Below are 62,225 nucleotides of genomic sequence, written 5' to 3'. Positions count from 1 at the left end.
CTCGATGCACTTATTATGGTATTATATTGCTTAATACTTAATTTTAGTGTTCAAATTATTTAATAAGCTATTCCTTTCATTCAACGAATAATTCACAAAATTTGATAATGACGTAACAAGGCAGAGATAAATCGCTGTAAGGCAAAATATTATATAATTTTAGTATAAAACACTAATATTGCACCGGAAACCGAGATTCTGAGACAAAAATCAAAAGGTTATAATGTAAACTAGTCGTATTGTATTGCAGAATATGAAAATAGACAACAGAAACAATTTTTAAATGACGTTTTAAAAACTGGGAGGATACTTTTGTGAAGTGCCACATTTTAATAAATAAAGTTAAATTAAAAAATGGATATTTTAGGCCGCTCTTTAAATTCCACCAGCTTTACGCAATGCACATTTTGTATACACGCGATATGAATATACCATTACTCACAAATTTAATAATTATTAATATACATGCTGTAAATCTATTTTTATCGGAGATAATCCAATATGTTCTTAAATCGTAAGAGCCCCTATTATGTATCCGTAACTTCCCTCTCTATAATATCTCCCCAAAGACAATAAATTGTCTTTTGTTTAATTCATCGGTACCCTAAGTTACTAATTATGTACCATTTTTAAGAATATTGGATCGTTGTCATTTTGACTATTGAAATGGACTCAATATTATATTATTGATCAACTGGCTATGGATCATCTGGCTGCGTTACTACACACATATAAATCCTTGTACATGACTAAGCGTCACTAATATTACTTACTATTTCATATTTATACTATTGTAAATGATTCTAATATCATTTTCAACTCGGACCATTCAACTTGTTCAAACTTATCTCAGCTCTGCTCACCGAGTTGTTTCACTGCAGGTCAAACTCTCCTGAATTATTTTCCGTTTATTTTTTTATCATGTAATTGTAAATTATTGAGACATGACGAATAAACATCTCTGAAGATTAACATCCATCGAGTCTTATTACTGACATACACCTTCCACTGGACCACGTGAAAGATCAGGGCCCGTTGGTAAGGATTTCCGTTGCCGAAAACATAATACCTTATAACATCTAGCTTTAGATACTTCTTAGAGTTTACCAATAAGTACCTACATTTATTTCTCTACCATTATACTTTCCAAAAAATTATATGGACTCGAATTTTACAAAAGACGATAAATATATCGTAATGGTATCTAATTTATAGACTTAAATTTAAATATATCTTAACGATTTATCTGTATAATCAGTTTTAGTAGAATTATTATGTTTGGTTTTGCCATGACGCTTTCAAAATCATTCGAAAACATCTGAGTGCTATGATGGACATCATACGTATCACTAAATAATGATACGTATTTTGTGTTAGGTATTCTCGAATATGCTAGTATTATTAATTTGAGTCCTCACGGATTGGTCCATATAATGAAATTCGGGTTCACAATAAATTTCTTAGATTTTTGCATTTAAGGACAGAAGGATTTTTTCCTCATGATAATTATCAAAAGAAAATTCCGATAGGTACGTTTTCCCCTTAGTATGCTATGCTGTCAATAAAATCTCTTTCTACCCGAAAGGTGATTGTTCTTTTAAAGCATTTCTTTTTACTTCTTCGTGAGCTAATTTTTACAATCCTTATACGTGATGTAAATGAGAACTCTACCATTCTTGATGGTATTGACTTTTGTGTCCCTGATAATTATGTTATACATCGGGAGCATCAAATGTTTGTTATTCCAAGGTGCAGAACCAACCATGCCAATGGCCGTGATGCCAATTGGGAGGGCAATAACTCTGTCCAACCTAATCACTTCGGATATTGATATATTCCACCAACGTGAGGATGAGTATAGGTGGGCGTTGTTTTATAAATTCTTAAAGTAGGGTCCACTTAGCTCATTCGGTGTGCTTCTTTGCTTTATAATTTTTATAACTTTTCATACTGTTTCTTGTGATACTGCATATATTTATTTCTTCTTTACACTATTTTAATACTATTTCTATGTTTTTAACAATCATGATGTGAACGTCTTAAATTTATAATTTGTAATGTTCACCGTATGTAAAAATAAATAATTTTGAATTTGAATCCGTACATTCTGGCATTTTTTTTTCATGGTTTCACCAATATGCGCCACACTTCTGCGGCCTCCATGCTACCCTTACTCAGGACAGATGTGCCTCTTCACGATGCTGTGTATCGTGTGAATAACCGATTTGATGTCACAATAATTGATGCATTTTTCTAGAATTACTCAATTTTTATGGATGTGTTAAATAGATTAAATTTATTAATATTTTTATTATTATATAAGAACTTACTTTCTCTCTGTTAGGTATATTATTTTATATTAATTTGTTGACATCGATAATAAGTATTTTTACTATTTCACGATTACTTTTTATAATTGTATATTTTGCATTTTTCTGTGTGTGGTACATTGACCAATAACTGCTATTCCATAATATTGTTTTTTTTAATAAATACATATATATTATGATTTTTTATAAGGGAGCGTCGAAATATGTAATATTATATACATACCACATAAAGTTGTCAGTTATTTAACATCTTAATACATTCTTAATAGAAAAACTACTCAAATGGAATAGTACAAAACTTAAATCCTTTAGAATTTAATAGATTTGTTTACATTAGATTTAGGTGAAAGGTCCAATTGACGAGTAATGTAATCGATATGTGCACGTAGGCTTCCATGGTGAGTCAATTAATGCACGTGTGTTTCTTGTTCTATAGTTATAGTTATCAATATTTCAATTTGCGAAAAGAAAATAAAGAAAAGAAAAAAAGAAGAAAAAGTCAAATTAGATGAATGTGAGTTTGCGATTTCACGATGTTTTCAATTTTCAAGATTTTAGATTTCTCTAATTCTAGAATATTTGATTCTCGAGGTTGGTTAATAGAATTTATTTTTATTTATGGCAGGTATTGCGTTTTTTTCTAATTTTCCTAAAAGTTTCTCGTCGAGAGTTTATTCCTACACTTCCAGAAAAGAACAAAAAAATATATTTTTAAGGTTTTCATTAATTTTGATTTAGATTTTCATTTTTTCTCGAAAAAATATAATATGAAAACGAGAATAAACTCTCTAGTTCTATTCTTTAGATAAATCTAATATACATCGTGTGAAAATTTTGACCATGGTATGTGGACCTATTGGTTTTTGGAAATGTACGCCTCATTTGTTTGTAGAATTAAGGAATTTATATTATTAATTATTTGCGGTAAAATATTGATAAATCATTACTGAGGTACTTCACTTATTATAATAATTATATGTTATTAAAAACTAATTTAAACAATCAGTGTTGCTCTGATTGTTGTACGTCTACGATTTGACGCCTACGTCTATTTTTTGCGTATTGATATTATATATTATAAATACTTATTTAGTAATTTATTAATGTCAACTTAATCACTGGTATTTTTGCATACATTACATATTTTTTTGAAAATAGTAATCATGTCTACCCTTCTGATATGCTAGATATAAATAGCAGTATTTTTTATTGAAAAATAATTGTACAGCATTTCACATTAAATGCTAATTTATTATTGGTATGTATATGTTATGCCTGTCACTGGTCATCCAGTTTCTTGCTGATTATTTTATCGAATAGGCCACCCAAAACAATAAAATTAACCTTAGCGGGTTTCTGCGTTTCGGCAAACAGTCTGTTCGAAGAATCGCATAATACGATGCAGGGACACCGACGACAATCTCGTACTGATGCTGAGCGATTGCAGTTTTAATGATTTTGTTTGTACTATGTTCGGTCCAAAGTATTCCCAGAAACTACTGTTACCGGCACCAACTGAGTGTAGGGATACAAAATAATCGTATGGTACAGGGTTGGCGAATCTTTTTATGTACACGTGCCAAAATTTCCCAAATATTATTTTTCGACTGTATGACGTGCCGAGCAGTTTTTCATGGGGAAAAAGAGTTTTTAAAAATCCTATTATAAACTGATGATATTCTTGTTACCACTCACAGAAAATAGTACGCATAATTTATAGCTTTATCACTTTTTTTTTAAAATTACGCTATACATTTCGGTCCACTAGTTTTTAAACTGTCTGCCAGAATTACTACTACTAGCTTCACCAACTTTGTGTTTCTTATTTGGTGCAGTCATTTTTTGCGGGTAGAAATGATTTTTTTGTTAATGTATTAATTAGTTTGATTCTTTACGCACAAAAGAATTGACCCGATCATGAGGCTTTCTGTCATTACAGTGGTCTCAAGCATTGTAAATCGATCAAAATTAGAGGTTTGTGGCGCGGCATCCTCCGCCGCCTGATGAGGTTAGGTTAGGTTACATGTGACGCATAAAGCCTAAGGACCAACCTCTGAAATTATATATTTACATTAAACGTATTGATTATTCTTCAAAAGGATTTGCCTGCTATTTTTTATACAATGCGATCTGTCATTTTTTACTATTTTATGTATTTTTTCTCTTCAATCGCGTGCCATGAAAAATCATCTCACGTGCCATAGGTTCGCCACCACTGGTATAGTAAGTAGGTCTTGTATTGGGAAAAGTATTTACAAATATATTTTAGCTTACATATTTACTTAATTGTGTACATAATCATAATATTTATTATTATTACACATTGTAATTTAAATATTTAAAACTATTTTTTATACTCAGTTTTTTTTTTTAAATTTCACACATTAAATTAAGTGTTGCTGGACCTTGTTCTTCTTTTGGTAAAAATCTTCTCATGGGCGGTGATATTAATTTAGGGTCGAGTGTCGTCAAGTCGGTGGGGCCAGTTATAAAACTCACTATTATCCCAACAGTCATTGCAATAATAAATCCAAATGTTAAATACAGCATAAATGATAGCTTATATAGAATGAAGACGTCACTAAAAAGAAAATAAAGATGTTATGATAATTTAATATTGAGTGCAAAAGTTGTTTGTGTTTTGTCCACGATTTTATTTATTTCAACACTGGTGTCGCCATTAAGACATTTTTAATTAAAAATAAAGGACGAAACTGCTCGAAAGGAAACAACATTATTGTAAATAATTACAAGATAAAAATAACTTTTTATATACCACATTTTTAAATTTTCTGTTGAATCATATTATAAACTTGACAATTCTATGTATCAATAAATACTTTTTTTTGTACTTGATAGAAATACTGAATAAATATAGAATACTGAAATGTCATTCTGACATTTCATATTGATTTCCATAGTAACGCACGTATATATTATTAATTTAGTTTCTAGGACCCCCTTAGCAACCAATAATAGTGTTTTACCTTTTACGAAATTTTTCCGAAATAATTTTCCATACAAAACAAAATTAACTGAAAATGAATTCACTTCTGCTTAAAGATGGCTAAAAGTATTAAAAGAATGCATTTTAATCGTGTTCTGGTATATTCTAAAAGTTTTAAATGTCTAGCTAGTCGGGAAGTTAGTTAAAAATCTTCAATCGTCCAATACAAACCTGTGACAAACAAGAATTTTTTTTTACTGGACACACAAGAATACGGGCTAATAAAAACGTGGTAAAATAGTACAAAAAATAAAATATTATAACTATACCTATGTGTTTGCTATATTTTTAATACCTACCAAATGCCATGTCTTTTCTCCATGACATTTCATTGAAAAAAAGATGCCGTAGTTCAATCTATTTGAATCATTAATCGCGACCCGGGTTTCGCCTTTCCACATGTTCAGGCGCTATGTACTCACCAATCATACAAGTACCCTTGGTCGATAGTATTAATTTTCTAAATAGATAAATATATTTTTTTGTTTGTTTTGTTTTCTAACCCTTTTCATTAATCCTGACATTCTGACATGGCGCCTTTTTCAATACCAAGATTTTGGGATAAAGAAACAGTAAATATTACAAACTTGATTGGGTGAGCCAAGTGAAGAGGTGGACGGCAGATACCTGGGTGCTGGATGTATAAATACAGGTACATCAGTATATAGTGCCACCTTATGCACGGAAAAAGTGGCATACAATTATAATTTTAGTGGTATTAATTGTTTGCCAACATTGCAATAAGACAAGTATTGCAGCAAACAATTCCGATACACCTGTGAATGTTCTATAGTGCCACTGTATATTGCTTAACCTATAACTTACCATACAGTGATACTACGAGTAAGTACGACAAAAGTGATTCGAAGCTGTATTAGTAATGATTGCTAGCATTGAAACAGGTATTGTACCATACAATACTTATACCCACGTGAATCACCCGTGGTGCCACTGTAGAATGATATACCTATACAGGCCTTCACGCAGTAAAAGCTATAATAATATTATTAACATATTATTTTTGGTGGAATGGTGATTAGCCATTTTGTCAATCCATTGGGTCTTTCCTATAGATTAAACGGACACTGAACAAATTATTACAACATAGCTTTGCACGTCTGTAGAAAATATAAAGACATACTTTATGAATAAATTGTTTTTTCTAAGACTTGAGATGTGACTTTTCCTGTAAGTTATTGGCTCATAATGCAAATTCTGAGATTCAGTCGTTACAATTAATTTCTGTGAGAAGTTTAGACGAGCCTATTGTTGTCTTCTCTTATTATACACACATAGAGTCAAAGAAGGAAAAAACCATGAATACCTACAATATAACAGCTCTTAATTTTTGGAATTGGTAAATTTCCTTATCGGTCATCGGAATATATTTTAAATACTTATAATTATTATTGAAAATATATTCCGATAATCGATAAGGAAATTTACCAATTCCAAAAATTAAGAGCTGTTATATTGTAAGTATTCATGTTTTTTTCCTTCACTGATTGTACATGTGTGTATAATAAGAGAAGTCAACAATAGACTCGTCTAAACTTAAATTCAATCAATTATTGATTCATGGTTTTTAAACATGAAATCTGAAAACAAAATAAAGACAATGGTTTAATATATAACAAGAAACACACCTGGAGTTATCAGGTGCTAAAGTTCCTCCAATAGCAATCCACGCTGTGAACGCAGCACCAGTTAGAGCACCAATAACTGCCCCTTTTGTATTGGCCCACGGTACTAATACACCGAGTGCAAACAATGCAAAAATTGGAGCACCCAATACGCTGTGAACTTTATAAGTCATCTGAAACAATCATTAATAATAAAATATAATCATATAGAATACTTCATTATAATAAGTACCCATAGGAAGTATGATTATCTAGAAAAAAATAGAGAAGGTGTCATTCAAAACTGAAGGTATGTAGGTACTTATATTATTATATGCCATATAAAGTTAAATCAGGCTTAATTCTTTGGTTTCAGTACGGACATTTTTGATGATGGAGGATTAGCCATAATGACGGTTCCACGCGAGTATTTATGTGAAGTGGAACTAATTTAAAGTCAATTTAAGTACAAACATTGTATTAATTATAATATAACACCATATAATACGAGGGTGGGTCAATAATTCCTTAGAAAAAAGCATTAAAACAGTTTTTATTTTTGTATTTTTTTTTATTTCTCAACATAATCTCCTTGGAGCTCAATACACTTGGTTAGACGTTTCTCAATATTTTTAAAACCGTCAGAAAAATAAGTTTTCGGAAGGTCCTCAAAATAAGCATTTCTCCGATCGATGACTTCTTCATTTGAAAAAAAACGTTGTCCACTTAGCCATTTTTTTAAGTTTCGGAAAAGGAAAAAGTCACTGGGGGCTAAATCTGGCGAATACGGTGGGTGGTCGACCAATTCGAACTTCAATTCTTCAATTTTAGCCATTGATCGTAAACATGTGTGAACACGGGCATTGTCCTGATGAAAGAGGATTTTTTTCCTGTTTAAATGAGGCCGTTTTTCTTCAATTTTGTTTTTTAGCTGGTCCAATAAAGATGCATAATAATCCCTTGTTATTGTTTTTCCTTTTTCAAAATAGTCAACGAAAATAATTTCACGTGCATCCCAAAATACAGTAGCCATAACCTTACCAGCTGATTTTACGGTTTTCGCCTTCTTTGGACATGGTTTGCCTTCGCAATCCACTGCTTTGACTGTTCTTTCGTCTCGGGAGTATAGTGGTGTATCCATGTTTCATCTACAGTCACAAAGCGACGAAAAAATTCATCCGGATTGCGTTGCATGAGCGACAACAGGGCTTTAGAGGCCACCACCCTATTGCGTTTATTGTCAACTGTGAGCAAACGCGGCACCCATCTTGCAGAAATATTTTTCATGCCCAATTTGTCATGTAAAATAGAAATGACGCTACCTTTTGAGATCCCTGTAACCTCAATTATCTCACTCAACTTTAATCTTCGGTCACTTAACACCATATCGTGGATTTTATTGATCATTTCTGGTGTAGTCACCTCTACAGGACGTCCTGAGCGTGGTTCATCCTTTGTTGATGTACGACCACGTTTAAATTCATTTAACCAGTTATAAATAGTTGCAAGTGAAGGAGCAGATATGCCGTGAACTAAATCCAACTCATTTTTTATTTCCTTTGCTGTTAACCCTTTTATATTAAAGTGTTTAATAACAGCTCTAAACTCAATTTTCTCTATTTTCCATTTTTCCATTTTCCACAAGCAAATTTTTTTTTAAATGTACGAGAAACACACAACAACCCGACCAATCTGATTGAAACTTCGCAGCATACTGAATCGGTAGTGCCGCTGCATGAAAACAAACCGCTTACAGTACTAGTCGCGCCACCTGTCGGCTTTTCTAAGGACTTATTGACCCACCCTCGTATAATAGCATGTCCCATTAGCATAACTTCCAATAATACCACCCCCTGCAAAAATAAAACCTGCCGTAAATGATTTTATAAAAACCCATAATAAATTCCCGAATAGTGAAAATCTTATTAAGACACTGTAAATGTGAACACTTGAATTAGTTTTAATGGTATAAATACAGTTATTTTTATTGATTCTACGATTATTTAGTAATTGATGTTGACAGCTGTTTACATAGGAACGCTCTTTATTAAATTAACCACATAAGAACTTAGTTTTTTTTGATGTGCGCGAAACAAATTTAAGGATGATATATTATTGTCATGATAATAAGAAGTTTATCAGTAGTTTGATTTTACATTGCTTACATTTGTCTACCATTGTCTTGAACTATCTTCAACAATAGAATGGTTTAATTGAACACCCCCCCCGAATGCATATTTTAATAAACTATAATAATTTATATTAATTAACCTAGAATTCATGCACCATTTTATAGGCACTTGAGAATATGTATTTTTATTGAAAATGTCTTCTCTTGGATCCTGAGTACCCTTGCACTGCAGGGTCTTGCGAAGTGTAGTTTCGCCATTGGCCACGAGTTTAGTTTAGTTCAGTTAAATAGGAAATGTTCATGAATTGTTATTACTTGGTCAAATTTATTAAGAATATTATGACAATCAAAATAAGACTCGTCCATTTCTACGTGGGGTTAAAAAAATCACGAATTTTGAATTCAAGGCATGCGCTGAGATTTTTTGTGACGCAGATGACGCGACCAATTCATAAGGAAATTGAAAAGAATACCCGGAACAGTTCAAATTCGTCATACAAATACTAAATAAAAACAGAATCTTAAAAAGTTGCGAATTTCTCACATAAAATATTACCTAAACCATAACATCAGAGGAGCTCATAACAATCTCTATCAAAAAGGTATATTTTTAAACAAAAAAAAAAAAACATTAATAATTATTACGTACGAAAGTTGCTTAGGTGTTTTTGAACCTTTTGGACTCATTCAAATGGGATGTCCTCCGTCATCCTGTTCATAGCCCTGACCTGGCGCCGAGTTATTTCCTTATTTTTTTTCACCTGAAGCAACATTTGGCCGGAAAACGACCGACGCGGACGTGGAGGAGGATATGGGAACATTTATGAGCACGGCGGTGCCGGAGTTCTACTAGGGAATCGAGAACCTAGTGCCACGGCTCACCAAGTGCATCGATCGTAACAGGGACTACATCGAAAAATAGTGGAGATATGTATCTACCTAAAATATCGTATGCTTTTTTTGTAAAAATGAAATTTTCCTGATTTTTAAAATAATAAAGGTCATTAATTCTTGGACAACCCTCGTATCATCACATATTCTCGATAATAATTATTTTTATGGGGGGACATGCTCGTCGAAGGTCAAAATTCAGTTTTTATTGTATTTTCAAACCATGATCCTGGACACTCCTTAAACGTTGTAGATAATCTATTTATATAATTTTGAAGCCTTATTATCCTTTATAGTAATTTTAAACATTTAATGACTGCATAAAGTATTTTTGTTACATAAAATAGTATTCTTTTAAACCTCTCGCTCTAATGTTTTAAAATATAGTCATATTTCGGTACATAACTGTGCAGTGGTGTTAGGATTTTTTACATTTATTAATTTTTAAACTCATTTATAAAACTATAAGTATAATTTATTACGAGATAATTTTTGTAAAATATTCACGATAAAAAATTATATTGATAATCTCTGTGATCCCAAATTTGACAAGAATTAGGCATTTTATTATTCAAAAAATCGGCAAGATTACCACATTTGAAGATGATTCTAAAGATATTTATTATAAGCTATGTCTTTGACCATTCAAGTGTGATAAACATCTTATGAATAATGATTGCTTTATAATAATTATTGACCTAAGAATAAGGTAGTGTTTTTTTGAAATACGCCATTTCTTTTGTCATTCCCCAGTGGTTAAGCTACAACATACGGCCGTAACCGTAAATTGACAAACTATAATTGAAGTAGGGAGTAAAATGATATTAACGCGCGTGTTTGAACATGTACCGTTTAAAAAAAATAAAAAACAATTCGGTTAGGTACATGTTCAAACACGCGCGTTAACATAATTTTACTCCCTACTTTAATTACAGTTTGTCAATTTATGGCTACGGCCGTATGTTGTAGCTTAACCACTAGGGAATGACAAAAGAAATGGCGTATTTCAAAAAAACACTACCTTATTCTTATGTCAATAATTATTATAAAGCAATCATTATTCATAAGATGTTTATCACACTTGAATGGTCAAAGACATAGCTTATAATAAGTATCTTTAGAATCATCTTCAAATGTGGTAATCTTGCCGATTTTTTGAATAATAAAATGCCTAATTCTTGTCAAATTTGGGATCACAGAGATTATCAATGTAATTTTTTATCGTGAATATTTTACAAAAATTATCTCATAATAAATTATGCTAATAGTTTTATAAATGCGTTTAAAAATTAATAAATGTAAAAAATCTTAACACCACTGCACAGTTATGTACCGAAATATGACTATATTCTAAAACATTAGAGCGAGAGGTTTAAAAGAATACTATTTTATGTAACAAAAATACTTTATGCAGTCATCAAATGTTTAAAATTACTATAAAGGATAATAAGGCTTCAAAATTATATAAATAGATTATCTACAACGTTTAAGGAGTGTCCAGGATCATGGTTTGAAAATACAATAAAAACTGAATTTTGACCTTCGACGAGCATGTCCCCCCTTAAGGATGTGACAAGTACCTTTATGGTTTTCGTTATTTTTTTTATCACGGGGTAGGTCAAAACCATGTCAATGCGTAGGGTCTCCACGTCCATATACCCGCAAATGTGTGCTATATTAAATATTATGTTATACCTATGTGACTAATATCACAATTCATTTCGGGAATAACAACATTAGCTTTCATATAGAATTAAACACAATACCTATATGTGTGGCGTTAATAAAATAAGTAATACAATACAATAATTCATACTTATTAAACTTAATTGTATATTGGTCAAGACCAGTTTTGTTCGCTGAATGTTACAATACAATAGTTTTTCAATTGGCATAAGAGAGTTACCGACCCAATATGTGGCTTATTAAAATACTAGGTATATTATTTAGATTAGGTACCTACCGATAACACTTTTCCCATGTTTGCAATAATTGGAACAGTAGCCACTGCGAAACATCCTAGAATGAGCACAATTACTTTCATTATAATATTGGCTTTCCGTTCAGAAGTATCGTTCCTCTTTATGTAATCCTCGTATATCGTCCCGGACATTGTATTGAGGGCGGCTGAAAGAGAGCTAAAGATGCATTGTATGGCAGTGTAACTATTTATGTTAATAAGTTAAAATATAAAATTGAACTTTTACCTTAAAGCTGCACTGAATATTCCAGAAACAAAAAAGCCAGGAAGCATTGGAATGTATCCCATTTTATCCAAAACATAGTATGGATATATTTGGTCGGGTCGGGAAATAACCTTTAAAATAATTTATTTTCCAATATAAGAAACAAAATAATATTAATTTGATAATTATGAATTAATTCTACGAAGTCAGGTAAATTCTTAGCATTTTCCAGGGAGTCTGTAGAAGCTTTTTATACAAGATGGCTCGTAAGAACAGCTTACCGAATAATTTAATATTTGGTTTGAGTCTTTGCAACATGCAATCATGTCTATAATAAAGTTCATTCGTGTGTCGGGAGATGTCATTGTATTAATAACTGTATAAATAATGACATTGTAAAAGTTTTTTTGTTCATTATTATAACATAACACTATTGTAACTTTATCTATGATAATATAGTACTTGCTATATTGTTTAGGTAGCAACGTATTATATAATTTGTAACATATATTACCTTATTGGTAATTGGATCATCCTCATTGTATACTACATAGACTAGTACGCCACCATATACGCTCAGTGCTGTTAAAACCAATATCCCAAGCCAGTAGAAGAGCAAAACTCTGAAAACAAAACGACAAAAATATATGTACATAATTGTAGTACCTACTTAGTTATTTATAATCACATTCTTTCGTAATCTATGTTATTGTATGTGGATGTTAGATAATAAAACTTTGGTGCTCGATCGACAGGAGAAAATAATATGCCATATGACCTGTCGTAATTTGCTTAGTTTTGTAACAATTATTGTTATTTTCATTAAGGGGGATCCTATATAATATGCCAACAGAAAACCTAGCATAAAAATACGAAGCTTGCAATTTGAGAATTATTTTTGATAATTTAGAATTTTAACTGTGTTAATTAATAAATATGTATCTGAAAACATTAAAAAACTGGAAAAAGGAACTGTTGGTGGACCTTCTAATCGTAATAAAAAATACATGTTTCACACAAATATGTACTTATGGTAAACTCACTTATTGGCTTCTCGTTGAGTCGGTACTGATATGTATCTCTGAATATTCCCCTGAAGAGACGTCATATTTGATGAAATCGTGAAAAATGATCCAACAGTCATTATCCAAAAAGAGCTTCTTTGAAATGGGTTTGGATCCATACTAAAAGTATTACAATAATAATTATGGAAAATTATCGGTTAATTTATTAAATACAAATATGGTTGGTTTTGTTTTGATTATCATACATGAGCCACTAACTGGTTGGTGGTGACAGTTTATTATAAAAATAAATTTGTTAATGGAATAAATTTAGGCAAAGTCTTTAACTACCAGAGGCACCTAGCGGAAAAATACGAAGCTTGCAGTTTTAGACATATTTTTGATAACTTACAATTTATACTAGCTGACCCGGCGAACTTCATACCGCCTCAGAATCAATAATCTTGTGTTAACTTATTTGCTGAATTAAAATACTCAAAATGAATTAAGTTCAATAAATGTGCAAAAATCAGATCAACATGAAATAGATTAGATAGTTTTGGTTGGTTCAGATTTCGAAGCATGATAACTACCAAGTCAATCTTCAGTTGTAAATTGTGCGGTGGCAAGCCAGGCAGATCCAATAAGTTTAAAAATTCAGTTGGATAGTTGGTTGCTTCTTCTTCGTTTATTATACAGTCAATAGATTTGAAGGAATGCATTGGACCAACGATTTGATTTTGAATTTTGGAGTTTAAGTGATCCACATCTTTGTTCTTTGCCGCAAAAATTGCTCGTTCACTCAACCAATTGTGATTTTTGTGGTTAGCAATGATGTTTGGGAACACTTTGTTGATGAGGTCGTCCTTCGCTGAGACGAAATTAAAAAATTCGGCGGATACGAAATCAATCCGTTCGATTCGTCGACAGGAACACGGAGGTTACCGATAGTCAGCAATTGCTTAGAGAAATCGTCGGCAGATGGATCGTTTAGCAATGCAACTCGCATGTTCGTCGTCAGCCGAAGTTTCTTCACATAGCGCCACAGAGTCTATGATTTGAGGCAAGCGTTCATTTCCTCGGGAGCGGTCGATTTTGGAATGACTGGTAGTGTTTGGCAGAAATTGCCAGATAGTAGAATCATTGCGCCACCAAAACATCTTGAGTAATTGCGCAGATCTTTCATAGTTCGATTGAGTGCTGCCAATGCGCATTTGTGCGCCATTATGCATTCATCCCAGGTGATGATTTTACTTGCTACCAAAACTTTGGCCATTGCTGAGTGTTTCGCAATACTGCTTTGTCGGTGTTTCAGTCATTTGAAGGTTTAACGGCAATTTCAAGGCTGAATGAGCCGTTCGGCAACGTGGCCGCTATCCCAGAAGAAGCAACTGCTACAGAAATTTCGGATCTCGCACGAACAGTGGCCAAAATCAATGTCATGAGAAATGTCTTCCCAGTTCCACCAGGCGCATCGAGGAAAAATAAACCACCATTTCCATCATCAATTGCCTTCATTAACGTATCGTACACTTCCTTCTGTTTGGGGTTCAAAATTAGTACATTCGATCAAACCGATATGTTCAATGCATCTTGATCATATTCACGTTCACGTTCCAATTCTCGATTAAAAGCGTCATTCATTCCACGATCATTTGTTGGCATTCCTAACTTGACTAACAAACTGCCGCACATGAGATAACACATGTCTTTGATCAAAAGCAAAGCCTGGTTATGTATTTCCTCATTCACTTCGAGATCGGAATTCTCTGAACTGACACGAATTCGATGTAAAATGTCTTCTGACATGTCATCCTTGTACTTGTTCCACAGCTCAGGTGGATTTGATGGGAAGCATGTCGAAATAATGATAGCAAATAATGTGCGTATCTGACTTGGAGATGCAGAAACAAATGCTTTAGCGATTGTCATGTCCCAATGAGTATCGTTTTCAAGCAAATTGAGCTTTTGACATGCAGCACGAAATGTTGGGCACACTACACCATTGGCAGTTCGAAGTGATTCAAATGATGTCGGCCCACGAACATTTACCAGCAACAACCGCAAGTAGAATCATTCGCCATTCTTCAGATGAACTGTGCAAATGCGACCAAGAGCATCAGTAGAATGCACATCCGGGTGATCAGGAACCGCATCGCCTTGCTTCCGACGTTAAAATTTCTTCGATGAAGCGTTCCAAGTGTAATAACGTGGCATCTTAGAGTAGAACAACGTTCGTGCAAACGGATCGCTTTGGCAAATCGAAAAAAAACTGGTCAATGTTGGCGCTGGAGATATTTCAGCACGTTGAGCAACATTCGATGCGTTGAAATAAACTTGTTGACCATTCTCCAGATGCACCGCCAAATGTACAGCAGTGGGATGACGTTCATGAATGGGGAATGAGAGAATACGCCAAATTGCTTCATTGCAGCTCACATATCGACCAACTTTATAGTGCGTGATTTCATCGTTGGTATTGGGAGTTTGAACGCCAAAAACTACAATATCGCTGCCTTTGGTGACATATTTGCAGATGTATTTGATGGACTTCACTGAATTGCAAAACTCCACGTTGCAATGCGCCTTTAATGTTTTGGAAAAAAGTGGCAAATACGGAACAATCCAAGTGTTGTCGACCACGATATCGTTTCACTTCATTTTCGTTGTGATAGTTTTACCGTTATCATTGTGTGATCGACGCCGATACAGTGGATAAGCATCATTGGCAGTGATAGTCTCCGCCGTTAAACTTCATGGATAACGCTTGGAACACTTGCCGTCGACCATGCACGGTGATTGGGGGTTGATGGCGCCACACTGTTCAATGAATCATGTAAGAAATTACAACATCATGCAGGTCTGCATCGGTTTCGGGATCAGGAATCTCGGCACATATGATGTCATCTTTTTGGTCTGGTCGAATTCTTTCGACTCACCAAATAAGAATGTATGCATGCGGCAAGCTTTGTTTTTGTCATTCAATTGAATACATCCAGCATCGAGTATCCCCAAAGACGCGATGATTAACAATGTAGTTCATCAGCGACAGGATTTTTTGTTTAAACACACGTGCGGTGATGTCGTGCCGATCACTTGATGTTTGTCCGGGGAGTAGCAGTTGAACAATTTCTATTCATTTCGGATTTCATGTAAAGGTGATGAATAGATCTGGACGACCGTAATGACGAACATATGTCATTGCATCTTGCGCATATTCATGCATATGATGCGGGCTGCCAATGTACATCGCCGATAGAATAGTCAATCGACCAACATTAGCTGCATCTCCTTCCGTGCTGATTGCATCGCGTAAATGAATATACTCCTCCGATCGCAGTTTGGCTTGGTTCAACCGAATAAAAGTGAGGCGCTCCGTCTCGATTTTAAGCAATCGACGAAATCGCAGCAAATAGTTGTCAGCATTTTGACGAATCATCAAATGATAAACACTGGAAAATTAATCACATAATTCAAAATTACATAATGAAGCAGTTATCGATGCACACACAATCACGAATTTGATAACCTCACAAAGTGAACATCTTCGAAGGCAACTTACCGTTTGAAAATCACGATCGAAATAGCTATTTGCGCACCTAGCTGGTAATCGGCTCGATTATTCACGTAGATCGATTGTCGAATGAAGTTCGAATGATGGTTTTTGAAATTGGTAGGTAAATAATGAGCAATACCAGCAATGAGATCATGTAATTTTATCCTTGGCTTTATTTTTGGACGCTGTCGAAGAAGTAAAAAAGATTCAGGCAGGACAACTTCCTCCAAAATTCGCCGGAGTATACAACAAAGTCTTTCGGGATTATCTGAGGCTGAACTGAATCAACTGTCAAAGGATAGATAATACACAACGCCTTTCATTTGTTTGTTTGTTTCTTGTTTATTCTTTCTGTCATGTATCGTTGTATATGGATTTAAATTTTTTGTGATTTTCTTTTATTTTCGAATGCGCGAGGTCATTTTTCAAAATGTCAAAATGTATGAGAAAATGAATTGTCTTCATAATGTATTTTTTCCGTGATTTATCCGATATTTTAATAGTTATTCTGCTATTCCGAGCGGAGACAAATCTAACAAATTAAAGATCATAAAAATCGGTCCAGCCGTTCTCGAGTTATAAATGGTGTAACTAACCCGACTTTGTTTTATATATATAGATATAGATTAATTAATAATGAAAACATTAAAGAGAAAAATATTTTTTATTTTAAGTCAAAGATAAATGTTATAAAATGTGAATTTGTTAAAGGATCCCATCTTATTATTACATATTATATTTATGGTCATATTTATTATTAAAATTTAGATTATTAAGTTTTGTAATGAAGAGATTTTTGACTAACTCATAGTTTTAAAATTTTTTTATATTTATAAAAAAACATTGATTTTCTATAAAAAAAATTCAGATTATGGTTACGCATTCGCTGCTGAATAGATAATGAGATTTTAATTGCCCCCTTTAAAATGCACGTTAATTACATTGATCGGCCGCCTGGTCATTACGCGCCATGTGCGTCTTCCGCTTCCAAAGTATTAAACCCTGACAGCTAAAATTATTAAACATGGAAACATGCTTTGCCTACTGATTCCCTGAATGCTGGTTGTCCAAATTCGAAAGAAAATAAAATAAATTGCGGGGCGCGGGTTTACACGTCATGCACGAGGCGCCGATCGCGACCGACTGAATTGTAAATTGTAAAGCGCTACTTTTGTGACTATTCTACCACGTCTTTATTAGCTCATATTCTTGTTTGTCCAGTACAATTTTTTTCTTATTTGTCCAAGATTTGTATTGGACGATTGAAGATTTTTAACTAACTTGCCGACTAGCTAGACATTTGAAACTTTTAAAATATATCAGAACACGACGACAATGCATTCTTTTAATACTTTTGGCCATCTTTAAGCAGAATTGAATTCATTTTCAGCTAATTCTGTTTTGCATGGAAAGTTATTTCGGAAGAAAATCGTAAAAAGTAAAACACTATTATCGGTTGCTAAGGGGGTCCTAGCAACTAAATTATTAATATATACGTGCATTACTATGGAAATAAATATGAAATTTTAAAATGACATTTCAGTATTCTATAATATTTATTCAGTATTTCTATCAAGTACAAAAAAAGTATTTATTAATATATAGAATTGTCAAGTTTATATGATTCAACAGAAAATTTAAAAAAGTGGTATATAAAAAGTTCTTTTTATCTTGTAATTAGTTTCCGCTATTGTTACCGCTGTGCCTATGCTATTTTTCGTAACGAACCCGCCCGGGAGGTCAAGACAAAAGCATGTATCCATGCTAAAATATAAATGGGTATAAATGAAATCCTTTTTCTTTATATATATATAATCTCTATATATATAAAAATCTCGTGTCACGATGTTTGTGGTCGAACTCCTCCGAAATGGCTCGACCGATTTTTATGAATTTTTTTATGTATATTTGTTAGGTATGAGAATAGGTCAACAAGTATATTTCATACCGCTAGGTGATTAGGGTATCTCTATCCAGAAAAATTTTCTTTTATTATTTTGACAATTTTTTTTTGTATTTTTTTTATTATTTGGCATAAAAAATACATATAACCCCAAATTTTCACCCTCCTACCCCTACCCTCCCATTTTTTAATCGCGATTTTATTATTTTTGTATGAACAAATTTAACCGTCGTTCGTATTTCAAACAGAACGAAATTATTTATGTTGTTGAATGACAGATGGCGCTACGTCCGAGAAGAATTCAAGAGAAGCGTCGCGTCATTTTGACATTTCATTCGGCATACCACAATGCATTGCGTGCAAAATTTTGTACGATTTATTTTATTTATCTATTTTTATGTGCGTGTATTACAGTGCACAATGCCAGCAAGACGCAAGGGGGGCCATTTGGGCCATCAAACGAATAAAGCAACAAACATGCGAAATAGTAGAGCAGAAAGAACAGACGAACAAATCCAACAAGGTAACAAAATCGTGCTTAAGCATGTCGCAATTGCGTGCATCTCAATCACAAGAGGCACGAGCTGAACAAAATCAACAACGACAATTGGAACGGAGCCAAGCGCGCCGGTTCGTAGTTAACACACGCAGAGCAAATGACCGACAACGCCAACAAGTACATCGAACATTTACATCCGCTTCGTTCCTTCGTCTCGCATTCGAGTACGAGCCAGATATTGAATATTCCGCTCATCCGAAAGTGCTGATTGGTGCTATGGACAAAGAATGTCCCCATTGTCATGCGCTCAAATTCAAACATGAGTCAGCCGGGATGTGTTGCGCATCAGGAAAAGTGCAACTACCAGAAATTGAGATACCACCAGAACCATTGAACGGCTTGCTCATCGGCACGGTTCCAGATTCAAACCTGTTCCTGAAGTCCATTCGCACATTCAAATCATGCTTTCAAATGACTTCGTCCGGAGCAACAGAAATAGTTCACAATACTGCGGCAAATGGTCAACAATTCCATTCTACGTTCAAAATCAAAGGCCAAGTATACCACAAAGTAGGCTCATTGCTGCCAATGCCAAACGAACCACATACATTTTTACAAATCTACTTCATGGGCGGTGAGGACATCAATCATGTGGATGCACGTTGCGGCTACAATAGCCTCAATTCACCTAATGCCAGGCTCATCGTCGGCGAACTGGACGCCCTGTTGAATGAGCACAATGAATTATTGAAATTCTTCAAAGCACACATGCACCAATTGCAAAGTGACAATCACGCTATTGTCATCAATCCTGATAAAACACCAGCTGGAGAGCACGTACGTCGATTCAATGCGACTGCTGTTGACGACATTGCTGGAATCATGGTTGGCGACCGCACATCGACGCGAAAAATCGTGATTCGAAGAAGAAACAATAATCTGGAGTTCATCGCTGACACACACCGTTCATAGGACGCTCTCCAATATCCGCTAATTTTCTGGAAGGGACAAGACGGATATTGCATAAACATTAAACAACGAGATCCTGTCACAGGTAATTCATTCATTATGAACATCATTACTCATTTTGAATTGAGAAAATGAATGGTTGATGTTTTTTTGTTTTTATCGGCGGTCATCGTCTACAGCGCTCTATTCCTCTTTCTGTCATAGATCCCATCCCCACACACTTACGATACATTCATTATTTTTTATTTAACAACCAAAATATTCACTAGAAATAATTTATATGGCAGAACAACGTTTGCCAGGTCAGCTAGTTTATATATAATATACTTGAGTGTTTAATCTGATTAATGCCATGCATAATAATGTGGCAGCAGATATGGCAACACCGGCGGCAGGCGGAAAATATGAGTAGAAAACCATAGCAACCAAAATCAACAACCATAACCATAGATACAAGACCGATCGCAACGAACATGAAACGAATTATTACTGTCATTTCATTACTATTATAATAATATACAATCATATAAAGACTTGAACATTATAACGATTATTCTAAAATAATACAGGGACCTATTATGCAATCATTCGATCAATCACTCCCTATCAATTAGAGGAGATTCGGAATAAACTATTCCCGAAAGTATGTTTGTAACTAACTAACGTACAATGTAAAATTCAAATCGCAAAATTATCCGATTGTTTTGTTTGTTGTGTCGATCGATCGTGTGCGAATGGAAATCGTGATGACGTGATAACTGATGAATGATGATAACGATAACCGACTTGAAATAAACAGGTAAGTGTAAGTGTTAATACTTATCAAAATAATAAGTTAACAGTCTCTCTCGCTGGCTTGCTTCCACGAGTTGATTATTTATTATAGTCATTGACATTATTATTGGATCCATTGAAGGATTAATGAAAATATTTTACGCATAGATAATCCAAACAACAAACAAAATGTAATAACTGTGAATGTAAATGTAATGTCATATTATTTTCTTTTTCTTTTTCAGGTGCATATTACCTATATTAATTTTGGGTTCGATTTGTAACTGACTGCGTATGACTTATTATTCTAATTACCTACAAAATAATAATAAAATTATTTACAGATCGATTCTAATTTTTATCCTATCATCATTCGTGGCAAGCGTGTGTCAGTGAGTTAGCTAGTTTATATTATTATGTCAGTTGAAGTTGTAAATTATCAAAAAAATATCTCAAATTGCATGCTTTGTATTTTTCCGCTAGGTGCCTTTGGTAGGTAAAGACTTCGCCTTGAGGGGGGAGTGTTGTGCTATTCGAGGAATCTAGCAAAAGAATCAGATAGGTAATTTACGGCAATACGTAGGTATAAAAAAGTCATTAAAATTAATATTTTAATAGTTTAAATATAAATTACAGTAAATAAACCTAAATTGTGCGCGTTTTTTTATTATTAAGTACGTACAGATTATTTTATCATAGGATATAATATTATGGTTATTAAAATGATCTTTTGAAGATTTCAAAGACATTTTTGAATAATTAATAGGTAGATAAGTAGTTTTAGTGTATTTTGAATCTTCTTAAAAACCTCATTTTTTATAGATAATAAAAATGTGGGTTGAGACTTGCTATCCTTATTATTTATTTTAAAATCGTACCACATGTTTGATTTTGTTTGATTTAAAAAAAAAACTTCGTAGCAATACGATCTTCATTAATTATTTGAGAATTTAGATTTTTTCTAATCTTTGCATATTGGCACAATTAACTTTAAAAAGTATCGGTTGATGTTTATGAGTATGATAAATCATTTTTTTTGTAATTAATAATGTATTATAATATTATAAGGTAGCAAACTAAATGCGATATTAAAAAAAAACTAACTTGAATAATTGAAGTTTGTTCCCATTATTAGCAATTTCATACACCTGTGAAAATCCTCCAGCATTTACTGTACCAATTATCACAATCGCGGTGCAGACAAAGATCGTTATAACAGTCTGTAGTAAATCTGTCCATATTACTGCTTTCACACCACCCTGTAGAAATAATTTGCATGTCAATATAATAGGACTAAAACTAAACACTGAAATAATTACAAGATAAAAAAACTTTTTATATACCACGTTCTTAAATTTTCTGTTGAATAATATAAACTTGACAATCCTATGATTTAATAAAAACCTTTTGTTGTACTTGAGAGAAATACTGAATAAATATAGAATACTGAAATGTCATACTGACATTTCATATTGATTTCCTTGGTAACGCACGTATATATTAAAATTTAGTTGTTAGGACCCCCTTAGCAACCAACAATAATAACTTACAATACAAAACAGTATTAACTGAAAATGAATAATTTAATTCTGCTTAAAAATGGCTAAAAGTATTCAAAGAATGCATTGTCGTCGTGTTCTGATATATTCTAAAAGTTTCAAATGTCTAGCTAGTTGGGAAGTTAGTTAAAAATCTTCAATCGTCCAATACAAATCTTGGAGAAACAAGAGAAAATTTGTAGTGGATAAACAAGAATACGAGCTAATAAAAACAAGGTAATAATATTATATTGTATATAAATAAATATTTTAGAAACTAAAATTAATTTATTTTTCTACATTGTAAAATCAATTGCATACAGCGTAGTATATTGATAATTGCTGTACCTCGTCGTAGAAAAAAAAACTATCAAATATGTGAATAATTTATTTATAGTTATATACATAATATATACCACTTACAATCATTGTGTAAAAAATGCAAACTACTGATACGCCAACAGATATATAGTAGATATTTACTCCAGTAACTGAAATTTAAAAACGTGTCATATTATCAATAGGAAGAGAAGAAAAATTTACAATCAAATTATGGGTAACTAAAACATATTTAATTATAATGTCTACTATTTTATAGTACGTATTAAAATTTACATAGCGAATATTCATTTCATAATCAATATATTTGAGATATTTCTTTAAATTTTAGAATAAAAGTTTCTGTATATTTTCACAACCCTCCATATCAATCCATGTGCTTATTTTTGTTTACCCTTCACAATATCCTTCAGTACAGGGATATTTACAAAGTTTATTATATTACGTGGGTAAACGTATTTTAATTGGTTGAATTTGATTTTGTACAGAAGCGGTCGAGTCACTCCTGTTTATTTTATAAATACTTTATTTATGAACAATAGCTATAATGGTGTAGTGTGCTATATATATTAATGATATTTAGATAATGCGGTATAATATTAATATCCACAACAATAATTATTTTAAGTTGATAGCTTTTTCCATTATATCATATTTTATTAAGACATAAAAAATAAACAGAATGTGTACCTACTTACTTGTTTATATATTTTAGAAACAGGGTGAAAATAAACACGATCTTGCCTCTTTCTATAAGTGAAATATGTGTGTAAACATATATTTTACTTATAACCATTTTAGTTAGTTATATTTTTGATATTGATGTTATAACCAAAATAGCCGTCGATAAAAGAGTAATTGCATAAAATATTATATTATTTGAATTAATATTATGTACCACTTAATGCTAACTTAATTTTTAAAATATTTGGATGGTTATACCCAGTAAAATAGGTCTTACCTTGATTAAGGACAAGTGCCGGTATGTAAATATATTGGGGTAGTAAAAAAATCATGATCGCTAGGTAAATTAGGGATGCCATACTTCGAACACCTCTGCAAAATCTCATTTCAAGATACTGTAATAAAAATGATGACATACCAAGTTATAGTTTTAACACGGGTAATGCAACCTATAAACATGAATCAATATTGATTGAAAAGTCATAATTATATTTTATAAGATGTATGTATTTTTTTCAGAGCAACCGTATACTGAGCTACAAAAACAGATGTTTGTGACGGATACTGGGTGTGCGGCAGTATGACTTTAGGAGCAACGACGAGATAAGAGAGCGCACCAAGCAGCCTCTCATTACGCTGAGTGAAGAGGCGACGTTGGACCTGGCTCGGCCAGGTGCTGCGGATGCCAGAAGAGAATTTTAACCTGACTTGCATGTTCTTCAAGCCAACCGGATTCCAGTGTCCTGGAAGGCCGCAATATACTATCTATAGAGTGTATACCGTGGAGCTACGGGATGCTAATTTGACATGGAATGATGCAAGAAGACTGGCGAGCAACAGGGATTCTTGGAGGCGCCTCGTGGTGTCTATATGGCCGAAGAAGTATTTTTTCTTTAAAAAAATATTAAAACTGTTTGTTTTCCTTGGTAATTATGTAAAAATTATGTTTCAGTCCCCTAGTTACCTGAAGTATACCCAAAACAGGGACCGCATACCTCTTTGGATTCATATAGTTTTTAGCTGTTTTAGCCACCTACTCAATTGAGAGGCTATTCAATTGAGAGGATATGTTCTGTCGGCCAACTGACGACTAATATTTGTTACTATTCTCGAAGAAGATCGTTCGAAACTCGCGAAACTCTGAGAATAGAAGATATAATTTGATGACACGAAATCGTATTAATCGGCTTTGTTAGCCTTAGTCAAGAGAGGTGCAGATAACTCAATCTGAGATGCCGCGAATATATCCATCACAGTGGCATCCAAAATTATGCATCTTGGCTATGCTTATGCTATGGACTATCAAATAAGTTTTAATGCAAGGGATATCAGTTACCTCATAGGAGCTGGTCATGTTTACATTAAAGTAGACAGGTATGAAGAAATGGGAGACACACCAGCAGATGAGGAGTAGCGTCGGAGCAATTAAAAAGTACGAAATCCCTTCAGAATAAACTTCCGATGGTACTCCGATCAGTGTTATTCCCGAAATTTGGCTGAAAAGGTGTGGATCAATTTTACTTTAGGCACACATTTTATGTCAAGTATCATAATAATTAAACCCTAACGCTTAGTGTATTTAAAATTCTACAGATCTGCGCTTCAGTCACTGGAGCCAAAATTTTCACAATATTCGTATTATTATTGTACAAATTAATCACTGTATTTTTACAGTATAGATATAATTATACTTATGTGTGTTCATCTGAATTATAACACTAAAATTTCATTCAAATCCAATATATTATGATCTGATATCTCTCGTCAGCGTAATTGACACACTTATTCAAGGACATATGTTGAAAAGGTTTTTATGCAAAGATGATATCCAGAAGAAGAACCGAGAGTCCAATAATGAGTGGTATGACTGTGTATATTGAGACACTTCCATAGATACGGAAGTGGATGGAGCTTGCAATAGACAGAGAGGAAATAACTATGTTTTCTGGAAGCTGCATCACAATGTGCTGTAGTGCCGATGATGATAATGAAATCAAAATGGATACGGAGGTATTTACATTTTTTTTGTTTAATAATATTATTATAATGGCTTTCCGCATCTATGAAATGTGTAAGTATATTAGGCCGTATGTGGGCGTACCGCAGGCACAAGGCATAGGATTTGTGATAACTGAGTACCTAAGTATTAAATGAGTACTAATATAAAGATGGTAGGTACATTCTCATAAGGGGGGACATGCTCGTCGTAGGTCAAAATTGAGTTTTTATTGTATTTTCAAACCATGATCCTGGACATTCCTTAAACGTTATAGATAATCTATTCATATAATTTTGAAGCCTTATTATTTTTTATATTTATTTTTAACATTTGATGACTGCATAAAGTATTTTTGTTACATAAAATAGTATTCTTTTAAACCTCTTGCTCTAATGTTTTAGAATATAGTCATATTTCGGTACATGAATGTGCAGTGGTGTTAAATTTTTTTACATTTATTAATTTTTAAACGCATTTATAAAACCATTACTTTAATTTATGACGAGATAATTTTAGTAAAATATTCACGATAAAAAATTATATTGATAATCTCTGTGATCCCAAATTTGACAAGAATTTGGCATTTTATTATTCAAAATATCGGCAAGATTAACACATTTAAAGATAATTTTAAAGATATTTATTATAAGTTATATTTTTGAGCATTCAAGTGTGATAAACATTCTACGAATAATGATTGCTTTATAATAATTATTGACCTAAGAATAAGGTCTGCTTTCACGTACTATAGTTTCCAATTCTGATATTCTTAAAACTTGAATTTGTATGCACCCGTTAATTACATGTGTGGCTGCATGACCTATTTTGGGTGAAAACTGTTTCCTCATGGCAGGGTCACCAGGCACCAATAGCAAGGGCTTTGTGGCTGGTCAATGCAATCCCTAGAGATGTAGACATTTATAGCGATGCAATATGTATTTTGTTTTTAAAATTCTATTTATTGTTTGATTTGTATTTTTCTTTTGCAATAAAATATTTTTTTGGTTTGTTTTATTTCTCCAGTAATTTGATTTACATGTACTTTTTATTCTAAATGTCATGTTGTGAACTTCTTGAATTAATAATTTGTTATGTACCTACTCAATGTGTTTTTTTTACAAAAATAAATAAATATTGGCAAGAATAATAATGACAGAATTAAGTACTATGTTTAGTATTTTTTTATATATCTCACCTTGCAACTAAGGAAAAAGCCACAGGGATCGCTTTCATGGTCTTCCCTCCCAACAAGTACTCGGACGTTGTTTTCTGTTTACTGCCAAAGCACCCGAAATACACGCCAATCATGACAGAGGACAAGAGCATCGAGAAGAAGATGCCATAATCCGTCCAATCGAAGATGGCATCCCCGTCGCCATCTGATAATCCGCCTAGTGTTGTCTTATTTCCATTATTCATCCCAGTATAGGATTCGAACAGCTTTTGTCAAGTGGCTATTGTTTTTTTGCTGAAAGAAATTGGTATAGTGTGGTCAGAAATAGAGGTTTAAAGTAAAAAAAAACTTTTTGTTAATTACATTACTATATACATAATTTTGAAAACACTCATGAGAAAATAATATAGCCAATAGAAAAAATCTTTTTTGAAAAAAGTAACACCCGACAGGTATCGAACCTGCGTCTCTTGGGTATCGCGTCCTATGCATTACCACTATGCCACGACTGCCATGCCTAATTGCGACAAATTTTAACTATTGGCCTTTTTAATACCTTTATGTTACCTAAATACACAAACGTACAACACACGTTATTTTTTTTGTAGATTTTGGAAAACAAGAGTTAACACTTACCATAAAATAATATAAGTATTTTACATAAAAGACTTGTCACTATTTATTTTTATAGTTATATAATTGTTTTCACTATTTTGACTAAAACACAATAATGACTTGTAACGTCTTCGATATACAGCATTCAATTGGTATTGTCTCTCTAGCGCTTCTTATGTAGGTACATCACGTCATGTGTACTCACCAAAGCTGGTAATGCAAAGGAGGTAACCGAAGACTGCATTAGTCATATTGTTTGTATAGGGCACATCAGCACATTTTTCATAGTATACGACAACCGGATGTGACTCGCTACGGAGATAAGATTATTGTCTAGCCATCGCGAGTAGATATATAAAGGTATGTATGAGAGGGCCCTAGTACCTTGTCTATTATCTTATTGTGTCCACAAGTGCTTTTCGTGTATCTACTCATAGCCTTACGTATAGGTCTACATACGTAATTTACGCCTTAAATAATATTATAGAGTTAAGATTGAAAGATCTCGAGATAAAGTAAGATAAATGTCGTGACTAAAGACGTTCAAGATTGAACTGTGAAATCAGGTGACGAGGTGCCGAGGAATTTTTCGAATTATAATTAAGTTATTAAACTTAAGTTATTAAATTAATTAAGTTATTAAACCATAGCAAATATTGAAAAATAAATAAACAATATTATTGCTATACTGTTACTATACATTTTATCGATTATTTCTGAACATGCTCCGCATTTTTATTGATCGCAAGCCACTGGTCTTCAAGTATACATAGTATTTTGATTCGGGTTTATAATGGTGAAAATCTTTAAAAAACGACACACAAAGATAGATTTTGATTAACAACATGTAATCGAATTTATTTATTTTATCAGAGACACATTTTATATTGATCGTACCATAATCATAATTATTAGTCCGGGTCGTTCCACTACTGGATGGAGGTTTCCTCATAGCTCCCTCCACCTTTCTCGGTGTCTTATTGACCACCGCTATAATATTGCAGGACAATAAATATTTAATGATTATATATTTATTGAGCAGGTAGGTATGTGATTTGAATTTTACATTAGTTAAAACTATATTATTTGCATATAAAGTGTTATTTGTTATGATGGAATCAAATAAATTCGCATTCAATTTTAAAACAACGTGACTCGTCGATATTTAAACATTATTATTTTTAAAACAAAATGATATCATTGAGTCTATATACTGTCTTATCGACCGCTAAAGTGATAAATATTACCAAACTTAGGATAGGTTTGTATCAAAGTATTAGCACTTATTGTAACAATTACAATAAGTTGGTTGTAATTTTTGCAATAAGTGCTATATTTTAACAGCAAATCTCTTCTAGTATAGAATAGACCTACATAAGTAGTAATTAATGATTGCAAATTAAAATACAAGCTTTTAATATAAATAGCTCGAGAAAAACCATTATTTCGTTGAATAATCCACCTGAATTTTATAAAGATCAGGACCGTCTGATGTACCTACCTTTAAAATATAATTTATAACCAATCCTGATGAATGTTAAAATATTATGTGGATGTATATTAATTATTATCTATATTTACTAATCGTATAATACGTATAAATTTACAGCTACCCTTGAAAACTTATTCAGGCAACTTGACTGGAATGACAAAGGGATCCCCATAAATGGAGTCATCTGCGCTTTGCCGATGATATAGTAATTTTTTCACAAGACTCAGAAGACCTCCAAGCCAGAATGCAGGAACTCGCTGAAGTAAGCAACAAAGTAGGCTTGAAAATAAATGTAACAAGGACAAAAATCATGTTCAACTGCTTTGCGGGCCAAAAGAGATCCTCATCAATGGCATTCAGCTCGAATAGATGAAAAACTATATCTATCTGGGACAACAAGTTTCTATAGATGGATGTATATTTGATGAAATTGTTCGCAGAGCAAAGCTAGGCTGGAGTGCTTTTGGCCGCCTGAATAATGTCTTCAAAAGTGACCCTCCACTGTGCCTAAAGCACAAAGTGACCAAACAGTGTGTGCTACCTGTAATCACATCTGCGTGTAAAACATTGACCCTAAGTAAAAGAGAGATCCAGAAACTTAGAATAGCACAACGCGGTATGGAGAGGCATAACACGAAAGGACAAAAAAAGGAATGAGTGGATAAGGAAGCAGACAAGGGTTTGCGATGTGATATAGTTCATTAAAAGCCTCAAATGGAGATGGGCTGGACACATTGCTAGAAGAAGAGACAATTGTTGGATGAATTTAGTCATCCGGTGGTATCCAAGAGGTACAAAACGTCCGCAAGGTAGACCTAGAGGCCGCTGGATCGATGAAATGATAAAATTCTGCGGAAGTACGTGGCAACGCAATGCACAGGACCGAGAGAAGTGTAAGCGTTTGAAGAGGCCTTCATCCAGCAGTGGATAAATTCAGGCTGATGATGATGATGATAATACTAATCTCAGACTGTTAATTGTATTTGTATAATTAATATTCATTATACTGCAATGAATTTTTCCCGTACTATGTAGTCCCTTATATCCCTAGATTTGAAATAAGATAAAAAAGGTACGTTGGTAATGCAGTGAAACAAATTGCTTTCTGTCGTAATTATTTCTGATTTCTAAGTATACTAATGGTTGTGTAATCTGTACGTCTTGTAGAAGCGCATCTCAAGGACAATATAATTATACTAATTAATTTGTTCATGAGAATATCTTACTAATAAAGACAATTTTCGACATTTTAGTTTGGTATATACATGTATATATATTTATTGAAAAACTTGGTTTTCTTAAATCAATATGGTTGAATATTTCTTGGCCACGGTGTGCATAGTGATTAGTTTTCAGCCAACAAAAGCGAGATGAAAAAAACTCCTAACCCAGATAAAAGACTATTTCGCAAAGAAATATCACAGAATTTATATAAATGGCTCTTGATTAGCTGTATAATATAATACTTTCAGAATATAATTCAGAAATATTACATAATATTAATACGAATATTCATTTCCATGATTTCTAATAAAACATTCAAATATCTATCAATAATTTCAATTTACAGGTGTAAAAAATTAAATTTGATTTAAATTAGAAAATTACACGAGGAATTAATATTTGTGTATTAATTCAATATCAGCGGCGTGGGGTGGATGTAGGTTGTTAAGATTCGACATAAATAGTGGACATTAAACTTTGTCAGTCATACATATTTGTTTTTGTTGAACTAAGAATATAGTTTGTAAAATGTATTAACGGCCCACATGCGCCAGAGAAACAAAACAGCAATGCAATGGACGTCATAACGGTGATCTGGGGAACTACGGATCCCCCGCACTTTCCGGCATAAATCGACGCCTCCCACCCCCGCTCGGCTCTAGCCCGTAACACGGCAACAGCGCTATAAAATCGTAGCCAAGATATTTTAGAAAGATGGTTCTAGTATACTTAGTACATAAAACTTTTTATCAATTTCTATGATAGCTTATTTCAAGAACAGGATACTTTGGATTGACTAAATGGTAAAAGTATGGATTGGTGTAGAAACTTTAGTAAAACTGCATACCTTGTCGAAATTACCAACAGCTCTATACTTAATGAAATATGATAAAACCAATTATATTAAATTCTACAGGATCAACTAGTCTTTGTAATAGTGTTACAACCGAAATAGCTTTTGACTTAAAACCATGCTGTAGAATTTAATTTAATTAAAAAATTGTCATTTTGTAAAGTGAAATTCTACCAAGTAAATGCTGACTCAATTAATATTTATGTTATTCATAATTATTAGACCAAAAGACGCAGTTGATATAGGTAAGTAGGGTACAATTCGTTAAAATAAAACTGGTTAATTAAAAAACATAATATGAGTTCTATTCTTTTCTGGAAATCCATTTGAACGATTTTTCACTAAAGATAAAACTACCTAAACATAAATAATAAAATAATTACTTAATGTATTTCGGGTTGGTTGTGCCAATTTAAATAACACACATAGACGCACAATATTTTCACGTTTCAATTATTTTTTTAATTGAAGAAAACTTGTTTTTTTAAATAAGATACCAGTTTTAAGGTGTTGCTTTTAAGAAGACCTTTTTTAAACTAACTAATGTGAAGTGATTCGACGGTATTATGGATTGTTATAGTGTTTTTATTAAAAATTAGTCATTTAACGATAAACGATGAGTTAAAAGCTGAATAATATAATTTAAATATGTAATTTATTACTTCATCAAATAGATATTTAATATTATACTATTATAATAAACACTGTCATCATAGGCGTGCGAAGTTATTTTATAATGTACCTTCCTAGGATTTGTTCCTACCTAGTTTTGCTGGGATCTTATCTCTGGCATTTATTTATTTAACACTCGCCGGTGTCCATCTGACACCACCACAGAGATCCGAGGACGTTCCTTACAAGAAGACTGTAATCGTGTACAAGACCGCATTTGCGGCATGGCAGGCGAGGTGGACCGCCTCCCCCAAGGGGCGGCACACTTACCGTTTTTTTCAGACGTATTCTGCAGGCACCAAACTATAAGACTCCAACCTTCGCACTGGATTAGCCAGTTCCTCACCGGCCATGGCAACTTCGTCGCCAGACTGCACGAGTTTGGCTTGATAGTAGATGGGCCGGGTTGTACCTGCGGGCATGACCACCAAGATGTTGAACACATCCTCTGGGATTGCCCGCTTATGGAAATCGAACGAGCGGAGCTATTTACCAGGGTCCGTCCTCACACGGGCCCATTTGGACATGGAGATTTGGTAGCAACCGAGGCCAACTTTGCGGCATTCGAGAAATTTGCAGCGTCGTATGTGGAGCGGGATAGTCCCGACTCCTTTCATCCATTTCAATTCGTGACACTCAGTATGCGGGTACACAGGGAACAGCAGACAGCAGAGCCAGTCCAAAAACATATATTTTTTTCTTAACATTCTTTTTTAAGCACTACGGTGCATGGTTGCAGCATCAGTCCCGTGCGGCTCCGTCTCGGGACAGAATGAGCACTTAAAATCACTTCTTTCAGACACGTTTAAAGCGTCATGGAAAGCGGCCATGCATATCCACGGCTGTGCATATATGACGGGTGGTGGTTGGAACTTTAACTTGTTGTACCTTATCGTAACTCTTTAAATAATAATAAGTCTTCTTCTTATTGTGCTATCCCCTAGCGGAGGTTGGCCACCATAAAGGCGATCATAGATTTGTCATCTGCTATCCGGAATAGTTCAGTGGAGCTGCACTCGTACCAATCGCGGAGGTTCTTAAGTCAAGAGATGCGGCGCCGTTCTCTGCTACGCTTACCATTGATCTTTCCTTGAATGACAAGTTGGCGAATGCTGTACTTTTATCCTCTCATAATGTGGCCGAGGTACTGTAGTTTCCTGGTTTTGATACTACGTAGAACTTCTCGGTCCTTTCCCATTCGATTGAGAACATCAACATATGTTACCCGGTCAGTCCAAGGAATTTTGAGTATGCGTCTATACAGCCACATATCGAAAGCTTTAAGTCTCCGTGACATCTCCTGAGACTGGTCCCATTTCTCATTGACCCATGTACCTAAATATTTATAATGGGTCACACGTTCGATTGGTTCGGTGTTAATGACAAAACTTGTGTTGGTGTTGCTATTTTTGATACTAGTAATAGTTTTGTTTTTTGAGGTTCATTTTTAAACCATAAGACTTACTGACCTCAATAACGAAAGAAAATTATAATATTAATACCACTGACTGAGAGTACTTGTTGGAGTTTGAATTTTAATTCTAATGGATTTAAGTCTTGTACTATTTTATTTGAGTAATTTTTTTGCGACCCAGGTTTTGCCTTTCAGCATCTTCAGGCTCTACGAGTACTTTACAATGGTAAATACACACTGACAATAGTTTAATGCACCTATTAAAGCAACTACAACACCTACTATTCATTTTGTTAAGATTCGTTTGATACTTTCGTGGTTGTTTGTTATCGTAATTATAGACTTTCGGGTTTTTACCGCTTGTAATTCTTTCTTCTTTCCTCACGCGGTGAAAACCCAAAAATTTATAAATATGATTGATAAGATTCCTTCACAAATTCAACAATACCGGCTGCTTAGTGCAGATAACTGAGCTATTCGCCGTTAATGGCTATTCCACTATTCTCGCAGTCTAATAGGCTCAATTCTCAATAGACCTTCTAGAGTAGGTATCGGTGAACAATTTGGGTGAGATTGAATCTCCTTACTGAACACTCTTGATAATATACATTTATCTTCATGATCTGTATATATTATATTATACTATAGATATTCTCACGAAATATGTACATCACAATCATTTTTGATGATTAAGTTACTTACATTACCCATAGTTTTGTCCAACTTACAATAATCATAACACAAGTAACACAACAACTGAAAGATGTCGACGCGCTACCACTGGTGCGTCAAAACGAGTTATTTATCTTGGATGCCAAAATTATGACCAGAATAAATTAATGTTATCAGTGTCGATTTTTACATAAAATAATATAATAGCTTAATAATGTGACATATTATATTAAAAGTGGGTGGGTATATAAACAGAGAAGAGCCGCATTCAACAGGTTACATGCAAATGTAAAGCATCTTGATCGACCTACGACATTTTGGCAAATCAGGCAGTAGCTCCGGCGGGGTACCCGAAAACCACCCGACTGCGGTATCACTATTTGTGATATGTTGACGTCCCTTCATATTGGCTCCAAAGGTTAGGTTATGTAGACACATCAATGGTGGTTTTCTGAATAAGCAAAGCTCTTTGCTCACTTTGCTGTCTGATTAAATAAAGATACTAATATATGCGGGATAATGACAATTAATACATTTCACTAGACCTTCGAATTCGGATTATTGTGGACACGTTTCAGAATATAGGAATTTGGTTGGGCACAAAAAGGGAAATTGATAATATTATGATTCTTCTTCGGCCATCGCTGGAGCACATAGACACCAAACGGCGCTTTCAAGAATCTTTATCACTTCGCCGTATAGACTCTATATATATATATATATATATATATATATATATATATATATATATATATAGTTATAAGAGGCCTTCCAGCACGCCGGAATCTGGTTGGGATGAAAATGGCACGCCAGGTTGATGTTCTCTTCTGAAATCCGCAGCACGTGGCCCAATTAGTTTCATGGAAGGTATTTCGTATTTAATATATTCTATTGACAGCAAGATATTATATAAAACAGTCCATCTTGTCACCTATACCAGTGTTACCTAACCATTTTACACGCACAAACCGGTGAAAATAATATGAAAAATACTTCGCGGATCACTGACGAAAAACTTTTTTGCTTATTAGCTTTTAAATCTTATATTGTAATAGAATAACATAACATATATTTTATAATAATATGATTGCGAATACAGAAACAATAAATCATGTAAATTGTATTGTCCCTTAAAATAATCAGAAACAGACTAGTAAATAAATTGTTAAGTATATTTTTAAATATTGCGTAATTTGCTATAGTGTAAACCAATGATACTCAACCTTTTTTTTCTTCGGGCCAAATACATATATTTGTAAAGTAACGCGGGCCGCATCACTACTGGTGTGACGAAAAACATCATGAAACCCCCCCTTTTTTACAAAATTTTTTTGAGAATATGCGTGTTTTTTAAATTAATCGTGTGAAATAGCAATACTCTTATACCAGATCTGATGTGGACCATAATGACAATCCTCTTCGGGTGTCACTATCTGTGCGTCAATGTCGAAACGAATCTCAAAATATACGAAATTCCTGATAATAAATGTGTTTCGGGCCGCACACAAAAGCTTAAAGGGCCACATGTGGCCCGCGGGCCGCAGGTTGAGTATCGCTAGTGTAAACCATGGCTTCAGAGTTTTTTTAGGAGAGGCGAAGCGCTGCATTCACACCCGTTTGGTTTAAATAGGGAGATAGTCAAAGAGTAGACAATGATAAAATAGATTTATAACTTAGACATGGATGTTCTGCTTTCAGTTCAATCCAAAACTGAGAAAATGTTTGTATTTCATGTCTGGATACAAGAGTGGCATCAGGAAACAACTCGATCGTGGGTTGAGTTATTTTTAGAACGATTTAGTTAGAAAGAAATAAAAATATTTATACTAATGTAAGTGTTTTGAATAAGGACATGCTTAGAATTTTTGACATAGGTATTTTAATAATAAGGTAACTGTTTGCGGAAAAATCCTACAAACAGGTGCTGGTTCGTGGACCCCCGGATAGGAAACACTGACCTACACAACATTCTTCCCAGTTTTATTAGACTATGGAATCTACATTGACTACATCCAGATGGTGATATTATCTTTGGTATTTTTAGTGCGTCATTTTCTCTTAGTTTTTAAGTGTGTTTTATTACTAAAATCTTCTTCTTTTCAGGTCACAACCTTCATCAATGAGAACACACGAATAAGAAAGGGAAAACATGTTCAGATAATGACAATATAAACTTAGCATTCTTGGTCGTGTAGCTAATTATTCAAAGTCTAGCAAATTTGTCTCGCGATAAATAGAGAGTTTAGCAGTTGATTAATTAAAATTAGGTTGAGGCGTCGTCGGCTGTATAGAATAATTCAAATCAAATACAGATACGAAACTAAAATGTTTTGTGAGAGCATGTGCTATTAATTAAACTATTTCCCGGTGTAATTCTCTAAAGTCTGATTAATTAGGCTTAATATCACATGATATATAACCGAAATCATAACTGGCTGATGAGAAATAAATTAAGAATTTATAAGAAAATTCTTTCACTATTTAAATATACTAGCTGAGCCAGCTGGCTCTCGCCAGTCTGTCTCGCTAGGTCTTGCAGACAGCTTTTCATCATAGTGACTTGGTGTTGGATTTTAATATAATAATTGTAAAGTGTGTATAGACGGCGCCATAGTTTTCCCTTCGGGATGGATTTTCATTCACGTCAGACAATTGAAAATTTATCTGATTTGTCAGTTTTACGATATGCATGTCGTCACTGCAAATACATATTCGGAGTCATGTGCGTAGTCTATTCTGGAGTCTGGCCTTCTCAATATCATCTGACACCATTTCAGGCTGCTAAGCCTAGCAAAACAGCTGGCAATCGCCGATTGCTACCACTGTCATTTTAATTTTAATACAATATATGTGTAGGTATGTGCATTTATATATGATAAATAGTTATACATCTCAATCGTGATTATCATAAATAGCGATCCAATATAACGCGAATATTAATCTCTTTCGGGTCCCATTTACATAATAGAAAAAGATTAGCAGCATAAAAATAAATTTAAGCATTATTTTGTTTCATTGTCTATAAAAAATTAATGCTTGGAGCCACAGAATAATATTTTAAAAATCATATTTTGTTTTAAAAATTAACCTTAAACAATATAGTTTCCCGGTGCGGGACATTCATATCGAGACAAATGTTGATAAATAATGAAGTAATACATATTATATCTGATAAGAATAGGAATTTATAAGACCTAAAGATGTGGAATCAGCTTAAAAAGGCCTTCATCCAGCAATGGATTGATACAGGTTGATGACGATAATGACGATATAAATGTGTAGGTATATAAAATCACAAATTTAAAAAAATATTGCAGTTTATATGACCAAGAAGAGTAGAATTAGGTTGGGATAACCTTCATCCAGCAGTGGATTAATCTTGGTTGATGATGATAATGACGATATTATGAATGGGAAAATATAATATCAGCAATTTTGATAAATATAGTAATTCATATGACCGACAGAAATTCAAACAACTTAGAGAGGCCTTCATCCACCGGTGGATTGATTCAGGTTCATAATGCTAATGGAAATATAAATAGATATATTATATTATTATCACCGATTTTGATAAATACAGCAATTCAAATGACAGAAAGGAGTAGAATCAGGCATGGGAGGCCTTTATCCAGCAATAGATGGGTTCAGGTCAATGATGATAAGGACGATATAAATAGGTATAATATAGTAGTAGAATCAGGTTGCGGAACTCTTCATCCAGCAGTGAATTGATCCTGGTTGATGATGATGACGATATGAATATGTAGATAAATGTAATATCACCGATTTTGATAAATACAGAAATTCATATCACAGAAAGGAGTAGAATCAGGCTAAGGAGGTCTTTAAGTAGTGGATTGGTTTAGGTCGATGATGATGAAGATGACGATATGAATATGTAAATAAATATAATATCACCGATTTTGATAAATACAGAAATTCATATGACAGAAAAGAGTAGAATCAGGCTAGCGAGGTCTTTATTAAGCAGTGGATTGTTTCAGGTCAATGATGATGATGATGATAATGATGATAATGACGATATGAATATGTAAATAAATATAATATCACCGATTTTGATAAATACAGCAATTCATATGACAGAAAGGAGTAGAATCAAGCTAAGGAGGTCTTTATTAAGCAGTGGATTGGTTTAGGTCGATGATGATGATGATGACGATATGAATATGTAGATAAATATGATATCACCGATTTTGATAAATACAGCAATTCATATGACAGAAAGGAGGAGAATTAGGCTAAGGGGGTCTTTATTAAGCAGTGGATTGGTTCAGGTATATGATAATAATGATGATGATGATGACGATATGAATGTGTAGATACATATAATATCACAGATTTTGATAAATACATACATTCATATGACAAAAGGAGTAGAATCAAGCTAGGGAGGTCTTTATTAAGCAATGGATGGATCCTGGTTGATGATGATGATGACGATATGAATATTTAAATAAATATAATATCACCGATTTTGATAAATACAGAAATTCATATGACAGAAAGGAGTAGAATCTGGCTAGGGAGGTCTTTATTATGCAGTGAATTGGTTCAGGTCGATGATGATGATGATGATGACGATATGAATATGTAGATAAATATAATATCACCGATTTTGATAAATACAGAAATTCATATGACAGAAAGGAGGAGAATTAGGCTAAGGGGGTCTTTATTAAGCAGTGGATTGGTTCAGGTATATGATAATGATGATGACGATATGAATGTTTAGATACATATAATATCACAAATTTTGATAAATACATACATTCATATGACAAAAGGAGTAGAATCAGGCTAGGGAGGTCTTTATTAAGCAGTGGATGGATCCTGGTTGATGATGATGATGACGATATGAATATGTTTTTAAATATTATATCACCGATTTTGATAAAGACAGCAATTCATATGACAGAAAGGAGTAGAACCGGGCTAGGGAGGCCATTATCCAGCAGTGGATTGGTTCAGGTCGATGATATAAGAATGATAGAAATAGGTATAATATCACAAATTCGTTAAACCGATAGTAGTAGAATCAGGTTGCGGAACCCTTCATCCAGTAGCGGATTGATCCTAGTTGATGATGATGATGATGATTATGATGACGATATGAATATGTAGATAAATAACATTAGAAATTCAATACTGTCAAGAATACAATCAACGTAGAGAGGCCTTCATCCAGCAGTGGATTTATTGAGGCTCGTGATAATAATGGCATTATATATAGATAGGTAGATAATAATATTATATCACTGATTTTGATAAATATAACAATTCATGTGTAAGTAAGGAGTAGAATAAGGCTGAGGAGGCCTTCATCCAGCAGTGTATAGGTCAAGATTGATGATGATAGGGACGAAAAAAATAGGTAGATATTATACAATATCACACATTTTGATAACTATAACAATTCGTATTAATTTCTTTCATTGTTTGCAATGGCAACTTTTTTAGTATAGAAATTAGTAGCCTAGGTAATTATTCCATAAAAAAAGATTGAGTGAACAGCCACAAAGTATTTTAAGAAAATCAAATTTGGAATATCACGTTATCTATGATATGACGGACAGTGGCGGACACACCTGTCAGATTTTTATTTACGCAGTGAATTGTAGCAAGATTATGGTTTTTTCACCGGAAAAAAGTGCGCCAATGCCTACATTACGACATTTGAATAAAAATAATCGAATTCGTTTGTCAAATAAAGGATTAGAAGGTCTTAAGCGACGAAGACGTCATTCTGCTGTACGTTAAATGAAATATGGCGTATCGTATACGGTGTGTAAGAAAATATCGGATATAAACGTCAAGTACCTGTAAAATCATTGAAAATTTGTGAAATGTGGTCAATTCAAACGGTAGATGAATCGGTAGCGCACATTTCGAAGTGAAGATGTAAAAATAACAATAAAATGTCGCTTAAATGAGCCGTTAGTGAATTTTCCAAAATCTCTTAGGATAATAATAATGAAAGACAAGCTGAGCCAGCTGGCTCTCGCCAGTCTGTCTCGCTAGGTCTTGCAGACAGCTTTTCATCATAGTGACTTGGTGTTGGATTTTAATATAATAATTGTAAAGTGTGTATAGACGGCGCCATAGTTTTCCCTTCGGGATGGATTTTCATTCACGCCAGACAATTGAAAATTTATCTGATTTGTCAGTTTTACGATATGCATGTCGTCACTGCAAATACAAATTTGGAGTCATGTGCGTAGTCTATTCTGGAGTCTGGCCTTTTCAATATCATCTGACACCATTTCAGGCTGCTAAGCTTAGCAAAACAGCTGGCAATCGCCGATTGCTACCACTGTCATTTTAATTTTAATACAATATATGTGTAGGTATGTGCATTTAAATATGATAAATAGTTATACATCTCAATCGTGATTATCATAAATAGCGATCCAATATAACGCGAATATTAATCTCTTTCGGGTCCCATTTACATAATAGAAAAAGGTTAGCAGCATAAAAAATAAATTTAAACATTATTTTGTTTCATTGTCTATAAAAAATAAATGCTTGGAGCCACAGAATAATATTTTAAAAATCATATTTTGTTTTAAAAATTAACCTTAAACAATATAGTTTCCCGGTGCGGGACATTCATATCGAGACAAATGTTGATAAATAATGAAGTAATACATATTATATCTGATAAGAATAGGAATTTATAAGACCTAAAGATGTGGAATCAGCTTAAAAAGGCCTTCATCCAGCAGTGGATTGATACAGGTTGATGACGATAATGACGATATAAATGGGTAGGTATATAAAATCACAAATTTAAAAAAATATTGCAGTTTATATGACCAAGAAGAGTAGAATTAGGTTGTGATAACCTTCATCCAGCAGTGGATTAATCTTGGTTGATGATGATAATGACGATATTATGAATGGGAAAATATAATTTCAGCAATTTTGATAAATATAGTAATTCATATGACCGACAGAAATTCAAACAACTTAGAGAGGCCTTCATCCACCGGTGGATTGATTCAGGTTCATAATGATAATGGAAATATAAATAGATATAATATATTATCACCGATTTTGATAAATACAGCAATTCAAATGACAGAAAGGAGTAGAATCAGGCATGGGAGGCCTTTATCCAGCAATGGATGGGTTCAGGTCAATGATGATAAGGACGATAGAAATAGGTATAATATAGTAGTAGAATCAGGTTGCGGAACTCTTCATCCAGCAGTGAATTGATCCTGGTTGATGATGATGACGATATGAATATGTAGATAAATGTAATATCACCGATTTTGATAAATACAGAAATTCATATGACAGAAAAGAGTAGAATCAGGCTAGCGAGGTCTTTATTAAGCAGTGGATTGTTTCAGGTCGATGATGATGATGATGATAATGATGATAATGACGATATGAATATGTAAATAAATATAATATCACCGATTTTGATAAATACAGCAATTCATATGACAGAAAGGAGTAGAATCAAGCTAGGGAGGTCTTTATTAAGCAGTGGATTGGTTTAGGTCGATGATGATGATGATGACGATATGAATATGTAGATAAATATGATATCACCGATTTTGATAAATACAGCAATTCATATGACAGAAAGAAGTAGAATCTGGCTAGAGAGGTCTTTATTAAGCAGTGGATTGGTTCAGGTCAATGATGATGATAATGATAATGACCATATGAATATGTAGATAAATATAATATCACCGATTTTGATAAATACAGCAATGCATATGACAGAAAGGAGTAGAATCAGGCTAAGGAGGTCTTTAAGTAGTGGATTGGTTCAGGTCAATGATGATGATGATGACGATATGAATATGTTTTTAAATATAATATCACCGATTTTGATAAATACAGCAATTCATATGACAGAAAGGAGTAGAACCGGGCTAGGGAGGCCATTATCCAGCAGTGGATTGGTTCAGGTCGATGATATAAGAATGATAGAAATAGGTATAATATCACAAATTCGTTAAACCGATAGTAGTAGCATCAGGTTGCGGAACCCTTCATCCAGTAGTGGATTGATCCTAGTTGATGATGATGATGATGATTATGATGACGATATGAATATGTAGATAAATAACATTAGAAATTCAATACTGTCAAGAATACAATCAACGTAGAGAGGCCTTCATCCAGCAGTGGATTTATTGAGGCTCGTGATAATAATGGCATTATATATAGATAGGTAGATAATAATATTATATCACTGATTTTGATAAATATAACAATTCATGTGTAAGTAAGGAGTAGAATAAGGTTAAGGAGGCCTTCATCCAGCAGTGTATAGGTCAAGATTGATGATGATAGGGACGAAAAAAATAGGTAGATATTATACAATATCACACATTTTGATAACTATAACAATTCGTATTAATTTCTTTCATTGTTTGCAATGGCAACTATTTTAATATGGAAATTAGTAGCCTAGGTAATTATTCCATAAAAAAAGATTGAGTGAACAGCAACAAAGTATTTTAAAAAAATCAAATTTGGAATATCACGTTATCTATGAAATGGCGGACAGTGGCGTACCCCGCTGTCAAAAGATATTATACGTAGTAAATTGTACCAGGATTATGGTTTTTTCACCGGAAAAAAGTGCGCCAATGCCTACATTACGATATTTGAATAAAAATAATCGAATCCGTTTGTCAAATAAAGGATTAGAAGGTCTTAAGCGATGAAGACGTCATTCTGTTGTATGTTAAAAGAAGTATGGCGAATTGTATACGCTATATGAGAAAATATCAGTTATAAACGTCAAGTACCTGTGAAATCATTGAAAATTTGTGAAATGTGGTCAATTCAAACGGTAGATGAATCGGTAGCGCACATTTTGAAGTGAAGATGTAAAAATAACAATAAAATGTAACTTAAATGAGCTGTTGGTGTATTTTCCAAAATCTCTTACGATAATAATAATGAAAGATTAATTTGTGCCTTGATTACGTAATATTTTGTTGAAGAAAATAGTTAAATAAGCGTACAAACGTTAATGTCATATATAGATATTATAATAGTTTAATTTAGTTAAGTATTTATTATTCATATTATCTGAAATATCAGTGTGATTCATTGTTTGATCATATTTGGCAGATGTCAAATTGTAATAGATAAAATGGTAAACTTTTATTCACAGCATGAGACATAATCACATATTATATTTAGTAAAAATTATGAAAAATTCTGTAAGAAAAAAAGACTGTTCTACCATAGAATAACAACAAGTGAGCTTATACGTTTAATAACGATATATTACACTTACATATTACAGCCCATGATGGCCGCGCGGCTTATGCGTCGGCTTATAGCGTCGTGGGTCCCAGGTTCGAATCCCGGGTCTGGCAAGTACACATATTGTTTTTCAATTTGTGCTTGAGTCAGAGTATGGACATAATAGGTTGAGCCAGTGGCTGACATGACATCCATTTCTCGTAAAAATAAAATTTGTTACTTAATACAAACCTCCACTCTGTGGAGGCCCATATTATGATCTTATTAGGATCGGATATGGTTGACGATATTACACTTACGCGAGAATGAGTTTCAAGAACGTTGTTTTTCATACATTTTGAAAATAGAATGCATTTAACTCATAGCGGTAACTTCATAATATACATAATATAAGAACTTCTTAAATTCATAATTTTAAATTATGCATAATAAATATTTTTTTAAATTTAAATAATCTGTAGCCTGCACTTTATGATTCTTTCCTGGGGAGTAAGGTAGGCTTTTGGATTTCTAAAACAACAGTTTGAGAAAGTGAGTGATATTGCCGGAAAATCAGGCTTTGGAGGGTGCAATAAATTAGGTGAACCACTAATGGCGGAAGTAGCACTGCATCCATCGCGTGTTTTGCAGCGAACTGCACCCGAAGCGCATTCGCCGCTAATCGAGTTAACACGTTGCTGAGATGTGACTATTAGGTGCAAGCCCGCCCTCTGATGATATTATTAAATTAGATAGATTTGCGTATAATTTATTGACAATTATCAATGTTCTCTTTCCTATTTCTCCAAAGTGAGACGGGAACTACCCGTGCTACTTCAAAAATTACTTGCAATTATAAATTCAATAATTAAATTTAATATTTTAAAGGTGCGCTTTTTTAGAACGTTGTAATTTTATTACTGACGAATGGGCTTAGAATTTTACCGTTCCTATTAAAATTATTTTTATCAGTCAAAGTAAATCTTTTACTATGAAGTCTTCACCACTGGTATAATAACAATGTACGCTGTGCAGGGTTAGCATTATATTGGTTATATTGTATACAAAGAACCTCACTGGAGCGTGGAAGATGGTGTGATAATATATTTGTCTTATTGTTTGATGTTGAAGCATAGCGAGATAAAATTAGAAGAATTGAAATGATGGCATAATCAATCCTTAGACTAGGATTTCTTTCTTAAAATAAAAAAATTATATTATTCACGATATAACTTAATAATTTGAACCTCAATATAAACGAATCAACATATAAAATAAACCCATGAAAAAAAATACAAAATTAAAAGAACTTTTTATATACAACGTTTTTAAATTTTCTGTTGAATTATTATGCTCAATATGCTCAAACCTGTACTTGATGTGAAGTAAATAAAAAGCAAACAAACAAACAAATATAGAATACTGAAATGTCATGATGACATTTCATTTTGATTTTCATAGTAACACACGTATATATTAATAATTTAGTTGCTAGGACCCACTCAGCAACCAATAATAGTCTTTTACTTTTTACGGATTTTTCTGAAATAACTTTCCATACAAAACCGAATTAACTGAAAATGAATTCAATTCTGCTTAAAGATGGCTAAAAGCATTAAAAGAATGCATTGGTATCGTGTTATGATATATTCTAAAAGTTTCAAATGTCTAGCTAGTCGAGTAGTTAGTTAAAAATTGAATGCAAGATTTGTACTGGACAAACAACCACCGGACAAACAAGAATACGAGCTAATAAAAACGTTGTAAAATACGCTGATACTAAGCTGTGTGAGCTGTTATTCTCGAGTTAGAAAGCAATTATTACAATTATTTAACACAGCAAGCTTTTATAACTACTTACGCATGTTTGAATGTTGATTTGGGCCAGTTGTCTCTTTTCCCAATATAAAATTATATTAAATAATTAAAAAAAATAACACTGATATCGCTATTAATTTGTATCTTTACATAAAATGAGATAAAATATATAGGTTCTACGCAATACACAAAATATAATCTTTTATCCACAGACTAGGGTATACTCGACACAATAAATATAGTTTTACGTACTGTGATAAGTGTTAAAAAAATACCAAGATGGCGTTTCAAAAATAATAGTTGTATATTGACTTTGGTTTAACATTAAATATTTATCTTAGACACGCACATTAAAGAAGTATACCTATTTGCTGTACAGATTATTAATTAGTTAGATACAATGGAGCGTCTAATGAGAAAATTCAAAATAAAATAAGTAAATAATAACAGCACCACATTGATAGGTAAATGCTTTAAATAAAAGAATAATTTAATCTCTCGATTAAATGCATCGATATATTTATAATACTTATTTGAAAAACTATTTTTCTTGTATGAAAGAAAATGATATGGAACACACTAGAAAAAATCGTTTATCTAGAAAAAAAAAAAAAAACGAGACTTGAGCCTGTATCTGCAGGATTCGCGTCAGTATGTTTTACCATTAAACTACGGGCGCCTTAGATAATTATGACAATTTTAACTAGTAGTTGTTACATAAAATGCTTATCAAATTGCGTTATAAGGTGGTATATTAAATTAAGGTAGGTATCAATTAATTTCTTAATTACTAGTCGACGTCGCGGATTACTCCATTATTTGCTAATAATTTTAATAAACTATTTTTTTTATTCAACGAATAAGACACAAGATTTCAGAATGTAACATTCTATATACTGAATGTATATTCAGTACTTATATAGAATATACTTATATTTTGTAAATAATATCCAGGCAAACGTACTACACATATTTCATGACCGTGTCACCCACCAACGCCTGCTTAGTCAGTGTAGTGAGATTTGACGACCGTCTGTTCTTTTAACCGTTATACATTAAAATATGTGACTCTTGCTTTATATCCTCGAGAGAACTAATTTATGTAAATTGAAAAATAGTCACAAGAAGATGTTTTTGTCGCAGCTTTATACAGAATCAGAATTACGTCTGGCCGCAGCCAGTTTGCTAATGCATCAAACCATCGCGTGAAGCGTTCTAAAACGCGTTTAATATTAAACCAGTTTGCGGTTAATCTGATGCAGTCGGGCTTGAATCTGATCCCATTAAATGTGATGTGAAACTTTGAACAGGAGTAGGTACGATATACTCATGACGGTTCGAAATTTCCCAATTCACCACTCGACTATGCCGTGTTAAGTGCCAATGCTGGAACTGATTAATGAATTAACTGATATGTTAGATAGTTATAACACGATTATAATCTTGGTATTATTGATTAACGTTAAATTATTTTAATTATAATTACAAAATCAAATGATAGCAAAACAAAATTGTTATTCTAATGGATTCAAGCTCTGTACTATTCCATTTAAGTTATTTTTTGCGACCTGGGTTTCGCCTTTCGGCATCAAAGGTGAACTCTCTTTACTCTAGCTTATATAATAAATCAACACAATAAAGTAGGTAAAAACTCCATTACCTACCTATTAAGTCAAAAGTTACAAAAATACAATAAACAAATTATTAATAGTTGAAGTGTCTTGAATGTAGTATTTTTATTATTTATAAAGAATAATGATCTATTATTATGTTTTGACGATTAATCATAAAATGCTTCGAGTGTATTGTTATCAATAAGATAGGGTTTTTACTAATTAGGTTTTTTACTGACACTTCAACTATTCATAATTGGTTTATTGTATTTTTTGTAACCTTTGACTTGATAGGTAGGTAATGGAGATTTTACCTACTTTATTGTATTGATTTATTATATAAGCTAGAGTAAAGAGAGTTGGTTGTTCCATCAAGTACCTTCAGTCGATAGCATTATTATTAAAAGTTATTGATACTTTTTTAAGGTACGTAGACACCAGTAAAGAGTATTACATATTACTATGTGTTATAGGTACCTTGTAATATGTGATAAAATGGATTATAAATATGTGAATAAAAAAGAAAGATTGGACTAATTGTAAGTTAAGAATAGAGCATGAGTGAGAGGTAAGCGTAAAGTTAAAATAGGATGATTAAATTATTCAGGGCATGAGATCGCGCTGACAATTGTATGTGATTATTAGAGAACTAGCATATATAGAATATAATAAAAAAAGGAATTTAAATAGACTAAGAAAACTATGTATAAACAAGACTTGTAAGTGTATGATAAAATTGATAGATAATAAGGGCGCCAAGTGCTTTATACTTGTGTGTACATAACGAAATACCATATAAATAAAGAAAACACTAAATTTAGAGTTAACAATAATGGTTTATTATGGGCTAAAAAAACATTGAATTTATTTTAACAAGTATAATAATTACAGAGACTTGAAATTACGGAGACTTGTGACCTTTTTATGAGAATAGTACTATTTTACAAAAACATTTTTATAAAAAATAATAGGGTACTCATCTGCTGGACGCTCGTTCATTTGAAGTTGAAGACACTGATTTTGGAAATTAATGTTAATAAAAGTTCAATAAAATTGAAAGAAAAACTGATTTTTATGTGACCGGCGTCCGACCGGCCATGAGCAAAAAGTAGGTTAAGTTGAAAGATCTATCCAGTTTAGACGTCAGGGTAAAAGTGATCGAAATCGATAAAGGTGCAACCCTCCTGCCCGCCAAAGTACAAGTAGGTTCTCGTCCTGCCGCAGGGTGGGGGTTTGTGTGAAAGACAATCAATCTTGCATCCTTTTCTATCGGTCAGAATTTACCTACTTTGACTTTAGGTATAGGTAGGTATTCACAACGTGACAACCTATATCATATACCGACATAAGACTTTTTTCAATATGAGTTAATAAAATATGTATTGGATTGACCAAATTTAACAGTAGAAAAGATCGTAAAGAATAACAACAAATAATAAGGTTTTTGACATCGCAAACAGATTAATATTTCTGATATGAAACGTTTAATATTTACACCATAATGTATGCCTGGACTTTTTATATTTCATTAAAATGATAATAATGTATCCGTACGTACGAGATTTAAACGGTGAACAAACTTAATACTTATATTTGACTTATTTGCAATATGGAAATACAATAAAAAAAATCTCTTCCACCTCTGTTCCGTAACGATAATGATAAAAATGGTGGTTGATTTTATTTTAGATTTCATGGGATTTGTTTATTGTAATAATATAATATCCATGTATATAATATTATTTTCATATGCCGGCTGCTATATATTATTATTCTTGTCAATGGAAGTTGTAAATACTGATCGAGTAGTAGGTATGAGTACTAGCAGTGGTACAGAAAATAATAAAATTATATCTACGAGGTTAGTCCCAGAAGTACCCGACCTAACAAAGAAAACACAAAAAATTGGGATTTTTTTTATTTATCTACGTAGTCTCTGTTTAGGTCTATACAGTTTTTCCATGCGATGTTCAATAGCTTTGATACCCTGTTTATAGTGAGAATCGTCGAGCTCCTCAAAATAGCCATCAACCGCCGACTCCACCTCTTCATTGTTGGCAAACCTTTTACCAAAGAGCCATTTTTCCAAGTTTGGAAACAGAAAATAATCCGAGGGGGCTAAGTCTGGCGAATAGGGTACGTGAGGAAGCAATTCGAACTTTAACTCATTGATTTTGGCCATCGCGATAACGGATGTGTGAACTGATGAATTGTCCTGATGAAATAAAACTATCTTTTTCGCCAAATGCGGTAGTTTTTTCTTGATTTCATCACTCAAACGCTGCAATAAGTTTGAATAATACACGCCGTTGATTGATTTTCCTTTCTGAAGATAATCGATGAAAATTACCCCACGCGCATCTCAAAAAACTGACGCCATGACCTTGCCTGCAGATGGAACTTTATTCGCCTTCTTTGGAGCCGATTCTCCCCTTTCAGTTGATTGTTTTGACTGTTCTTTCGTCTCAGGTGTGAAGTGTTTGGACCCATGTTTCATCCATGGTTATGAATAGATGCAAACACTCTGCTTTATTGCTGTGAAACTTTGCCAAACACTCGATTGAAACATCCTCACGATGCTGTTTTTGTTCCATTGTGAGTAATCGCGACACCCACCTTGCGCACATCTTTCTCATATCCAAATTTTCAGTCAATATGTGATTTACAGCACTTTTTAAAATGCCTACTACATCTACTAGCTCGCGCAATTTCAGTCGACGTTCATCCAATACCATTTTGTGGATTTTCGTCACCATTTCTAGCATGGTCACCTCATTTGATTCGACCACTGCGATGTTCGTCTTGGCAGCTCATACAGCCTCGTTTAAACTCACCCAAACAATATGTTACTATTGTAAACAAAGGAGCAGACACCCCTCCTAGAATAGAGTCGAACGCCGCTTTGATATTGGTTGGACTGAAGCCTTTCAAATGAAAGTATTGTATCACATAAATTTAACCAATTTTTTCCATGTTTACAAATTCAATGAGAGCGTTCACTGTTGATGGCTGACAAATAATTACTGAACAACGTAGCGTCGTCAAACTACAAACTTAGGCTTTATAAGGTTGGTACTTTCTATCATGGTTACTATTTTTGAACAACAACTGCTATCTATAAATACGTCAGGTCGAGTACTTCTGGGACTACCGGTAATAATGTTGACTTTAAAATGTATACAATGAGCTTTAAATAAGATGGCTATATACCTACCATTAAAAACATTTTAATTATTAGTTTTAAATGGTGCGTAACATGGACTTTTGAATTTTGAATCACCAAATTATGAAATATACCAACGAATGTTAACATCGTGATAGGTACGTTATGCTACTTTGGTACGTGACATATTTAAAAGGAATATAATAATTTCAATCTAATCTGTCGGATTAATCATTCATTCAAATCCTTTAAAGTTTAATGCTATCCTTTTTTCTTTTCATTGAGACTATCGTGGACGGAACACTGAGCTAATGCCATAAGCCAAGCGTGCATAAAACGTCGATTGCGGTCGACCGGTGGATCGTTGGATAGATTTTTGTCGATTGAACGGTAGGCCCATAATAATTGAGTGGTGAAAATATAAAAAGAGTGTAAATTCAATTAAAATATAAAATAATTTACTGAGAATTTGAAGAAGAAGCATTATTTTTATTTATTTAACCAGCTTGTGTGAAAATCGTTTTCATATTAACCACGAGGAAGCTCGCGTGACCTCATTGTATCACTTGACTTGTATTGTATCACTCACAAAGTTCAAGAAGTGAATTTGTGTGCTTTAAACTGAATGATAGTTTAATTTTATAATCTCACAGTAGGCTCATTGTACAGCAAGAGAATATTTTTTATAAGTGCAATGAGTGACTAAAAGAAAACCGAAACCAATCATGTTAACGATACGAATAGGAAATTGAGTATCTATTTCTAATGATGGTGAAAAACACGTCTTATTACATAATTTGTAAAGCTATCCTCTGCCAAATATAATACGTTTATTCAAGTTGAAGAATGATAATCGGAGAGTGTAGTTGATCACAGCCTATAAGTTGGACATGCCTGCGAAACCAATCCGGTATTGCAGTAGCCAATGCATGGGACGAACTGTCTTTTGACTGCTGATGACATATTATACATTGGTACGTTATTGATAGTTATATATATATATACCCATACAATCTATCACAACCATTCAAGATTGGAAACAGGTTGACGGAATTTTCAACTGTTATTATAGTCGACTATTCCAAAACAGTGGTCAACGAAAATGACTCAGTTAAAGTCAATCAGATACTTCGATCAACGGAGTCAAATCCTGGATAATAAAGGAACGGACCATAAAAAGATTACCCGCGTTCGAAATATGGCTGTATCAGCGTAACATGAATATAAGTCACTAGTCATTATTAAGAACAGATAAATTGCATACTTTGGCGATATTTTCCCCAATGGAAATGGAAAGCATGGTTCATACTAACACTCATAGTACAAAGAAAAGTAGAAGGCCACAGATAAGTGGGTAGAAGGAGATTCTCTTGAATATACAACCGCTGTAAGTGGCTCAGTGTGCAACACGATAAGGATCTGATACGACCAATGACATTAATAATGGACAACGCACTCAGTATAGTAGCTAGCAAGTAAATTCGCGCATAGCAACATTTGCACATGTATAGATAGACGTCACGCAATTTCCATTATACGATATCACGCATCGGGAATTTATAGCAATATCACCTTTATTGTAATGGCGTTAGAATAGTGTTTCTAGTGTCAATGTTAATTTGAGCAAACCCGTTCGAACCGAACCATTCGGCAGACCCGACAAAAAAGTGAGTGTCATTTTTTTTCCAGATGCTTCGTCCATATTAATGTCATTGGATACGACTGATACAGGATAAAGAGATGTACTGTAATTTGGTTGCCAACTTTCGATAGAAAATAGCACCAAAAGAAGAAAACATTATATAGATTTTTATGAGCAATGATTTGAGTTACCCTTTCTCCACCCGTGATGTATATACAGTCGCATAATATATCTAGAAATAACAGATTTCTTCTTTTGTGAATCTATGCATCTGTTATGTGAGTGTAACATGTAGATAAGCCTAATTAAGATCAAAGATTGTTTTATAATAAAAAGATGATTGTATTAACTAAAATTTTATAAAAATAATGGCGTAGTTTTATTTATAACATTCTAATGAATTTAAGTTTGTACTATTCCATTTGTGTTAATTACAAAACTTCAAATTCCATCAAGTACCCCTCGGTCGATAGTATTAATAATATAAAATAAAAATTGATATACCTGTTTGAAATGTTCACTGAAAAGGTATTATCATCGTAAATGCGATACTTCAGACACTATTATTGCGTATATGATTATAGTATTATTGTACGATAATAATTGAAAACATTTGCATTACCTCGATGTATGAAAATGGCCTTCCTTATCATAATAATAACGCTGATAATACACATTTAAAATGATATTGCGTACTTGCGGCTCCACCACACGCGATTAAAAACGTATCATTTTCATTCGCAGAGCCCAAAACTTTGGGGCTTTCGTTGGCTAAAAAGGTCATGGTATATTAAAATAGCTATAAATTCATTAGAAACGAATTTAGAATATGTAAATAACATTACATTTATAAATACGTTATATCTTAGAGTAGAGTGTTTTCCCATTAAAATAGCTGAAGTGATAGTAGAATGTGGAGATTTTGTATTCAATATTAACGATATATTGTTACGGCTTGGGCAATAAATACTAAATTTTAGGAAGTATACTATCACCAGGAAAGTAATTTATCTCTGAATAAGTGTATATAATCACTGTACCTAATTAATAATATGTGAGTCAGATTGAACATATTATCAATTAGGTAACCATTTTTTTTATTCAATGAATAATTCACTATGTAACATTCTAATTATTGAACAAACATAATTTTAACTAATGGCTTTTAATACTCTCTGAAGTGCTTTCCAGATTGAGCTAATTGGGCGTGATACCCGAGAGATGCGTTCGATTGGTGTCTTACTTTTTTCAAAAAGATTTTTCTATTGGTTATAATATATTATTTTCTCAGAAGTGTTTTCAAAATTATGTATGTTGAACATATAATTATTTCTTTATGAAAATAATAAACCATTATTTTATATGAAGAAAACGCAGCATACTTATATCAAAGATTTTAAATCTTCAACTAAAGGGTGTTTTTTTTAGAGGTATAGAACTTTGAAATGGAATAAAACAAAGATGACTTGAAATTTACTTTATTCGAAAGATGCTCTTCTGGCATTATAATTTAAATATGACTTCTGGCATATGACTGCCACGGCTGGCTCGGACGTAGTCTAATCTGGAGGTCCAATTTTCGATGACTTTTTCCAACATTTGTGGCCGTATATCGGCAATAACGTGGCGAATGTTGTCCTCCAAGTGGTCAATCGTTTTGGGCTTATTGGCGTAGACTAGCGATTTCACATATCCCTACAGAAAATAGTCAAGCGGCGTTAAATCGCCCGATCTTGGAGGCCAATTCACGGGTCCGAAACGTGAAACTATGCGGTTACCAAACGTTTCCTTCAATAAATCAATTGTGGCACGAGCTGTGTGACATGTTGCGCCGTATTGTTAAAACCACAGCTCTTGCACATCATGGTTGTTCAATTGATGAACGAAAAAGTCAGTAAGCATGGCTCTATAGCGGTCACTATTGACTGTAACGTTCTGGCCAGCATCGTTTTTAAAGAAGTACGGACCAATTATTCCACCAGCCTATAAAGCACACCAAACAGTCAATTTTTCTGGATGTAACGGTGTCTCAACATACATTTGAGGATTATCATTACTTCAAATACGGCAGTTTTGTTTATTGACGTATCCATTCAACCAAAAGTGAGCTTCATCGCTAAACAAAATTTGCTTATGAAAATCGGGATCAACGGCAATCTTGTTTTAAAATAATTTTTCACAATTTGGAAGCGTTGTTCAGGCGTCAGTCTATTCATGTTGAAATGCCAAACCAAGCTAAACATAAATCACTTAACAGCTGACAAAATGGCCGCCAATTAAAAAAGGACTGCCAGCTTAAAGTTCTATACCTCTAAAAAAAACACCCGATAGATAGAGCTTTCTGTGACTTATCTATAAGAATCGCTGAAGAAAATATGGACAAAAATTCCATGTCCCATAGTCTATAGTGTTTTTAAGGTTTAAAGTAGACGACGAAAGTTGAAGTTTTCCAGAAGACAGTCACAACAAAAACTCACTGGATCTAACAACGAAAGCAACTTAATAAACTATTTTTCTTATTCACGTGGTATGAGAATGTAATATTCTTTATTGAGCATACATTTTTTGAAAACACCTCAGATACCTATAAGAAAAATCATTAAAAAATACGACACCAGAAAGGACTCGAACCTACAGTCAATGGATCCCAATCAATTCGGTTTATCTATTGAGCCACCTGCACCTTACCTAATTACGATGGAATTACATCTAAAGTACTTTTGTGGTTTCTTACCGACAATGTGTTAAGAAATCAAGATTCATACCAAAGATTTAATGGTGATGGTGAATTCACATACTGGCACGTAATCGAAAATCGTTATCAACGTGTGGTTGATGGGAAGTAAACTAGAGCACTTTCAAGAATTTATTTATGAAAGTATCGAGGCATTAGAATGATAAAGGTATTGGTGTATATTTTATAAATGACAAGTTCAGGCGACAGGGAGCGTCCTCCGAGAGTAATTGTTTCACGTTCAACACCTGCCTCAGCAATTAATTACGCAAAGGTAAAAATTCACCCCCGGCTCTCCTAACTTGCGATGATATATATCGTATGGGGCACATATTTGCCCCTTACTTGGCGAAAGCCGCAAGCGTTTTAATGGAGTGTAGGCAGTGTGTATTTAATTTTAATTAAAATAACTAATGGTTGGTGTTGCCGTCGTCAATGTCCTCTGATCTGAATTTATGTTGGTAATGAATTTCTTTATATACTATATTGGAGCATTATTTTTCAATAAGCTTTTGTAAAAACTTATTAATCATAATAATATTTTTTAGTGTTGTAAGTGTTTTATTAAATTTGAGTTTTATTTTATAACATCATATCTAATGATAATATATGTTCTTAACGCACATTGTATTTAAAATATTTTATGTGTCTACGTCTATATTGATTATTATAATGTATTATCACCAGAAATTAACAATTAACAATATAAAATAAATAATTCAATAACCTTTGAACGGTGAAAGAATACTTTTATTGATAATGAATACTGAACATATTTGAGTCAACTGCGAAATGAGGACCAAATTATTGTTTTCGCGCTAAGACCTAAGGATGCAGGAGATTGTAAATAAAAGCCAAACATCCGTAATATGTCACTTTAATTAAGCACAGCATATAAGCCTCCATGGAGTAAAGGTTTTATTAACACGATTTTTACAGGAGCTATTTTCAGAACATTGGATCAAATCATCATTTGAATCATCTGAATCTATCCACTGCTGGATTAAGGCCTCTCCAAGCTGCTTCTACTTCTCTCCGTTTCGTTTCCACGTACTTCCACAGAACTTAACCAATCCATTGATCCAGCAGCCTCTCAGTCTACCTTGCGGACGTTGTGTACCTCTTGGGTTCAAATACAAATTGAAAAACACAAAACGCTTTTCATTCAAAATAAAAATTATCAAAAACTGACAAAAGTATTATGGAAAGTCAATTATTTTGTGTTTGAAAATGAAATTTGTGTTTGTCAGTGAAATGAAGATACGCGGTATACTTATATATATCAATTTTTACCACGTTTTTATTAGCTCGTATTCTTGTTTATCCAGTACAATTTTTTTCTTGTTCGTCCAAGATTTGTATTGGACGATTGAAGATTTTTAACTAACTTCCCGACTAGCTAGACATTTGAAACTTTTAGAATATATCAGAAAACGATGACAATGCATTCTTTAAATACATTTAGCCATCTTTAAACAGAATTGAATTCATTTTCAGTTAATTCTGTTTTGTATGGAAAGTTATTTCGGAAAAAATTCGTAAAAAGTAAAACACTATTATAGGTTGCTAAGGGGGTCCTAGCAACTAAATTATTAATATATATGTGCGTTATTATGGAAATCAATATGAAATGTCAAAGTGACTTTTCAGTATTCTATATTTATTCAGTATTTCTATCAAGTAGGAAAAAAGTATTTATTAATACATATAATTGTCAAGTTTTTTATGATTTAACAGAAAATTTAAAAACGTGGTAAATAAAAAGTTCTTTTTATCTTGTAATTATTTTTATTATGCTGAACTGGTTTATTTAAAGAGTATTTATTATATAAAAAATACAGGTTCATTTATTGAACGTGACTGAGTGTCTACATAGATAAAAACGGAAGTGCAAACAAACTATTTTTGATCGCCTTATGTAGGATTTACAAGTATTTATTTATAGTATAGAGTAGGTACTTGTCAACTTATGGTCCGTTCTAAAATATTGAAAATGTAACCAAAAATGGCAAATAGAATAGAAATAAACGGAAAAGCTTCGGAAAAAGGTTCGATCAAACAAAAAAAAATATTACGGAGGCCGCGAAAATCCACAGTCATTTGATGTAATAAACGATTAGTTATTGGCTTCTCCAAATCCCAAAAGGTCCGACCGTGTCAAATACAGGGAGATATAAATTGATAACTTTACTTTTATCATTTATCTGATCAAAGTACTTTTGGACTCCGCGTATGTCGGGGATAAAACTTTGGTGCTTAAAACAAAATATATAGATTATAACGAAACCGTTTATGAAATATTGGAGGAAATTACCCAACTGTTGCAAAAACTACGCAAAATATGATTCGGAAGGTGCAATATCTTGGTGTAATAAATGGTGGGGATTTTTCAACACGAAAATTTCTCATTAATTTTTTTTCATCAAGATTTTTATATTATAAAAATAATAGGTGTCTCACATGGCTGGGACATATTGTGTTCCGGATACCGCCAGAGAGTGCAACACTCAGTACTTTGATGGCAAAACCTCAAGTATTCCGTCGCCGTGGCCGACTCTCTCTCACCTTGCAGCGGTGCTACACTAGCGATTTACGCACTGCAAGTTTGGCATGGCGAGAGGAGCGAGAGTTGGCGATGGACCAAAGGAAGTGGCGTGAACTTGTGCTTGCCCTATGACCCAATACTGGGGCGTGACATGGTGATAATTATAGTATAATATAATTATTGAATAATAAAATTAATAATATCGACCGAGAGTATTTTGACGGAAATTGAATTCAAAATCTAATTGATTTAAGTTTTATACTATTAATTTTTTGTTTTCCAGGTTTCACCTAGCCAATGGTAAATGCACACCGACATTGAATAGGTAGAGTTTATTATCGTTTATATAAGTAATTAATACAATAAAATTATTGGCATGTACAAGAACGTTCCAAGTAAAAAATTTACTACTTATGATGCCAGCTCATGATGAATATTCATCATCTTAATACTATCATTAACTTGATTTTTTTTATTATTTTACCGAGGCTTTGACTGCAACTCGCTGTCATATCGCCTCTTCTCATCTAGAAGAGGATCCGCCGACCAGGTCCTCACTCCAATTTTGTTAAAGAACTTTACAATTTTGCCAAGTTCTTCCGTCTTACCCACCACCAGGGCACCTTTCAATTCGTCGACAATCTCAAAGATATTCGCAGCTCTACTCTGTATCGTTCATATTTAGGGCATTGTACTGCTATATGTACAATGTTCTCCAAAACATCACATTCGTCGTAGAGCTGCGAATCGCTTCTTCCCATGAGGAGATCAAATTTTTTACCCTTTGTGTGTAATGTATCAGCTTCAGTATCAGCTTAAGCTCTAAAAATTACAAAGTTTGTATCAATTTCTTAGAATGCCTCAGATGGGGTACCTAGTAATAATTAACAAGTATTGGACAGAAATACTGTAGGTTGGGTAATTTTATACTTTTATATTAAATAACATATAAAGTTATTTTTTTACAGTTCATATTTTGTATATAACCAACTACTGCGGTCACAATTATTTTACTAATCAATTCAATGGAATTTGAAATTTCATGATTATGCATTCGGAATATTTGATAAAAATGGTGTGATATTTATTTACGTTATTTAGTAACCAAATACTCGATTATTCGACCTAACTTAACTTAGCACTATCATGCTTTCAGAAATTATACAATAGTGATTTACACATTATAATGGTGAGATTAGCACGGAAAGAGTCGCGGGGCGTATCACTACACTTGGTAGATTGATGCAAGTTTTTATTTTTTATATGCTCTGAAGTGGAACTGAGTTAGTTCTCTTAAGTTGTTTTAAATCTGGACCTACTACAATATAAGATATAACATATTGGTTTTAGGCAATCCTCATCTAAAAACGTGCCTTCTTAGAAATATCTTCAATTCGTGTTAATGTACAATATTCCAAACATCGACGATACTTACGCGGACTTCTGCTGAATAAAATAGAAAAAGTTTGTGAAGAAAGTTTTCAAGTTTCCTCATCAAGTTATTTATGGCTGATGTTCTAATAAAAGTTTAATGGATAAAGGTGCCTTTATTTTATTTCTTCTTCAGAAACAATAAAAGTTCTGAAACGTTTATTTCATAAAAAATAAGTCCCTATCTGGATTTTGTTTGGGAAATTCGTGTGACCAAGTTTTGTTAAACTAGATTAGACAAATCAAAAATATTACGGCAATATCTTATTTCGTATTTATTTTATTTTATTTTTAATGACACCAAATCGGACACAAAAAGGTATTATCATTCTTTTCAATTAACTTTCATTATATCTTTTAATATTATTATACAATGTTTTAAAATCAAAACAATAACGGGTTTTTAAATTATCTAAAAATATATATACATTGGGAGAAATTATATGTATGCAGGTTCAGTAACGTAAACTCAATGAATGGGAAATCCGTCAGCACACTTATGTGGAAAATTATAATAATTATTGTTTAATATTCGAATAATAGCATTTTATTATTTTTTATTAAGACTTAACATAAAAACTAAATGGTCTGAGTACATGATAGCAATTGAAAACAAAGAATAATTCCTTACACGAGAATAATTTTTTAACATTTATTTTTATTTGACATTAATAACACTTTCGGTCTGGCAAGTACACATAATTGTTTTTTAATTTGTGTATTCGGGATTATTTAAAATTTTATATCAGCAGAAAAATCAACCGACAAAGCTTATATCCTACTTCGCAAAGAAAATGGCTAAAGAAAAATATATATACTACAATAGATGTTTATTTAAAACTATTAAGTTAACGTAGGTAATGGAAAATATTCAAAAACAACTGGGCCAAGAGGTTGGATTAACTAATAACAATTTTCGCGAAAATGAAATGTATCCTCAGATTTCATTCGATCTAAGATTTTTCTAGGATAACTATTTATAATAGATATGTTTTCTGTCTTTTTAGAATGAAATAAGTATTCACAATACTTAATTTGAAATTTGATATTTATTTTAAATATATCAGATTTACTGTTTGATAATGATCATAATACAAATACATTCAGCAAAATATGGTTTCAGAAAATCAACACATTTAATACCGCATATTGAATATAATAAAGAAAGATATGCATTGGTCACTCCAAGGTGAAAGCACTTTGAGTACGAAATGCTGTATCGAATTTAACGAAACTGTAGGAAAACTTTCTATCGGATATGACACGGATATCCGTTTGGAATAGACTATTTTTACTATTATCATTATCAGAGACAATGAATTTCCAAAAGCATCTTGCATAGTTTACTAAAATAACGATTAATTTAAAAAGATCACAAAATGGCAAATATTTTCCGTCTTAACATGATAATTCCATATTTTTTAGTGTACTGTTTAGGTACATATGATTTTAATCAGTTTTATTTTAAATTATAACAAAGGGTAGGGTAGTTCATTTTCATGAAGCATACGCTTGAAATATTATACCTAGTTTTCTGTATTTTTCTCACATAACAATATATATATATACTATACTCGAAGTAATCATGATATTATCATCATCGACACACTGCTGGATGAAGGCCACCCTATAGTACTCTCCATTCTTCTCAGTACCAACATAGTTCTTTGCTGCTACATACATCCACGAAAATTTATGAGTTCGCCTATTAAGCGGGTTTTTAGGGCATCTCTGTAGGCGTTTAGTACGCCTTGGGTACCTTGGTGTGACGGTATTTGCCCAGCCTATTGCCATTTCAGCTTAGCAACCTCTATCGTATTGCGTACTTTTGTCTGCTTCCTTATGCTATATTATGTTTAAGAATTAAGTTATAGATAAAATTTTAAATTCTTACGATGAGGGAATCTAGTCGAATTTTAATAGATTTAGTAAGACATAGTTAACAGTCATAGTTTGTGATCTTCACAATGTTTCAAACCAAGATTGAAAGCAGTGTTGCATGTATCTGTCCAATGCAACAGATGCGGTTAATTTATTTGATAGTACCGCTAAAATTAACTAACATATTTTTTCAATGTATTTTAGATGTAATAGGTACTTCATTTGAGTTAAAAATTGAATCGAAAAATGTTGCGAATTGGATGCAATACGTCAAGAAATCTGTCATGGCCATAAAAAATATGAAGGCTTTGAAAAAAAAGCGAGATTTTAATCGTGTAATTTACTTCGACTAAGCAAATGGGATTTCACCAAATTATGCACAAAAGAGTGAGTTGGGTTTAATGAAAAAGCAGTTCGCCGAAAAGTGTAATTAATTTTTAAACAAAAAGTGATGAAGTACCTAAAAAGTAAAAAAAAAACAAAGAAAATCTGGCACTGTCAGATGACTAGACGATGGCGTTATGAATTTTTTAATATAAACAACACATTTTATGATTCAAATAAACTCCATTGCATTTGGGCGTTGGCTTATTATTTTGAACTGAACCATTTAAACAATATTAAGTTCAATAATCACGGTAGCAGATGGTAAAATATGGAAAGAAAAATGTCCACTGCAAACTTCATTAATGGAATATAACAGAAGCTAGTGGAGCATTTTTTTGTTTATTAATCATAAGGTCAAAAATGAAGAATTTTGGGTACATTTTTCAAGCTTAGTCTAGATGATCTGTAGAATTTATAGAAAAAGAGTGCGTCATGTCTAGAGTAAAGTGTCTAGATTGTAGACTAGAGATTGGAAAGTAGATACTTCAATATTTAACAATATAATTTATTATCTATTTATATTTTATGTACCTACTTTAAAAATGATAAAAATAATTTTGTATTAAAATAATAATAATATCAATTCACGGATAGTAAAATGAGGTATTATTTTAAATCTAAAAGCATGTTTTTTTGTAATAAATTATCTTAAGAAACCAAAGAATAATCATAGAATAGAGTAGTGTCTCGCCATTTCTTTTGTATGAAATCCTACTTTGAATTTCCTTTTAATTTGAAATGATTAAATTAGGACGGCTATTAAATTTTAAACGAGGCCATTCCGCGATATTATTTTAGGATTCTTTGTTCGGTATACACCATGAAAAATTTACCAAATGCAAAATAAATAGAAAACCAACCTTTTGTTAAATACAAAAAGGTGTGTTTAACATCACAGAATAAACCATAATTTTAAATTTGATACAAAATGAGTTTATGACATTAAAAAATATTATGAAATTGAAGTTAGCGTGAGTTTTTACAGTATCAACATATTTCAGATGATGATGACCAAAAATTGTATTTTTATAATATCGTATATGAATATAAAGACATTCAACGAATGTCAGTTGGATAAACAAAAATCTATTTCTATCTACACTATTTCAAGCATATATGTGGCGTAGCGCGTCGTTATAAGCAGTGCTAGTAGCTTTCGAACCTGGTTTAATTGTGGAAAACTCCTAGTTTGACCATTCCTATTGTTATTTTATCATGTCTAACACAAAACAAATCTACTCTCTCATACATTACTGCAAACTAATAATTATTATTAACATAATAATATATCAATATATTGTATATAGATTAAGTGTGGTAAATTTTGAAATTTGAAACATGTTGAGACATTTAAATGCTTCCATTTAAAATGGGCCGGTTTAATTTTCAATATTTTATTAAAAAAGATAATAAGACTCAAAAAATAAAACGACATGAACAATTTTAAATAAGTCTGTACATCTTCTCTGTTATGCATTATAGGCAGAAACCAATCTGTCCTCTTACTATAGTAAACACATCAACTAAAAAAATGGGCCTATTTATAGATAACTACAATACTTTTGGAATAGTGAAAAGCTATGTGTACCTGGGGTCACTTAGTGCGCATGAAAATTATACCAAGAAAGAAATACGTATTATGTTTGCCAACAAATACTGCTATATTATCAAACTTAACACTTCAAGTCGAGAAACTATAGAAGAGAGACGAAATGTTGGCTTTAAATGATGCTCATCAGACTCAATTTGGCTTGTCTTAGAATTTTGGGGATTTACTAATAATAATACAAGGACCATTGATAAATTAGAGAAAAATGGCGTCCATAGAAGAAAATGGCAGTTTCGTCGGCGAAGTATAGCTTGGAGCTTCATTTCTTGTTATTGAAGTCAAGAATAATGTAATTTTTTTTAATGTAGGATATGTTTTTATATTACCGAATTTTAATATAGTTTTTTTATTGATTGTATAATTTGTGGTGCCTTAATTTCAAAGACGAAAGTCATGTTCAACTGCTTTGCGGGCCAAAAAGAGATCCTTATCAATGGCACTCAGCTCGAATAGGTGAAAGATTACATCTATCTGGGACAACAAGTGTCTATGTATATTTGATGAAATTGTTCGCAGAGTAAAGCTAGGCTGGAGTCCTTTTGGCCGATACAATACGGTATTGAGAGATATGAAATTACCAAAAAATGCAATCTTTAAAAACTTACTTT

The 62,225-nt window shown here is 32.9% G+C and overlaps 1 protein-coding gene across 1 annotated transcript; it reads right to left on the bottom strand.

Moving 5' to 3' along the window:
- Positions 1-5,489: 5,489 nt before the first annotated feature.
- Positions 5,490-26,851, bottom strand: LOC147078199 (sodium-coupled monocarboxylate transporter 2-like). Its single transcript, XM_085940185.1, has 11 exons — positions 26,628-26,851; positions 24,770-24,929; positions 23,711-23,828; positions 22,834-22,901; positions 21,977-22,131; positions 13,211-13,351; positions 12,682-12,790; positions 12,189-12,298; positions 11,945-12,119; positions 6,984-7,153; positions 5,490-5,508 (listed from the first exon to the last, which is right to left on the bottom strand). The coding sequence occupies exons 1-11, from the start codon at positions 26,849-26,851 to the stop codon at positions 5,490-5,492; spliced, it is 1,449 nt and encodes a 482-aa protein (XP_085796311.1).
- Positions 26,852-62,225: the final 35,374 nt, after the last annotated feature.

The sequence above is a fragment of the Rhyacophila brunnea genome, unplaced genomic scaffold, assembly GCF_057557595.1.
Source record: "Rhyacophila brunnea isolate RB1 unplaced genomic scaffold, BYU_Rbru_1.0 scaffold_12, whole genome shotgun sequence".
NCBI lineage: Eukaryota > Metazoa > Arthropoda > Insecta > Trichoptera > Rhyacophilidae > Rhyacophila > Rhyacophila brunnea.
The sequence above is the reverse complement of the archived record's forward strand: the minus strand, read 5'-3'. Positions and strand labels throughout refer to the sequence as shown.

What these genes read in the sequence shown, in the direction of transcription:
- LOC147078199 (XM_085940185.1), bottom strand. Translation starts at nt 26,851, where the DNA reads ATGAATAATGGAAATAAGACAACACTAGGCGGATTATCAGATGGCGAC. An exon ending in AACAAACTTCAATTATTCAA is followed by an intron (nt 13,352 to 21,976) that starts GTTAGTTTTTTT and finishes TAATACTTTTAG; the next exon opens with TATGGATCCAAACCCATTTC. An exon ending in ACATGGGAAAAGTGTTATCG is followed by an intron (nt 7,154 to 11,944) that starts GTAGGTACCTAA and finishes TGATTGTTTCAG; the next exon opens with ATGACTTATAAAGTTCACAG.